The sequence below is a fragment of the Strix aluco genome, chromosome 3, assembly GCF_031877795.1.
Source record: "Strix aluco isolate bStrAlu1 chromosome 3, bStrAlu1.hap1, whole genome shotgun sequence".
NCBI lineage: Eukaryota > Metazoa > Chordata > Aves > Strigiformes > Strigidae > Strix > Strix aluco.
Window position 1 is genome coordinate 131,650,659 of NC_133933.1, and position 68,332 is coordinate 131,718,990.

Here is a 68,332-nt window from a genome sequence, read left to right on the forward strand (position 1 = left end):
CATCCAGCATCAACCCCCCCACCCTGCAGACCCTGTTCCCCTCCTGCCTCAGGTGTTCCCGTCCTCCCAGATGGGGACAGGGATGGGGACAGGGACCCCCCTGCTTCCTGCCCTCCCAGTCCCCTCCCCAGACCAGCCTCTCTCCTTCCTTCCTGTTAGGAAATTTACTGCACAACCTTCCTGCAAATGAAGCCCAGGACCGCAATTTCCAGCCCTGGGGGACCTGCCCAATGATTTGCTTCCTTTCCCTTGGGATATAAAAATGAAGAAGCAGACCTGGGCATGGAGGGCACCTGAATTTGCTGCTGCCCCCCCCCCCCCCCCCCCCAAAATCTGCTGCAGGACCCCCATCCCACCTGCATCCATGTGGCTTTCCCCACCACCCCTGGGATGTGGAATACCAGAAATATGTGGAATACCAGAAATCCATGGGGAAGAGGGCCACGGTACCCCGCTATCCCCCCACACCAGCAGCAGCCAGTGCCAAATTTAGGTGGATATTGGGTTGTCCCCTCTCCAGATCCGTGGCCACGAACATCCTACCGATGCAAACATCACGCCACGGTGATCCAGACATCTCACCGATGTCACGATTGCATCTGACCACCCTGGCAAAGCACAGGAACACACCGCTGCAAAGCCCCGTCCCTGGTGTCACCGAGCAGAGCCCTCAGCCCCTGGCCACGTCCCGAGGCTGAGGGAGGGTGTTTGGTGCCACATGGACCCCTGAAACAGGGGAGATGGGGAGGGGGGAAGATGGAGCGATGGATGCCAGAGGGATGGGGAGCAGCTGGGAGGTGCAGGGGCTGCTCCAGGAGATCGATCCGGGCCCACCAAAGGAAGGGAATTAGGGAGAAGGATGAGTCGGGTAAGACCGTAGTGAATTAATCAGGGAAAAAAAGACAACCAACATTGATTTTCTGGGGGGGGGAGGGGGGGGAATTACGGAGCTGACTGCTGGGCTGCTGGATTGAAGGCTGAGGGGGTGGTGGGAAGCATCGTGGGTGCTGGCGGGTCCATCCCCTTCACTGGGCTCCCAGTTGGGCTATTTTGGAGGTGGAGGGGCAGTTGATGCTGCAGCCAACCTCCTCCGTCCTCCTTTTCCCTTAGACAGCAGAGGATGGAGAGAAAACAGACGCGGCGATAACGCTGACGCCTGGCAGAGCGCAATGCATCTTTATTTGGCTGCCTGCAGCTCCCGCAGAAGTGCCACTGCCCAAGGGGTTTTCCTGCCTTTTGCCCATCCTTGGGGTGCACCATGGGGGTTGTGGGGTGCCCCGAGCCCTCCAGCCTCCCCGGAGAACCCTCGGGTTTACAAACACGGTGGGATTTTCTGCCTCCAGCTGCCCAAACCTCAGTGGGTTGGGAGTGCTCGAGTTGCCAGCTTGGATTTCTTGCCAGGTGGTTCATCTCCGGGCCCCATTCCCTGCGCCCTGCCTGCAGCTCCCACCCCAGCGACAAAAAAGGCTCTTCCCAACCTAGACAAGGTGCTCCCAAGGATGGAGGATTAACCGGGGCCGGCAGTGGCTCTGTGGTGATGCTGCCAGACCCCTGGTGAGGTGCAGCCAAGCCCCAAAAATCCTGGGCGTTCATTTTGAAGACCCTCCAGGGAGCCCCAGGAGCCTGGTTCAGGCAAGGCTTGGCGTGTGATGGCTGGGCTGTTGGCACGCAGGGCTGGATAGCTGGGAAAAAACGGAGCTCATGTGGCTAAAGCTCTGCCTGGGAGGACCAAAGCAGGGCCCAGGTCTGGGGGGGACAGGAAGGAGCCCCCCACAGAGGGGTCCTCACCGGGGCATGGGGCTGGGCACACGCGGTGGCACCAGGCTTTGCTGTGGGATGGCAGAGCTCGTGCGGGGTTAAAAGCACCTGGGACCGGGGTTACGGGCATCGTGTGTGCGATGGCATCGTGTGTGTGATGGCATCACGTGTGTGATGGAATCGTGTGTGTGCAATGACATCATGTGTGTGATGGCATCATGTGTGTGATGGAATCATGTGTGTGATGGAATTGTGTGTGTGATGCAATCGTGTGTGCGATGGCATCGTGTGTGTGATGGAATCATGTGTGCGATGGCATCGTGTGTGTGATGGCATCACATGTATGATGGCATCATGTGTGTGAGATGACATTGCATGGGCGACGGCATCATGTGTGATGGCATCGTGTGTGTGATGAAATCATGTGTGTGATGGCATCGTGTGTGTGATGGCATCACATGTGTGATAGCATAACATGTGTGATGGCATCGCATCAATGATGGCATCATGTGTGCAGTGGCAGCACGTGTGTGATGGCCTCATGTGTGTCAGATGACATCACATGGGTGATGGCATCATGTGTGATGGCATCGTGTTTGTGATGGCATCATGTGTGTGATGGCATCCCATGTCATCCTATGTGAGATGGCATCATGTGTGCAATGGCATCACACGTATGATGGCATCCCATGTGTGGTGACATCATGCGTGCAGTGACATCATGTGTGTGATGGCATCACGTGCAATGGCATCCCATGCGTGATGACATCCTGTGTGTGATGGGATCACGTGTGCAATGGCATCCCATGTGCGATGACTTCCTATGAGCGATGGCATCGTGTGTGTGATGGCATCGTGCGGGTGCGATGACATCCCATGTCATCCCGTGTGAGATGACATCCCATGTGCAATGGCATTGCATGCGTGATGGAATCATGTGTGTAATGGCATCCCATGTGCGATGACATCCCGTGTGCGATGACATCCGTGTGATGACATCCCATGTGCAATGGCAGCACATGTGCGATGGCATTGTTTGTGCGATGACATCCCACGTGCGATGACATCCCGTGTGTGATGGCCTCACGTGTGCGATGGCATCCCGTGTCATCCCACGTGCGATGGCAATGTGTGTGCGATGACATCCCACGTGTGATGACATCCCGTGTGCGATAGCCTCATGTGTGCGATGGCCTCAAGCGTGCAGTGGCGTCCCGTGTCATCCCACGTGCGATGGTGTCCTGTCTATGATGTCCCCACGTGTGCAGTGACACCTGGTAGCGCGCATACCCCCCCATCCCCTCCCGGTGCCTCCGGCTCCAGCGCCCAGACCACTCTGCAAACACCCCGGGCGACGTCTCGGCTCCCAAGACCGGGGTGGGGGCAGAAGGAGCCAGGACACCCAAAAGCCGGGTGGGGGGGTCCTACCCGCAAGCGAGGCCACAGGTGGGGTGACAGCAGTGCCCGTCCCCGCTGTCCTAGGGCTCGGCGGTGGCAGCGGCGTGGGCGGCCGAGCTCTGCAGGCGCCGGCTCAGCTCAGCGTGGAGGCGGTGGGAGGTGGCGTCGAGGGTCTGGGCCAGGCGGCTAGTGAGCCGTAGCATGTGGGCTACCACACGGACACCCTTCCGTAGCCTGTTGGGGGGGGGGGGGGGGCGGAGGGGAAAGCTCAGTGTCCCCACCAGCCTCCCCGCAGCGGGATGTGGAAGGTGATGCAGCAGCACTGGGGATGCCGGTGGGGGTCCCCAACTCCTCCATCTCCACGTACCACCCAAGAGCCACCATGAATGCTGGGGGACCCTTGGGGACACCCAAACACCCCCCCACCCCGGGTGTCTGCAGCAGGGGGGCTGTCTCCCACCCATGGATTTTGGCTCCACAGAGCCTCTTCTCCCCGTGGCACTTACTTCTCCTTCTTCTCAGCCATCTGGGGGTGATCGGCCTCGGCCACGTGAGCCTCCAGCTCCCTGCGGACGTTATCCAGGCTCTCCCGAAATTCCAGGTTGGCCTCATGGATGGCGGGAAGGGCCTCGGCGATGACGTCCTGGTACCGCGTCCGGTTGTCCTCCAGCATGGCCGCCGTCTCCACGGCCTTCAGGCTGGCCTTGGTGTCCTGCAAGAGGTTCTGGAGATGATCCAGGTCGTGGCGGGAGGCGGAGGCGGGGGGCGGCTCGGGGGGGCTGCAAGGTTTGGGGGTGTGGAAGGTGATGCCGCAGTGTTGCGGGTCCTGGAGGAGGGGGTCCCCATCCTGGGTGAGGTGGTACCCCAACTCTTCCGTCCCTACGCTGGGTGTCACGTCTTCTTCTGGTCCCTCCTGGGTGGTGGCGGGGGGGACGAGGGCGCAGACCCCCACCAGCAGGCACCAACCGGGGCCCCCCGGGATCATGGTGCCCTGCGGGAGCAAAGAGAAACGGGGAGGGGGGGGTCAAGGCTGCGGCTGAGACACCCCCTGAGGCACTTTTGGGCCCCGCCCCCAGGACTCCCTGAGTTTGCACCAGCAAAATCCCCCTTATTTTTCCCTGCTTATGCAGCGCTGGGATTTGGGGGTGTCGTACCCCACCCCCCACATGGAGAACCCCACCCTGGGGGGGGGGACGACACCCTTTCAGCACCCCCCCCCGGCGCAGCACATGAAACACGGTGATGGGGAAACCGAGGCACGGAGGGGTTAAGATGAGGGCTGGAAGGGCTGGGGTGAGGCTGATCCTACTGGGGGGCAGCTTGTCCCCCCCCAAACCCCCCTCTGGAGCCATGGAAAAGCAGGAGGCCGCGGTGGCCGGGGGGGGGCCGGGTGGTGTGCAGACAATACGGCTCTTTCAAAACCACCGCCGGAAAGCCTCGGCGCCGGGACTGGGGGAGCGGGTGCCAGATGCTGCTGGCGCGGCAGGCGCGGGGGTTTGGGGGTTCGGAGGGGGGGGTCCCCACCAGCACCCCGCACCCTCCCAGCCAGTCCCGAGCCCCTGGGCGGAGGGAAGGGGGCTCCCATCGGCATCGCAGCTCCCTGGGGTGCAATGAGCATCTCGGGTCTCAGGCCAGCACCTGGTTCTTGAGTCGGAGAGAAGGGTCCCAAAAGGGTGGGGCGGGGGGGGGGGGGGGGCAGAACGTGGCAACTGGGGGACCCCCCCCCCCCCCCGACGGAGACCACAGCGGCACCGTGGCCCAGCCCTGCCACGAATTGGCCGGGTCTCAGAGGCGTCGCCGTGCTGGCATGTCGCTGGCACCAGGGCTGGGTTGTTCCTCCCGGCTCTTCCCACCGGAATAGCAACAGACCAGCAAAATTCTTCCTTTTTCCCCCCCAAAAAAATACTCCCAACTTTTTGCGCTGGGACTTGGGGCGGGTGGGGGGAGGCACAGACCTGCTGCCGGCCCTGATTTTGGGGTGAGCGGAGGGGCTGTGTCCATCTGTCCCCGCCGTGTGATGGGGGGGGGGTGGGGGGTGGGGGGTGGGAAGCTGAGCCACGGCAGAAATTAGGGCAGGGGGGGTCCAGCTCCCCCTACACCCCCAGGAGAGTGTTGGGGGTCCTGGGGACAGCGGGAGGTTGGGGACAGGGGACACTGAGCCCCATCCATCCCAGTAAGGAACAGTCTCCCCAGCTCCGCTGTGCTGGGGTGCAGTGACCCCCCCCAGCGCCCCCCCCCCCACCCCAGGTGGGGAAACTGAGGCAGGAGGTTGGGGTTTGCCGTGTGAAACCGCTGCTGAGCCCCCCCCGCCCCGGTCCCCCCCACCCCGTCCCGCTCACCGCTCGGCGACGCGGCCGTCCCGCCACGGCACTGCCGGCGGCTCCCCGAGGCGGGGCTGTGGCCCACACGCCTGCACACGCCTGCACACGCGTGGCTGGTGCTGAGCGTGCCAGGGGTGGTTCAGGCTACATGGGGGGGGGGGGTCGGGGGAGCCCCCCTCGGGGTGGTTGGGGGGGGGAGGGCAGTTCAGGATGGCTGAAGCAGCCAGGAGGTGTGCACGTGTGTGCACACATGTGCTTGGCATGTAGACACATGCAGAGCGTGCACATACATGCTTGGAGCCCACACGTGCTTGGTGGTGCACAGCCACGCTCAGCAGGGAACACACATGCTGAGCATGCACACACATGTGCTGAGCGTGCACATACATGTGCTGAGTGTGCCCACACATGCTGAGTGTGCACATACATGCACTCAGCAGGGCACACATGTGCTGAGCACACACAACATGTGCTGAGTGTGCACATACGTGTGCTCAGCAGGACTCACACATGCTGAGCGTGCACATACATGTGTTGAGTGTGCACACGCATGTGCTCAACAGGGCACACATGCTGAGTGTGCACACACATGTGCTGACTGTGCACATAGATGTGCTGAGCGTGTACGTACATGTGCTGAGTGTGCCCATACATGTGCTGAGTGTGCACATACAACATGCTGAGTGTGCACATGCATGTGTTCAGCAGAGCTCACACATGCTGAGTGTGCACATGCGTGTGCTCAACAGGGCACACATGTGCTGAGTGTGCACACACATGTGCTGACTGTGCACATAGATGTGCTGAGCGTGTACGTACATGTGCTGAGTGTGCCCATACATGTGCTGAGTGTGCACATACAACATGCTGAGTGTGCACATACGTGTGCTCAGCAGGGCTCACACATGCTGAGCATGCACATACATGTGTTGAGTGTGCACGCACGTGTTGAGCATGCACATACATGTGCTGAGCAGGGAACACACATGCTGAGCGTGCACATACATGTGCTGAGCATGCACATACATGTGCTGACTGTGCACATACATGTGCTGAGTGTGTACATACGCCCTCAGCAGAGCACACACGTGCTGAGTGTGTATATACGTGTGCTCAGCAGGGCACACACGTGCTTAGCGTGCAGCGCTCACGCAGCCTCACCATGCACACGCGTGCTCGGAGACGCTCACACATGCTTAAGGGTGCACACGCAACCTCAGCAACATGCCTGGCCGTGTGCGTACATGCTCATGCACAGACATGTTTTGCACGTGTGCGTGCGTGTGTGCACGTGCATGTGTGCATACATACCCGCATGCTCGTGCATTTTTGTGTGTGCAGGTGTACATACGGCTGCGCGTGTGTGTAGCTGCGCGCATATGCACGTGTGCACACATGTGCACGTCTGCGTGCGCGTGCTCCCGTCTGTGTGCGGGCGTGTGAACACGCATGCACGTGAACACGCGTGCAGGCAGGTGCGTGCACACGCGTGTGCACGCCTGCAGCACGTGGCCCGTCCGGCCTGTGCGCCCCTTCCCGCTTCCAGCCCCGTGAGGCCGCTCGGAGTTGGGTGCAGGAGGGCCCAGTGGGTGCTGCTGCACCCTGGGGTGCTGCGGGGGGGGGTCCTGGGCTCCACCTGAATGGGGAAAAAAAAGGCGATTTGGGGGAAAAAAAAATCCGGCAAAACCCAAAAAATCAGCGGCAGGGAGTGCGTGGAGAGGCGGGCACCCACGGCAGCAGGGGCCCGGGGGTCCCACAGCCCCACGGGGCCGGGAGGGTGCTGGTGGGACGGAGGGGGGGGTCCCCCCCGTGCAGGGTAGGGGGGCCCCCCCCAGGAGCCCGGGAGGGCGCCAGACGGCGGCGCTAGGACCCAGCGCGGTGCCCAGGCGGGGAGGGGCGGGGCCTGCGGGGCGGTGTGGGGGCCGCGGGTTCGATTCCGGGTGCGGGCGGCGGGGAGGCGGCCATGGCGCGGCGGGCCGTGGTGTTCGACCTTGGCGGTGTGCTCTTCGGGCCCGGCCTGCAGCACGGCCTGGGCTCCTGCGAGCGGGACTACGCTCTGCCCAGGTACGGCCTAGCCCGGCACGGCCCGGCACGGCCCGGCCTGGCCTGGCCCGGCGGCACACGCCCGCCCGCGCCTCGGCCTGTCGCTGCTCGGCCGGAGACCCGTAGAGACGAGGCGACAATACTGTGTGTGCGGCCGCCGCCCGCGCGGGGTCTGCGCGACTGGGGCTCCCATAGCAGGAGGACAGGGCTGGAGGGGGGGGGTACAGGCTGGGGACCCCCTGTCCTGGGGGTGGGGTGCAAGTTGGGGTCCCTGTGTGTACATGGGGGGCAGGCTGGGGACCTCCTGCCTTGATGTGGGGTGCAGGCGCGGGGAGGGGTCCTGTGCTGGGTGTGGGGTGCAGGCTGGAGGTGGGGGGGGTCCTGTCCTGGATGTGGGGTGCAGGTCAGCAGTTAAAACTAACCCCCAAAGAGATGGGATCAGCACAGGGGATGTTGGCCAAAGCCGTAAGAAGAGCAACTATTGATTAATTAAGCAGGATAATTAATTAAGCCCATCCTTGCGCCAGTGCTGAGACCTGGAACAACTCAGTCCGTGAGCTGGAGCTGACAAAACCCAAAGCATTGGACCCCGGAGCGCGTCCGAAACAGCCTCTCGAGTCCTGGCGAACCCTTTGCCCCATTTAATTCAGGATATTTGGGAATTACTAATCCCAAAAGCTCCCAAACAGGAGCTGATCAGGTTCTGTCTGTTTGCATCACCCAACACGTCGGGATTGCCCAGCAGCGCGTGGGTGTTAAAAAAAATAAAAAGCAGGGAGTTAAAAAAAAAAAAAAAGCTAAATGCTGGAGGACACGGAGCAGATGGAGCAATAAATTCCCAGATTATCAGGCCATCAAACATATTTTTGCTTCGCTTTATAGTAAAAAAAAAAGTGACAGCAATCTTGCTGGAACACGTAAAGCCGCTTTATTTTTAACCGAGCTGCATTTTTATCGACTCGGAGGAGAGGTTTGTCCTAATGCCAGTCGCTGTAATCTTGTTTTATTGCCACCCAAGAAGGCCTTTTGTGGTCTTGTGATAGGGGCAAATTATTTTCCCTGAGCTACAGCTTACAAAATACCTCGCTTTTTGCATTATTTTTTTATTCCTGGCCAAACTCCCTGCTCGTCTATCTGCAGGGCGAAGTAATTGAGCTGCCAGCGGAAATAAATGGGCAGCGATCTCCCCGGTCCTGTAATGAAGCGATGCTCAACCCTGGGTGATGATGGAGGATGGAGCTCTGCATCCCCAGCACGGAGCATCCCCCTCCCTGTAGAGCACCCCAACACCCCCCCGGTATTAGGGTCCCCCCCCGGCTGACTTCTCCTCCTTTGCCTGGCAGGAATTTCTTGCAAAAGGTCATGTTTGCCGGCGGCTCCGACAGTCCTTATGCCAAAGCGATGAAGGGAAAGATCACCCTGTCCCAGGTGAGCCCTCGGGTACCAGCCGTAGAGCGTCACCGGCGGCTCGGATGGGGCTTGGGAAGGAGCTGAGGGGAGCAGAGTCCAGGCAGGACCCTGCTTTATTTTTTGGGGGGTCAATTGAGTGACTGCCAGGGTGTTTTCCAGCTCTTTTCAGAGATGGAAGAGGGCTGCAGGCAGCACGCCTCCGCCTCGGGCATCGCCCTGCCGCCTGCTTTCTCCGTCGCTCGAGCCTTCGGGGAGGTGGCGGCCAAGGGGACGGTCAATGCCCCCCTTCTGCGGGCAGCGAGGATGCTGCGGAGGAATGGTGGGTGCTGGGGGGGGGCTTTTGGGCAAGAGGGGCTGGAGTCAGGGTGCTGCTTTCCTCCCAAGGAGGCACCACGGGGGTCGCTGCTTGGTCTCACTATGGTGTCCCTGCTCAGTCCCACCACAGAGTCCCTGCTCAGTCCCATGATGGAGTCTTTACTCAGTCCCTCCTCCTCATCAAAACGCTCTCTCGGCATCTCTAATTAGATATTTCAAGCCTAAATCCATCAGACATGGTGTCACCCAGCCACGGCTGGTCCATCGGCTCAGTCCTCAGCGTCTTGGTGTGCCTGAGCTCCAGCTCACACCCCTCTTGCCTTGGGAGGGTTGAGCTTTGCTTTTCTGGAGGTACAAATTGGGCCTAAGCTTCTGCTGAGAATCCTTTTATCTCCTGCCGGGATGTCCTGGCCTGGACAGAGCCTCATAAATTGGAGATTTTAGGATGAAAAGTCTGAGAAACATGGCTGGGGAGGAGAACTGAAATCAAGCGCTCTCCGGAGAGCCGGAGTGGGAAAACCAGCGCTCCCCACTCTGCCCTTCTTTAGGATTTAAGACCTGCGTCCTCACCAACAACTGGGTGGATGACAGCGCTGGACGGCTCTTCACGGCCACGCTGATGAACCTGCTGCGCCGCCACTTCGACCTGGTGATCGAATCCTGCCGGCTCGGAGCGCAGAAGCCAGATCCCGAGATCTACACCTACGCCCTGGATGCGCTGCAGGCGAAGCCGCAGGAGGTACGACCATCACCCCAAAAACAGGGCATGGCGGGGTCCCTCCGAGCACCCAAACTCCTTGGCCAAACCCAATGGCCACCCTTCCCCGGGGTGCTGAGCCCAGCTCTCGCTGCTGTATCTCCAGGTCATCATCCTGGACAACATCGGGGAGAATTTGAAGCCAGCCCGGGAAATGGGCATGGCCACTGTCCTCGTCAGGGACACCGAGACCGTCCTGAAGGAGCTGGAGGAGCTCTCGGGCATCCAGGCACGTCGTGGTGGTCTGGGTCCTCTCCATCCCCTGCTGTCCTGGAGTTCTGCAGAGCCAGGAGGGTGGGCTCAGGCTTATGGGTCTTGCCATGATGCGGTGCTGGTGCAAGACTGACGAGCGGCTTTGGAAACGAACGGGATGGGGTCTGTGATGTGCAATCCCTGCCCATCCCCCCATAACCTCATCCCCTGGACCTGCTGAGCCCACCACTCCTCTGCTACCACTGGGATCCATCCTGCTCCTCCCGCCCCGGGGGGCTCCTTCTCCCCCTCCTCAGGACAACCTGAAGGATTTTGGGGAAGATAAATGGCTTTGTGTGTTGTTTGGGCCCGTAGCTGGGATGCAGAAGGTGCAGAGCGGTCCAGGAGCTGCCACAGGGGTGGCCAGGGATGGTGGGATGGAGCTTCTGGAGCACAGGTCTTATGAGGAGTGGCTGAGGAAACTGGGGGGGTTTAGTCTGGAGAATAGGAGGCTGAGGGGAGACCTCATGGCCCTCTGCAACTCCCTGAAAGGAGGGTGCAGAGAGGGGGGATGAGCCTCTTGAACCAAGGAACAAGCACCAGACCAAGAGGGAATGGCCTCAAGCTGCGCCAGGGCAGGGTCAGACTGGCTCTTAGGAAGGATTTCTTTGCAGAAGGGGTTGTTGGGCGTTGGAATGGGCTGCCCAGGGCAGGGGGGGAGTCCCCATCCCTGGAGGGGTTGAAGAGTCGGGTTGACCCAGCGCTGAGGGATCTGGTGGAGTTGGGAACGGTCAGGGTGAGGTTCATGGTTGGACTGGAGGAGCTTCAAGGGCTTTCCCAACCGAGGTGATTCTGTGAAATTGTCCCACCAGCAGCAGGGTGGTGGGGACGTCCCATGGTGGGGACATCCCATGGTGGGGATGTCCCATGGAGCTCCAGGCTTGCTCCGAAGCTCACCCTGTGCTCCTCACCCCGCAGCTTCTCACCCCAGAAGAGCTGCTGCCGACTGCATGTGATCCATCTGATGTCACCCACGGATATGTGCCCATCCGGGTAGGCTGGAGGGGACTCCCTTGGTGACGAGGTGGCCCCGGGCTTGTCAGGGCTGGATGCTGAGCTGCCCCATCATTTGGGTCTTCTCCATCCACCCCAGGGGCTCAAACAGGCCAATGTGGCTCCGGGGTGCTGGGCTGGAGGGGGTGGTGGGCTCCCATGCTGGGTGGAGGGTTGGGGGGAGGGGGGGGAAACCATGTCACCCGCAGCTCACAAGGCCTCTCTGTCCCTTCCAGCCCGGCGTCCAGCTGCACTTTGTGGAAATGGGGGATGGCCCCGTCGTCTGCCTCTGCCACGGCTTCCCCGAGTCCTGGCTCTCCTGGCGCTACCAGGTGATGGAGGAGATGGGGAGGAGGGTGGACCATGGGGGCTGGTGGAGGGGTGTGCATGGCCACCACTCCTGGGTCCCAGGGCTGTCCAATCCCTCCGTGAGCCTGGAGTGACGTAGGGAGTGTTCCCCACCCTCCCCAGCCTGTCTCTGCCCTGCTGGGGACCTCTCTGGGCACCCTGGGGTGGGCAGATGCAGGATGGGTGCTGGTGTCGGGGGACAGGGAGGGTCCGGGGTTCTCAGCATCCTTTGGAGGCTGCTGCTTTCCCTCCTAGATCCCAGCTTTGGCTGATGCCGGCTTCAGGGTGATCGCTCTGGAGATGAAGGGCTACGGGGAGTCCACGGCCCCGCTGGGTGAGCTGGGTTTACTGGGGGGACGGGGGCGTGAGGGGCTGGAGCTGCTAACCCCAAGGCCGAAACCCAGGAGGAGATGGGTGGAGGAGTCTTCTCCAGGGGGTGGCGGTGGGGGGGTGGAAGCTGTCCCGCTCCTCCTGCACCCCCGGCAGCTCAGGTGGACGCGAAATGACACCAAGTTAAGCGGGAGTGTCGATCTGCAGGAGGATAGGGAGGCTGTACAGAGAGACTTGGATAGGTTGGATCAGTGGCCAACGTTAATGGGATGGGCTTCAACAAGCCCAAGTGCCAGGTCCTGCACTTGGGCCACAACAACCCCCTGCATGGCTACAGGCTTGGGGAGGGGTGGCTGGAGCTGTCTGGAAGAGAAGGATCTGGGGGTTCTCATTGACAAGCAGCTGAACAGGAGCCAGCAGTGTGCCCAGGGGGCCAAGAAAGCCAACGGCATCCTGGCTTGTGTTAGAAATAGTGTGACCAGCAGAAGCAGGGAGGTGATAGTCCCCCTGTGCTCTGCACTGGTGAGGCCACACCTGGAGTGTTGTGTCCAGTTTTGGGCACCTCAATCCGAGAGAGATCTCGAGGGGCTGGAGCGAGTGCAGAGGAGGGCAACGAAGCTGGGGAAGGGCCTGGAGAATAAATCCTGTGAGGAGCGATGGAAGGAGCTGGGACTGTTCAGTGTGAGGAGGAGAAGGCTGAGGGGAGACCTCATCACTCTCTACAGCTCCCTGAAAGGACATTGTAGAGAGGTTGGTGCTGGTCTCTTCTCCCAGGGAATTAGTGACGGAACAAGAGGGAACGGCTTTAAACTGCAACAGGGGAGGTTCAGACTGGACATGAGGAGAAAATGTTTCCCAGCAAGAGTGGTCAGAGAGTGGAATAGGCTGCCCAGGGAGGGGGTGGAGTCCCCATCCCTGGGTGTGTTTAAGGGCCGTTTGGATGAGCTGTTGGGGGATGTGGTGTAGGGGAGAACTTTGTAGAGTCGGGCTGAGGGTTGGACTCGATGATCCCAAGGGGCTTTTCCAACCTGAATGATTCTGGGATTCTGTGAAATACATCCTCAGAAACGTCTGGATGTTGAAATGATGGCTATTCTGTCTTTTGTGCAGATGTAAAAGAATATTCCCAGGAGCAGATATGCAAGGTGAAGAGCTGCAGGGTGTGGTGGAGTGGAGGGTGGGGGGGGGTGGGCTGGTGGGGCACGGTCCCGGGCAGGATCTGACCCCTCCTCTCCTCCCTTCCCCAGGACCTGGTGGTTTTCCTGGACAAACTGGTGAGGAGCCCCCCACGATGGGTCCCTTCTTCTTGGCACATTTGGGCGTGTGTGTCCCCCCTGCCTGCCCTTTGCCTCTTCCTCCCCATGTAGGGAAAGCTGAGCTCCCCGGTGACTTTGTCCCATGCTGGGACATCTGAGGTGACTCTGGTCCAAAACCCTTGGGGTTACACCAGGCCCTGTCTTTGTGTACCCCGTGGATGGGATTTTAGGGATGGGGGTGTTCACTCTGATCCCTACTGATGGCTGACTGAATGCAGACTTTGCCAGTGGGGAGAACCCATGCTTGGGAGGGTCTCCAGCTCTGTGTCACCTTCTCCCGGACCTTGTGTCCTTGCTGTCACCTTGTGTCTGGTGTCATCTCAGCAACTGGGTTTGGGAACTCCGGGCTTAATTCCCATCCCAGCGAGGGGATGGGGTTGATTTCTGCACCTTTTAAAAGGAGATGAAGTGGCACGGGAAGAAGTCACAGCCCACAGATACCAACATCTCCAGGGCTTTTTCCTTGTGAAATGGCTTCCGAGGGAACGAGTCCTTCGAAAAGCGCAGTGTTAAAAAAAAAACCCCAAACTCGACAAAGAAGGGGGAAAAAAAAAAAGCCCTTGAGGTTTTGCAAGGGCTCCTTGTGCGAGGAGCAGTTTTGTGCCAGTGTCAGAGCTGGGATGGGTTTTTGGGAGGGGTCCAAGGCTGCGCGGGGGCTGCGGCTCCGGTTTGGTGCTGAGCAGGCGAGGATAAATCACAGTGATTTTTTTTTGCTGGGTATTGTCTTCATGCTGGATTAAAAATGATAAGAAAAATAGAAAGATGCCCGTTGATGAGGTCCTGGCATCCCGTACGGGTGGGACTTTGGTTTTCCTCGCTCCTCCACTACCATCGGGATCCATCCTGCTCCTCGCCCCCTGGGGGGCTCCTTCTCCCCCCCCCCAGGACAAACCTCAGGGATTTTGGGGAAGATAAATGACTTCGTGTGTTGTTTAAGCCCGTAGCTGGGATGCAGAAGGTGCAGAGCGCTCCAGGAGCCGCCACGGGGGTGGCCGGGGATGGTGGGATGAAACCCATCAGCACCAGGGGGGGGACCTGCTCAACCCCACATCGGAGGGGGGAGATGCTGGGACCCCCCCCAACCCCTCTGCCCCGCCTCGGGGGGGGTCTCAGACGCTGGGTTTCCCGCTGCTGGATGGCAGCGAGACATGCAGCCGGCCCCGAGCTGTGTCTGCCAGGAGGGAATTTTAATTATGCTTCTAAATATCAGCTAATTCTGAACCAGCTGCTGCGTTGTCAAGAGAGCGGGTTTTAATTGGATTTATTTGTAGGTGCCCAGAGGGGTCAGGAAAATGGAATGAAAATGGAATGGAAAGGAGGGGGGGGACAGTGAGCTTGGCGTGCCCAGCTCCGGGCAGGATCTGGCCAGCCCTGGGGGATGCTGCGAGCTCCTTCCCAGAGGGGCTGGAGATTTATTCGGCTGCGCCGATGCTGAGATGTTCCCCGTGTTGTCACCTCGTGTGATGGCAACGGCAGGACCGGAATGGATGATCCCAGGGGATGAGCAGCCTCGAGATGTGTTTTCGGTGGATCATATCAAACCCTTTTCCTCTGGAGGGCCCAGGTAGTTGAAATGTTTAATTAAATCAGAGCAAATTGCTCCAGGGGGTCAGGTGAGGCTTGTTCCTTGGGGAAACAAAAAAAAAACCAACCCACAACAGGAAGGGAAAATAAAAAATATTGCTGTTTTCTGAGCTCGTTGCTGCTTGGGAGGAAAGCAAATCACCTCTCGGGCCCCCTCCCTGCAGGGCATCCCACAGACCGTGCTGGTCGGCCACGACTGGGGCGGTGCTGTGGTGTGGAACATGGCTCTCTTCTACCCCGAGAGGGTGAGGTGGGTCCTTGGAGAGGGGTCCAGGGGGGCTGGGGCACCCCAGATCCTGTCCTGTCCCTACAGCAAAGCCCCAGCTCACACAGGGTACCCCAAAACCGGGTCTGATGCTGACTCTGCCCCCCGCCATGATGTCGCAGGGCCGTGGCCTCGCTAAACACCCCGTACCGACCCGCCGACCCCGCTGTGGACATTGTGGAGAAGATGAAAACCTATCCCAACTTTGATTACCAGTTCTACTTCCAGGAGCCGGTGAGTCCGGGATAACAATTTTTATCCTCCACCCCTTTTTGGGGGTTTAAACCCCCCGTGAGTATGGGCATGTGCCCACATTGGGGTCCCCAACTCATGGCCTGCCCCATAGCCGGGGTGTCACACCGTGGGGCTCTCAGCCGATGGGTTGTGGTTCCCCTGCCAGACCTTATTCCTGTGCTGAACTCTGCAAAAAACCATCCCCAGCCTCCACCCAAGCCCTGAGGGGTGGCAGGATTTGGCCCTGGGACAGGGGGTTGGGTCCCTGGGGAGGGTTGGTGTCACCCACGGTGCTTCCTCCCACTCACCCTGTGCAGGGTGTCGCAGAAGCGGAGCTCGAGAAGGACATCGGCCGGACCCTGAAGGTTCTGATCCGCTCCACGCGCCAGGAGGTAGGGATGGGGCTGAGGGTTTCCCAGCCTTGTGTCCTCTCCAAACCCTGCCAGCCTTGTTGGGGCTCTGCCTATGGCACCCTCTTCCCTTCCACCTCGCCTGTGCCAGGAGCCAGAAGCTTTAGGGATGGCTTTGCAGTGGCCCACAGTGACCCTCAGGCACGCTCCACCCCATGTCTGCCACCCTTTTGCTACTTAGCCATGGTGAAGTCTGCAGTGTCAGCCATCAGTAGGGACCAGAGTGAACGCATCCTTGTAAGCAGTAGTGCAGGGCCTGCACCATTTTAGGACTCAAAGCTGACCCCGAGTAGGGATTGAGAAGACCTCTAGAAAGCTGTGCTGCCACACGGGGGGACAGCCCAGTCCAGGAAACAGCAGATTTGTGGGGTGACTGTCCCCTGCTTCCCGCCTGCGACTTCCTCAGTCCCTGCGAATGTTCAGATCTTGCTTCAGGGTGAAACCTTTGTGGTTTAAAATAACAACGCCCTGGGAGCATGCGGGGGGGGGGCTGTGCCTCGCCAGCGGCATCCCTCTGCCCACACCATCTGTTCCTGCATCCCTTGGGGTGCAGCGATGCTCGACGCTGGCTCCCGGCAAGGAGGGCCACGAAGCCCCAAACCTGGGAGCCCCCCCGCCCCGGGATGTGTTTCCCCCCTCCTCTTGGGTGCGGTGTCGGTCCCTGCCTGCCCTCCGTCCCCTCTCTCTTGCAGGACCGCCTGCCCTTCGCCCTCAACTTCCACAAGGTCCAGGAGCGAGGTGAGGGGAAGGAAAGGGGAGACTGGGGTGGGGGGGATGCAGGGGGTGGGGGGGATGCTGCGGGTGGGCAGTGCTGTACCTCTTTTTGCAGGGGGGCTGCTGGTGGGCTTCCCAGAAAACCCCCCCGCCAGCCTGATCCTGCACGGCCCCGAGCTGCAATACTACATCCAGCGCTTCCAGAAATCTGGCTTCAGGTAAGGGCGGGAGCCTGAGGGGCTGGTGGCGTGTCCCCCCCACAAAAAGGGGGACCCCCAAACCCCCCTCGGCCTTGTTTTATAACCCCGAGAAGGCACAAGGCTGCTGGGGGCGGGGAGGCTGCTTTCCCCTTGCAGGCTCTTCCTGTGCTGTGGGCAGCGGGATGGTCCCTGCGGGGATGGCCGGAGCTGAGTCCCAGTATCTTCCACCCCGTTCCCCCTCTCTCCCAGTGGCCCCCTGAACTGGTACCGCAACATGCGACCCAACTGGCGCTGGGCGCTCACTGCCAAGGACAGGAAGGTGGGGGACTGATCCTGCCCCGTGGGGAGCATTCGCAGCCCCGGCACCTTCCCCACCTTGTCACCTCTGTTTCCTATAGATCATGATGCCAGCGCTGATGGTCACGGCCGGGAAGGACGTGGTGCTGCATCCCAGTATGAGCAGGGGCATGGAGGAGTGGGTAAGCCAACGTGGTCCCATCCCACCCTACCCCTGGGCACCAAAACCATCCCAATTCCACAAGATCCCACCGTGGGAGAGCCCCAGGGCAGGTCTGTGATGCCAAGATGGGCTGGATTTGGCCCAAATACAGGGACACCACTTGATAAGGGGGGACAGGCTGATACGGGGAGCGGAGAGGGGGGTGTTTGGCTTCTCTCCTCGCAGCAGGATAAAATAAAGAGCTGGGGATGCCAGGGGCAGCCTGGGGGTGGGTTCCTGGTGCTCAGCGTGCTGGATCCTGGCACAAACCGACCCTTTTCCATCCTGGTGCATCCCTGGGAAGATCCCGCAGCTGCGCCGGGAGCACCTTGAGGAGTGCGGGCACTGGACACAGATGGAGAGGTACCGCTTGCTCCGTGGGAGCTGGGATCCCCCTTTTTCAGGGTCAGGGGGAAGCCAGATCCCACCCCAGCTTTGTGTCATCCCCTCAGGCCGGCGGCGCTGAACAGGATCCTGGTGGAGTGGCTGGAGGGGCTCCCCCCTGCCACCCCTCTGCCCAAGATCTCCAGGCTGTGAGCGGGCTCCTTCCCTCCTCCCCAGGCTGATTTTTGCCTTTAGGGTTGGATTTTTTACCTTTAGGATGTGATTTTTGCCTTTAGGGTTGGATTTTTTACCTTTAGGGTGTGATTTTTGCCTTTACAGCTTGATCTGTATGTTTGGGGGGGTTGATGGGGGGGAAGTGAGGGGTGAGCCAGGGCTGGGAGGAGGGTGGCACAAAGCATCGCCCCTGCCTTTTGCAGCTAAAAGGGTCCCAGTGAGCTTTCGTGGAGGTCCTGGGAGATGGTTTGGGGCTGGACCCATCCTTATGCCATGGCCGGGGCTGCATTGGGACTGGCACATCACCCCAACCCCATCCCGGGGGCTTCCCTTGCTCAGGGGTTTGGCCAGAGGGTCCTGGATCAGTTGGTTGTCATGTGGAGCCTTTAATGCACTAATAATAATTAATGCTGCTTGAAAAATCACCTCTGCCTTGTAACATTGAGAAATAAAGCACAAAATGACCCGAGCACCTCAGCTTTCCCCATGGTTCTTGGGGTGCAGGTTCCTGCAGCATCTCGCTGCCTCTTCCCCTCCTCCCTGTGGCCCATCCCCGTGGTGCCAGGGCTCAGCCCCTGGCTCCAGCCCCCTTCCCCGGAGCTCCCAGCCCTTCTCCCGGCCCCAACAGACGTTATAAACCACCATCCAGGACGCCGGAAGGATTTGGGCAAACACGATTGGTATTTCCCCCACCAAATTCTCCCCAGCCCTCAGCTATTTTCAGCTGGGGCTTTGCGGTTTGTCTGTCTGCATCCCTCCTCCCAGTCCTTCCCCGTTCTGCCAGCAAGCCCACGGAAATGTTTTGCCTCTGGATTTATCCCTTAAAAAGGAGCTGCGTGGATTTGGAATGGGGGGAGAGAAAAAAAACCAGCCCCTGGATGGGCAGTGAGAGGTTTAAACCTTCTCCCTCCAGCCTGGAGTTATCCATAAGCCTGGCTGATGTCCACTCCAGCTTTTGGGAGCTGGTTTTGGAGCTGCTTTGGACTCTCCTCCGGCTTTCGTGAGCAGGTTTTGGAGCTGTTTTGGGCTCCGCCGATGAAATGTAAAATCCAAGAGCATCATCCCCAGGCAGCTGGGAGCTGCGGCCAAGCACCCGCCCCAGAGCCCTGCCCGGAAAGGCAGGCGGGCGCTGCCAAAACAGCCTCTCCCATGGCACTGGCATCTGGGTTTGGGGTTTTTATAGGTGTTTGCAGCCTCCTGCCAGCCCTCCCTGCACCCCAGCCCTGGGCAGGGGCCTGAGCGGGGTGTTTCCACCCAGCTCTTGGGGGGCTGCAAGGCTGCGGCAGTGCCCAGCAGTGCACCGGCCCTCCCGCAGATGCTGGGAACACTTTTGGGAGGGAGGAGGACCTGCAGAGAGCTCCCAAGCCCCCTTCCCTCCTCCCACACCAGATAATCCCCCCACACCCCCACCCCCCCACTGCCACAGCAGGGCATTGATCTGGCAGCCCCCTTCCCACAGATTCCTACCCCATGCCAGCTCCATGCCCCATGTCCTGCAGCCCACGGCAGCTTCTCCAGCTCCCACCCCCACCCTGACTCTACAGGTCTTCGGTCCCATGGGTGCACATGTCTTTGGTGTGTAGGCATCCCCAGTCCCCTGGGGTGCATGTGTCCCTGGTCCCCTAGGTGCATTTATCCTCCATCCCTGAGATGCACTTGTCCTCAGTCCCCTGGGTACACATGTCTCTGCTCCCCTGGGTGCATTTATCCCTAGGCCCTGGGGTGCATGTGTCCCTGGTCCCCTGGGTGCAGGCATCCCTGATCTCCAGGGTGCATATGTCCTCGGTCCCCTGAGTGCATTTATCCTCCATCCCCGGGGTGCACGTGTCCTTGGTGCCCTGGGTGCCTTCATCCTCTGTCCCTGAGGTACATGTGTCCTTGGTTCCCAGGGTGCAGGCATCCCTGGTCTCCAGGGTGCACATGTCCTCGGTCCCCCGGGTGCATTTATCCCCTATCCCTGAGATGCACTTGTCCTTGATCCCCTGGGTGCACATGTCCTCCATCTCCGGTGTGCGCATGTCCTTGGTCCCCCAAGTGTATGCATCTCCAGGCCCTGGGGTGCACATGTCCTCGGTCCCCTGGGTGCAGGCAGCCTCCTCTCCCCAGGCTGTCCTTGGCCACACTCAGCCAGCTCTGGTGCCCACACAGACCAGTGGGATGGTGTTAGCCTGGGGCAACTGGTCAGGATGGTGCCACCCCATCGCCCGCAAAGTGGAGACCTGGGAAAACAGCTGAGCCAATGCAGAATCACAGAATCACAGAATCATTCAGGTTGGAAAAGCCCCTCGGGATCATCGAGTCCAACCCTCAGCCCGACTCTACAAAGTTCTCCCCTACCCCACATCCCCCAACAGCTCATCCAAACGGCCCTTAAACACACCCAGGGATGGGGACTCCACCCCCTCCCTGGGCAGCCTATTCCACTCTCTGACCACTCTTGCTGGGAGACATTTTCTCCTCATGTCCAGTCTGAACCTCCCCTGTTGCAGTTTAAAGCCGTTCCCTCTTGTTCTGTCACTAATTCCCTGGGAGAAGAGACCAGCACCAACCTCTCTACAATGTCCTTTCAGGGAGCTGTAGAGAGTGATGAGGTCTCCCCTCAGCCTTCTCCTCCTCACACTGAACAGTCCCAGCTCCTTCAATCCCTCCTCATAGGATTTGTTCTCCAGATTTGGGTTTCGATGCTGGCAGGTCCGGGGGGGCAAACACCATCAGGAGAGGTGCAAAGTCCCACCCTAGTTTCCCCTGGGGCCTCATGTCATGTCCTGCTCAGATGAGGGAGACAAGTGACTTAGAGTTGTAAATCCCCAGCGGAGTGGACAACGGTGAGACAAGTCTCAAAGTCCAGACATTTATTAACTTCCCACAATGTACTAATTGGATACACGATAATTGGCTGAGTATATAACGAGTCATGGCAAGCGATACAGTCGGCCTTGCGTTAATTAATGGTAATAAGGGAAAAAAGAAATGAAGAGAGATAGAGGTAGAAATAGAGATCACTGGTCCGGGTTCCTGCGTCGGTCCCGCCAATGAGGGTTCAAGGATGCATCTGTTCACTTCACTTCACTTCACTTCACTTCACTTCACTTCTTCCCTTTCACTCCTTGCCCCCCCTCCATTTATACACACTTTCCTTGGGTCCCTCCCCTCGGTTGACCTACATATCGATGTGTCATACGTGTGGGGAGGAGTAAGGCACTTCATGGGATGATGTCATTAGTATGAGCTTGTTAATCTTCATTAGCATATGCAGGGTGTCAACTTTAGTATGTATTTCATGGATAATGAAGCAAAGGTCGTTCACAGGACAGATGCCCCTTGAAACTTTACACGATGCTCTAGAGCAGAACTGTCCCCCCTCCAGCCCATCCCATGCCATCCCGGCAACGTTATCAGCTCCAAACTCCACATTATCCACCCTGGGACTATAATTTTGTTACTTGCGAGTGTTTCAGACATTCCTTGGCTCGTTGGGCCTCTGCTCCCCCCATCCTTTATCTCTCTCAGGCTGTTTTTTCTCCAGGCCTGTCTCTCTCAGGCCCTGTTTCGAGGAGTTCCTCACACCTCGCTCCATCTCTCCGGGGGGTTTATTCCCAGGATAAACATAAACATGAGCGATGGCAGGGCCCCCCGGCCGCGATGGGTGGCGTCTAGAATGAAGAAATCAATCTGGCTGCAGTCTGAGCTCCTCTGGGCCATTTCTTCATGCAGCTTGAAGCTTCTCGCGGTGGTCTCGGGTGCGGCGGAGGGAGAGGGACCACATCCCTTGGGATGCTGCAGAGCTGGGGAGCTCGTACCAACAGACACCCCCCCAGGGTGGACATAGTCTCCATCTGCACGACGCCCAGCGGCCCAGCCCTGCTTCTCTCTCGGCTTTCTGATGTCAAAAGAAAGAAGAAAATGTCTGGAAAACCTCAGGGTGGGTTTCAAACCCCTGATCCCAGCAGCAGAAACTCGGAAGAAATGATCCCCCTCAGCTCCGGCGTTAGGGGCGGCTCGCAAAAGGCTGGGTTTATTTTTAAAGAGCTGCTTGCAATTCCTGCTCGACAAAACCTTCGAGAATGACAAAAAAAAATGGGGATTGAGTAGAAGAATCACGGTGTGTCCTCAGGGGAGTGGAGACTCGACAGCTCCGGGCGGGTGGGTGACAGCGGCAGCACCCGCCGTGGCCAGAACGCGGCCGTGGGGGACAGGGATGGGTTTGCAGGGTGATGCGCAGCTAAAACGGGGGTGGAACCCCCAAATCTCCAGTTCTGGCATTGCTGGTGCGATGGGCACCCCCCTTCCTGCGCTCGCCCGCGCCTGGCTCCGCATGCTGTGATACAGGGGACACGCGGATTTGGGGGGACAGTCACCCCCAGGGCTTCTCCTGTCCCTCCAACGCTACCAGGGGCTCTGCAACGGCTGCGATGAGCCCCCCGATGGGAAACAGCTGCTGGATGGTGTGTGCGGGGTGCAGGGTGGGCACAGGGGGTGCAGGGTGCAGGCACAGGGTGCAGGGTGGGCATAGGGGGTGCAGGGTGTGCACAGGGGCTGCAGGGTGCACATGCAGGATGCTGGGTGCACACACGGGGTGCACGATGTGGGTACTGGGGTGCAGGGTGCACATATGGGGTGCACACAGGGGGTGCGAGGTGCCGGCAGAGCCTGGCAGGGTCACACCGGGGGACTGTGGAGGGTGCTGAGCCCCAGAATCGGGGTTGTTGGGGTAACTCTGCTGGAAAACCCACAGCTGCCATAGCTTCTCCTTAGAAACCCACCTGAAATGGGAAAAAAAAATTAAACTATGTAAGTAGAGCCAGCAAAAGCACAGCTGCTTTGGGGTACGGGCTCAGGGCTGCTGTCGGGAGGAGCTGGGCCTAATCCTGCACCTCCAGGCCCTTACCCAAGTCTCCAGCTCTGGCCCCCGGGGGTTGGGGTGCAGGAGGGCAGGATTGCACCCAGCCGTGGTTGCCTGCACCCACCAAGCTTTGATGGCACCCAGTTAAATTTCAACCCAGCCCGTCCCCTGGCCTCTGGCACAGCTCCAGCTTTGCGCTGGGGGGTGCTGGGTTCATATTTCAGCCTTGCTGGGCCTGCAAACGCTGCGTTTGCTGGGTGCCAAGGGCGAAGGTCCCTCTGGGGCCAACACGTCTCAAACCACAGCCTCAGGGGACCCAAACCCACGAGGGTGGTGGCACAATGTGACCAGCTCCTCTTGTACCCCCAGACCACAAAAAAGCACCCTGGAAATGTGCTGTTTTTCTCTGCTTTTAATCAGCTTCTCTCTCCAAGGCCATGAGGCACACATGGGTGCTGACAGCAGGGGTGCTGAGCCGCAGGGAGGGCACGGGGGGACTCTGGCTGAGGATTAAGGGACAATATTTCCCCGCTCCCATACAGGGTCCAGCTCTGGTCCTGTCCTCCCTTCCTCCAGACCTTGTTGGCTGTTCCTGTTTCAGAAAGGAAGCAATTAACTTGGAAAAAAGAGGAAAAAAAAGCCCTTGGAGATTGAGAAGTAAAGAATAAAAGCTGTCCATAATTAAATTTCAATCGTTTTATTTTTAAACAGAGAAGAAAGAAGACCGGAAAATAAAAGCCCACCTGATTTCTGCCTGGCCTGAGACACTGCTCTCATGGCTCTGGAGACTCAGACACTCCAAGAGTGTCTCTTTGAATCTCTCCTGCCTCAGTTTCCCCACTGCTGTAGGGGAGGTACCGGCTCTGGGAGCCCCCCAAGTGCGTCAGCTCTGGGGAGGAGCGCAAGGGGGCATAGGATGGGGTGGGGGAAGGCTCCAGCCACAAGCCAAATTTTTTGGGGCAAATCCCATCTCTGGGCTCCTGCAGGGGCTGGGGCAGAGCGTCAGGTGTCCACCCCTGGGAGGGCACTGCAACTGGGAATGGACTGGGACTGGGAATGGTCTGGGACTGGGAATGGACTGGGACTGGTCTGGAACTGGGAAACGCTGCAGCTGGGAATGGACTGGGACTGGGAATGGTCTGGGACTGGGAAACACTGCAGCTGGGAATGGACTGGGAATGGACTGGGACTGGGAATGGGCTGGGACTGGGAATGGTCTGCAGTTTGGGAACATATTGTAATTTGGGAGTGCATTGCAATTTCAGAATGCACTGCAATTTTGGAACTCATTGAAATTTGGGAACGCTGAAATTTGGGACCACACTGCAATTTGGGCACACGTTGCAATTTGAGAATGCGCTGCAGTTTGGGTACATATTGCAATTTGGGAGTGCGCTGCAATCTGGCCTTACACTGCAATCTTGGAATTCGTTGCAGTTTGGGAACTCTGCAATTTTGGAACTCCTCGCAATTTGGGAATGCACTGGCCATTTGTGCAGATGTGGCAGGGAATTGCAGCAGGACCCCACAGTTTCAGAGCCACCAGTGAGAGTACCAAGAGGGGCCTGTCCCAGCCCCCATCCCCATTTTGGCTGCTCCGGAGCCCCCCAGACAGGCCACAGCAGCCGAGAAGCACCTGCCGGCATCACTCTCCCAAGATTTACACCAGTTGAGGGCTGGTTTCCCGATGCCCAGGGTGCAGTGGGGGGATTGAATCCTTCCCTGGGCTGGAGCAGAGCCCCAGCCACGCTCTGCTGCCTGGATCCTTCCAGGAGAGACACGTTGGCACGTCGGGGCATTTTCCATCCCACCAAAAATTTCATTGATTCATAAATAAATTCACAAATAGCTTCAACACTTGGCAAAACACCACTGTTTCTTTTTTTTTTTTTTTTAAATATCCTTTAATTGAATTAATCCCTGCTGTTCAGCTGTAATTAGCCGAGCTGTGACATCCCTCCTGGATGCAGGAGACCAAGGTGGTGAGGGAGAGCTGTGACCCTCCCCACACTCATCCCCTTCACCCTGCACTGTTAATGATTAATCTCTTGAGAAGTTTTTTTTGGAGGTTTTGACGACCTTTGCACTGCACTTGGACCCAGAGCTGTTAGCTGGGCAGCTGGGGAGGTGTTGGACCCAATTGCTTGGCCCCTTCGGATCTATCTGGGCTCGAAGGTGTGTTGCAGGATTATTCATTAATTTGTTGTAATCTGCTGCATTGCAGCCAGGAAAACAGCAGCAGAGTTTCAGGATGGTCAGGAGGTCAAGAAGCTTTGAAGGTAGATGTGAAGACCCATGGGAAAAGCTGCTGGAGGTGCTGTGGGGTCCTTCGCAGGCTGAACAGCTCCTGCTCTTCAATTAAGAAGTAATTTCCCCCCCTCCAGTTCGTGATTGTGCTGCAAAGGTTGGGTCTCTGAGAGCATCCCAAAGGTTGGGTCTCCAAGACCATCCTAAAAGTTGAGTCTCCAAGAGCATCCCGTGGCATGTGAAGGCAGCTGCCCACAGTGGTGGTTCCCTGCCTGCTCCGGGCTTGGAGCAGTGCTCCTGGAGGTCACCTTGCCTGAGTTAGCTGCCTCAGAAAAATCATTATCATCCCCTCCTTAATGAGGGACCAGGGAGGTTTTGCTTATCATCAAAGCGCAGCCACGGAGCGCCGCAGTGATCCTGCAAATCGCCGCTCCTCATCCGTCCTTCAGCTGAGACCCATCACCCAGCTGGATCCTGTCCCCCCCCCATCTGCTCCCTGTGGGACAGCGGAGCGAGTTTTGGGTGCAAGGCAAGCGTGCAAGGCCTGGAGCATCCTCCTCCTTGCAAGGTGGGGAGCAAAGACCCCCAGCACCCGTTTTGCACGTGGCCATGCAATGCGAAGCCGTCGCATCACCCACTGCTTGAATCCCCAACATGCACCCGCCGTCGGGTCCCCCAAAACCTGGCAGGGCCTTTTCCCTCATTCTCCCCTTTGCCCAGTTTACCCAGTGCAAAGGCTGCAAGTTCAGGGGACCCACTCCAGGGTGAGGACCCCCAAAAATGAAGCAGTTTCTCCCCAAAACTCTCAGAGTTCACAGCATCCCTGTAGGATGTGGGTTCAAATCCTTGTTCAGATCCTGCTCTGCCAGTCAGGAGCAAAGGGCTCAGCCCCTCTCCTCCCCCAGGGAATCAGGCAAATCCCAAGGGAAGGGCTGTTATTCATTATCCTCCCAGCCTGGAGAGAAGCTCCTTGTTGAGCCACAGGACAGGGACAAGCTCTGTCAGCCTTGAACTGGCCAGGATCACCCCTCGTCCCCGGTGCCAGAGCAGCCAGAGTCCTGCTCGCTCCCCAGCATCTCACCGAGCGGCCGAGGCGATGGTAAGAAAAAACCAGTGCAGCCAAGAGGGGAATTTCTCACTTTTTTCGAGGGTGGGAAGGGTGGTCCAGGTAGCGCGGAGCTACACGCCATGGTCAGGGCTGTTGGGACGACGCAGTTTTATTACCAACTTTAATATAAATTTAATAACCAACATCGCCATGATGAGAAATAGGAAAGGTCTTGGAAAAGAGAGAAGGAAGAAAAGCCAGCAGATTCCCTGGATAAATCAGGTCAGGTTTTCTAACCCATGGGTTTTCAGTTTCCTCCATTTTGTCCTTTTCGGGTTTTTTTAAATTTTTTTTTCTCTCTCTCCCTCTCTACCCTGGCTCACAGGCCAACTCCTGGTTTTAACATGCATGGGGGATTCTGTAGGGCAGCCCCAACCCCACCTCCCCCTCGCCCCGAGGGCTCCCTGCTGCTATCTGGGCTATCTGCAAGAGCTTCTTAATGGCCCTGGCTCCAGGCAATGTCACCTCCCTGGGCAGGGTGATGGGCCATCCGCAGTCCCTGCCCTGCCCAGCCCCTAAAAACAGCCTGGGGGGGCGGGGGCGGTGGGGAAAGGGGGTGGCAGGGGGTGGGGGATGCTGCAGACACCCCTGGGAGAACCCCTTCTGCACCCCTGGAGAAGTTTGGCCTGTTTGGGGGTCTGCTCTTTGAATGGGAGCTGAACCCATCCTAGAGATGGAGAGAAGGAAAATGAGCTGAGGGCAGAGGGGGGAGGTGGAAGGCGGAGGGTTTGCTGAGGGAGAGGAGGCTGGAGAGAGCCGGAGGAAGGAGAACACAGGATGTCGCAAGGGAATAAATCATGTCCTGCAGCCAAGGTGGGACACTGTTGTGTTGGTGGGGCACGTTGGACCCAGTCCTGGCTAGGGCAGGGGGACTCACCATCTTCTCTGGGCCTTGGTGCCCAACCCCAGGCCAGGTCCTTCCTTGCCCAAACCGCAGCTGGGCTGGCCACGGGCAGTGAGAAACTGTCCCTCCGCAGCCAGGACCCATCCAAACCACCCTGGGAATGCCCTGCCTTGGGTTCAGCCCTGGAGATGGGATAGGCTTGGGGCTTTTGGCTCACCCTGTCATGCCAGGCCTGGGGACAGTGTTTCAGGATGGGTGGCTGATGTTGGAGGGAGGTCCCAGCCTGGGCCCAGTTAGCCCCTCATGATGAGGCCATCTGGGGATACTGGGCCATGCCAATGGGCCACAAGGTAGGTATGGGTGGTGAGACCAGGTCTGGGAGGAGACCAGAGCAGAAGAGGCCACACAAACCAAGAGGACCCCAGCACACCTCGTGCTGTAGGAGGAAGAGATGCGCTGCATGCAAGGGAGATGTCTCAGCCAGCCCAGGGGCCCTCCCACTTCTCCCCACTGACTGCCAAGGGAGCCCAGGCTGACTTGCTCCCATGGAGACATCTCTGCTCTACAGACACAAGGGGTTGAGATGAACCTCTGTGTCCATAAATAATTAATCCTTTTGGAAAGTTGGCTCTGGCACAGTGGTCTTGGCGGACAAAGGATGAGCTGTGTGGAAAAGAAGAGGAGGTGCTTGCTTTCTTCTGCTTTAGCTCTTGCTTTTGGTCCAGGTTCACGGCCAAGGAGGAGTCAAGTTCCAGAACTGGGCCAAGACCTATGGCTCCTCTCCGGAGCTGTACTTCCAGCCCACCTCAGTGGAGGAGATCCGGGAGGTAAGGAGGGTACTTCTAGGAGACAACCCGTTAGAAATGATGAGGAGGAAAGGCCAGGAAGGGCTGTGATGCTCCATCACGTTCAGTCAGAGAAGTCACAGATGGTGACAGGGAGTCCTTCCCTTAGCCTTAGAGATGGCCCATCCTACTGAACTGCAGATGTTCTCCAGCAGATGTGTCAAACACCTAAAAGATGCAGAAAACTCACACCTGGCTCCAGTTGGACTCTGTTCCTTGGGCACCAGCATCCGGCATCCTTCTGGGGTCCCCTGCCTGCCCCAGGTGCCATGCTGAGGGGTGGGAGTCCTGGGTCACTTTTGTCACCCCAGTGATGCCTCTGTCACCCTAGGGTGTCTGAGGTGGGCATCGCCTCTTTTGGGATCACAGAATCATAGAATGGTTTGGGTTGGAAGGAACCTTTAAAGGTCATCTAGTCCAACCCCAGGGATGATCCTAAGGGCTGTCTTAGGAGGTGTCTGGGCTCCAGGGATGGTGTTAACCCCAGATGATGAGTTATCCAAGTAAATGGATGTAACCATGGGTGAGATTTCAGCTTGGGATGTCTCAGTGCCTCTGGCACCGCCCTTAGCACACAGCTTTGAGGGAGATGTTGGGTGCTCAGGGCTGCCTGTTGTCTCTGCAGATCCTGGATATGGCCAGGAAGCAGGACAAGAGGGTGAAGGTGGTGGGGGGCGGTCACTCCCCTTCGGACATCGCCTGCACCGATGACTTCATGATCCAGATGGGGAAGATGAACAGGGTCCTCAAGGTGAGATCAGCTTCTGGAAGGTGACGTGGGTGGCCCTAAAACACAGTGGCACCCCTATTCATGTGCCACCGAGGGCTGGGAGGCATTGCACCCACACTGCCATAGCCAGGGTGGGAGGTGAAGGGGTGGAGAGGTTTTCCTCTCCTCACAGACAGGAATTTTCCTAAACCAGACCCCTAAATACTGGTGCAAAGCTGCGGGATGCACATTTTTTCCCGGTGTAAAAGCATCCCTTGTGCCTTGGAAGCATATGGAGCAGCTGTAAAAATGCAAAGAAGCGACGTTTTCCTGGCGTGCGTGCAGCAAGGGCTTAACCTTGGCACGTTGTCCTCATCACAGCACAGTCTGCTGGGTGGGCAGCAGGTACCTGGCAGGATCACCTTTCGTGGCGAGCTTGAGGCGAGCTTGCAAAGGTGCCTTAGGCACAGCAGCCTTGGCAAAGACCCGACTGGATGTTGGTGCTCTGTGGTTTGTGTCAAGTGGGAAATGTCCCCGTGGGGGTTTGATCCATCTGATGACACTGGGGAGGAAACAGCTCTTCCAGGTTGCCCGTAGATCAGATCCTGAACAACCCTGGGGAAACAAGAGCTGCTGGGAGGGGGTTTTCCTGCCCTCTGCTTTGCATCCAGACCTCCGGTGTGTAGGGACATACTGGGCTCTTACTGGGGTTGCACGGCCTGCTGGGTATAAACAGCGAGAGGACCGTCTCCACACATGTGTGCGTGCCTGCGTGTTGTGTGTGCATGCACACATGCGTGTGTGCATGCCTGTCATGTGTGTGCGTGCATCTGTGCATACATACACGTGTGTTTCTGTACGTGTGTGTGTGTGTGTGTGTGCAGCTGAAGGTGAAAACATCCTGACTCTAGCAGCATATTTTGAGAGCTGGATCGTTAGTGGTAATTGACAGAGATAAGTAATTAAGGAATGGCTCCCTCCTGACAGCTCTGTCTGTCAGAAGTGGGGTGAATAAGCTCTCCTTCCACCGGGAGCTGGCTGAGCCAGGCAGGAGGGCAGAGGGAAGAGCTTTGCTGGGGCGTTATCTTCTCCCTTGTGTTGACCAACACCTGGGAGAAGTTATGGGAGAGGTGACACACCCCTGAGACCGGGGACAGCAGAGGGGAGCGGGGTCTGGACCAAGGGCATGAACCAGTGGCACCATTCGGCTGGGTGAAGGTCTGAGAGAGGTGGGAGCTCAGGATGGAGCAAGGCCCTCATGGTACGGGGCTCTGCTGTAGCCATCAATGCACTGGGCAGAACAGAGGTGTTTTCCACGGGGTGTTTCTCCTCTGAGCTGTGTGACCTTCCCCTCTCCCCTCCCATCCTTTGCAGGTGGACAAGGAGAAGCAGCAAGTGACTGTGGAAGGTGGGATTTTCCTCTCGGATCTGAACGTCGAGCTGAGCAAGCACGGGCTGGCCCTGGCCAAGTGAGTTGGATACGTGTGTGGGGCCGTGCCTGGGCATCCTCCCAGGCAAACCAGGGATATTTGAAGAGCTTTTACTTCAGGATCTGGTCTTCCACCAGAGTCCTGCAGACCACAGGTCAACCCCCTCCATGGTGGAGGATCCTGCCTTAGAGCAAGGGGAGTCTTTATCCCCACACCAACCCTGTTTTTCTCACTGCACCCACGAGGCTGGTCCTTCCCATGCCACAAACAAAAACTTTTCACTTCCTGGCCCTAAAAAGATGAGAACATCCCTCCTAGGGATGCCTTGCATGGGGCAGAGGCTGACAGCAGGCAGCTCTGGACAAAGGAGGCCAATGGTAGACAAAATTAGGCTAGAAATGGGTTTTTAATGGCAAACAGCAATTAGCTATTGGAATAGTTTAGAAGGCTTGGGAGAGTCTTTGTTCTGCATTGCTTTGGGATGTCTGCTGTCCCCAGAAGAGAAAGTGGAAGTGGTGGTCTGAGGGTCCAGGGCAATCTGGGGCAGAGGGTGGGATGCTTCAAGCTGATCCCAACTGATCCCTCTGCCTCCAACACACGTGGTTCTCCCTAGCAGTGGGTATCTTGGAGGACTTGGAGAGCACCACATTCAGACAGGGATTTGGAAAGCAAATAGCCACGGAGAGCATTTCTCACACTCCATCTTCTTCATTTGCTGACCTCGGGGAAGAAATTGCTCTTTAATTAGGGTCTAGCTCAATATCTGCATTCCTCTGTTGATAAGAGCGATGGGTTTGTCAGACCCATGGCCAGGGCCAGGGTGAGGGTTCAGAGAAATAAGCCCCACTGAGCAGATGGCCAACAGTGCGGGTCAGGTGAGCAGGACTCCTTCATGGAGGAGAGTCCACCGAGGCTTGCAAACGTCCTAGAAACCATGTCTGGTTCAGGAGGTCCCTGCTCCCCAGCTGTTGGGAGCTGGAGGAATATTTGGGGGAAATGGCAGGAACAGCACACTCTTTGCTTTAACCTTCTACCATCCCCATGTGCCCGCCTTGGCCATGGTTGGAGGGATGGACCTTTGTCTGCAGCCCTTATGCTTGTGGATGGTGCTTCCAGCCCTGCTCCACAGAGCTGTTTCTGGGGTAAACTCAAGTTCCTCACCCCTTGCTCTGAATTCATATGGGAGGGATGTCTCCACCCCAGTGCACCACTCCAGGCTGGTGGGGAGAGGTGGGGACTTGAGAGATGGTACACAGCTGAGTTGACCGCGGTGACCTGCGCTCACCAGCTGCCTCTTCCCATTGACTATAGCAGCATCCTGATAGAAATGTCCCATGGAGATGTGCACATGTGGCCAACAAACCCACCCCTTGCTGCAGGGTACCCTGAGGTGTGGAAAACCCTGCTCATTGGGGCAGGGGGGCACGTACTGGGGGTCTCTGTGCAGGGTCTGCACGTGGTGTAATGCCTGGCACGGTGGGCTGTGCCTCCCTCCATCTCCCACAGACTGAGGTCCTCACTCAATCCCTTCATCTGCCCCCAGTTTAGGAGCTGTTTCTGAGGTGGCAGCAGCTGGTATGATCGGGACAGGGACACACAACACTGGGATCAAGCACGGGATCCTCCCCACCCAGGTGAGACAGGAGTCGGGAGCGTGTCGATGCACGGAAATCAACATCTCGAGGGCTTCAGGAGAGACGTCCCATCCCCCAGTCTGGGTCTGCTGTGCCCAGCCCTGGAGTAAGGAAGGAGCACACTGCAAGCAGGAGGGGTCCTATCCCACCGGAATGGCCCCCAAGGCCCCCACGCAGAGTGGGAACTCCTCATCTGCCAGCCAAAACATGATCCAGCTCAAAACTCCTCTGTCCCTGTGCTTTATGGTCTTATAATGCAATGAGCAGCTCTGGAGGAAGGGGAAAGCAGTTCTTCTTGTATTGGAGCCTCCCTCTGCGGGGCCCAGGGCTATTTTTAACTAGACACTTAGGAAAATCCTCAACTCCTAACTCAAATCCTGTATGGTGATTCCACCGATGGCTATGGAGAAGTGAAGTAATTTGGGGCAGTTTTACTTCTTTGATGGCTTTTCCTAGCATCCTGCAGAGAGAGAAGGACCCTTTTGCGTGACTACATCAAAGGTGGCAGGAGAGGGGCTGGCAGAGCCAAGCTCAGCAGAAAACACCCTGGTAGTGGGGGTCTCCCTTCTTAGCCCCTAACCCTAAGTTTTGGGGTGAATGCAAGGTCTTGGCATGGAGATGGGACACACTGAATGCTCACGGAAGCTTTGTTCCCTTCTTGACAGGTCATAGCACTCACACTGCTGACAGCCTCAGGGGAGATCCTGGAGTGCTCCGAGTCCATCAATGCAGACATCTTCCAGGCTGCCCGCCTGCACCTCGGCTGCCTGGGCATCGTGCTCACCGTCACCTTCCAGTGCGTGCCCCAGTTCCACCTGCACGAGGTGGCCTTCCCCTCCACCCTCACCGAGGTATGATGTGGGCAATGCTTTCAAAGCCTCCTTGGGGATAAGCAAAATTCTCAGTGAGGTGACATGGTCGGAGGGAGACTGGGAAGTGGTTAAGCTTCAGTAGAAACATCCCACGGGTGTGTGTAGGTTGCATTCCTTGTGCATCTTCATGACGTGCTTCACAGTGTCCTTTAAGCTGGACACATGCAGCATCCCTGGAAGGGTTCAAGGCCAGGTTGGACGGGGCTTTGAGCAACCTGGGCTAGTGGAAGGTGTCCCTGCCCGGGGCAGGGGGTTGGAACTCGATGATATTTGATGTCCTTTCCTACCCAAACCATTCTATGATTCAATGAAACATCTCCAGAGTGACAAAGGAGAGGAAGAAAAAACCATGTTTCATCATAAAATGCCACTTTAACTTCCCATGGGTGGGAGCAGCATCTTCTTGGACCGGAGAGGTGCAGGTAGTGGATTGGGGAGGAGAGGTACTCATGAGTGCCACCTCTGCACCACGTAGGGCAGGTGGGTGGTCAGGACCTGCAGCAAGACATTGCATCATGCAGCTGATGTTCAGGAGCAAAACAGGGCTTGGGGTGCAGCCCCTGGTGTAGCTGCAAGCTGAGCCAGGGGGGTGGTGGGAAATGGGGGTGCTGGGTCCCTTTGTGCAGTGGGAAGACATTTGCTTCGTTCCCAGGAGTGCTGCATGGAGCAGAGGCGAGGGCTGAGTGTGCTCTGGCAGCTTTGCTGGCCACAGAATCTGGGAGGAGGCTGGGTGGGGAAGCCCAAGCTGCTGTGAGTCTACACTGAGGAGTTCTTCACTCCTCACCAAAAAAACAGGTGGGACCTCTGCACCTCGCACTGGGACCCTCTGCTGCCACGCCTCTGCATCAGGCCTGGGGGAGCTGGGCAGGGAGGGAGAGCTGTGGGGAAAGACACGGAGATGAAAGTTGTTTCCTTTATTTATTATTCCTGGTGGTTTTGGAGAAGCGCAAGGCACCATCTCTGGGAGAAGTTGAGTCCATTCCCAGCTTCACATCTGGCCTAGGACAGCTCAGGCATGTGAAGGTGACGTGAAACCTCACCTGTTTCATCATTGCCATGCTCACCCCTGAGCTGTTCCCAAACTCCTCTTTTAAAACTAGTCCAGATTGATGCAGATTTTTTGCATTTATCCAGCCTGAGATTCAAATAGCTCATTTTACTGCCCCGGACCAACCTCTGTGCAGCCCCCGAGTGGCTCAGGGCTGCAGGAGAAGGCTGGTGGCTTCTAGTGTCCTCAGAAACCTGCCAAAGACTTTCTGTGCTCACCTTGGGCTGCGGAGAGTCACCCTGAGCTGGGACATGGCTGTGTCCTTCAGAGACATCTTCTGGGTCCTGGCAGGGGAGATGGGACCACGGTGCTGTGGGAGGGCTGGCCTGCTGCCTGCTCCTGAGCACGATCCCCAGCTCGGAGACGCTGCGTTGGCATGGGGTACGTTGCAAACCTGAGATCCCAAGGAGCAAAGGGCTCCTGCTCAGGAGAGACCTCCTGGCTGGGTTCAAGGTGGCTGGCGGGAACCGCGTGCCGCCAGTGGGACTAAGGACCAAGTGAGAAGAGGGTGAAAAAGCTTCTCCTGTTTTTCTTAGTTTCACCTTCGATTCAGATTTGGGGCTGGCAAGGTCTTTGCTCGCTGGAAGGACAGCCAGTGCCTTCTTTAGGCAAAAAGCTGGACAACGAGACCCCTGTCAATGTCCTCACATCTTCGCCTCTCTGCAGCATCATCCTCACATCTCAGCATCAATTGTCCCCCACCCGGAGGTGACAGAAATCAGACCCCCTCCTCCAGCTGTGGTCTATCCCTCGCATACAACCCTGTGGGTTTTAAACTCTTCCCCCATCTGGTGAGTGATGCCTGAGCCTCGCTGCAGGCAGGGATAAGCCAGGGGAAGAGCTGCTTCGGGCTGTGCGGTGCCAGCAGTCCCCCAGGAGCAGGGATGGAGGTTTGCCTGTAGCCATCAGCTTCATCTTCCCTGGGCCGAGGATGGAGGCTCCAGCTCAATCAAGTTAGAAGGAGCCTGTGGGCGTCAGCGCTGCCGCCCTCGGCACTTGCTTCTGTCCACGGGAAACGTCACCGCGAGACGGATCAGCCAACGCCTCTGCTCTGTTTAACCCGGTGTTCACAGGCACCAGCAGGTCAGTGGAGATCTGGTAACTCCAGGCACGCATGACTAAGCCTAATGCAGATTTAATGTTCCAGCTGGAGAAAATTGCCCTTGCTGGAAATTGTGGGCTGGTCTGATGAGCTGCCTGGACTAAGCAAGAGCAGGGAGAAGACTGTGCCTGTGTTGAGCCAGCATCCCTGGAGGCAGGCAGGGCCTAGCTGGGTCCCGGAGAAGTGGAGCAGCATCCCAGAGGACATGGCTGCTCCCACAAGCCCTGTGCTCTCCAAGGAAGTGCCATCTCCCAGCTCGTTGTCTCCTGCTGCTCAGCTAACGAGAGCCTTGTTTTTCCCAGCAACAGATGGGCCCCTTAAAATAGTCCATGAGCATCTTGTGATCTTGATAATAACTTGGTCCTTTCGTGTGTGTGAGTCCTCGGTATTTTTAGGGATGGGGTTCTCCATCTCCCAATGTGAAGTTGGGTTTGATTCTTTTTTTGAGCTGAACTTGGGGCAAACCGTGCTGGGGATGAGAAGTGCGATGGGTGACACGTTTCAAGGGCCAGACTGAACAAATCCCGTATCAAGATCCAACCCCAGAGTTGCATTTGGGGTGTGTGATGGAAAATGCCCTTTAAACTACTTGTTGTGTTGCTACTGGACTTTGTCTCTGTCTTACCAAAGGTCCAAACTACCCAGGCTAAGGTGTATGGTGCTAGTAACTGGCCCATCTGGGCATCCCCAAGGAAGGTGACTTTCTGAGGAGTGTTTCTGACCTGCTCTCTCAAAGATCAGGATCTTGCATGGCTCTGAATGTTTCACATGCTGACTGCTTCTCCTCAAGTTCTGCTGTCCCACCATCCCCCCTCTCCTTGTCCCCTCTTCATGGCCATGTCCCTCCTGAAGACAGCATCTTGCATGTAGCCTATGAATGGGCACTTAGCTGACCATGGAGAGCAGGAGAAGCTTAGGTCCTTGTTCAGGATGCGGCTGAGGCACTGGGGACAGTGTCCTGGCATGCTGGTACAGGATGCCCAGTGCTGGATAGTGGTTTCCTCCAGCTGAGCTTTCCATCCCGGGCAGGAACCAGGCTGAGACAGGCTGATTTCCCTCAAAAGAGGCATGAAATGCTCTTTTTGGGGGCAGGGCATCTCCTGGGCTTTACGAGGTCTCCACGTGGCTCTGTGGCCAATGGTGGGTGTGATCTGGTTCCCTCAGAAAGCCTTTTGAAGGCCCAGTGGGCATTTCTACAGAGCAGTTTGAAGGAATTCTTTCTCCTGGGAACACATCAAAACCCACTTTCCGTGTCTCTGCCATTATATAAACTCCTTTTAACCACTGGATGCATTTCCTTGGAGCCCTCCCACCCTCACAGTGCTGGGAAGTTGGATGGAGCGAGCTGTTCCAGCTGATGCTCAGCCGCTCCATGACTAGGACAGCCTGGCACAACTGCTGTGTCAGGATGTGACCTTGAGCTGAGCAATCATTCAGCTCATCCCAGGTCTCTGGCACCGGTTCATTGCTGGGGGCTGCAGCACTGCACAGGCTAAAGCCTACAGAGAAGGGGCCACCTGCAAGTTGAAAGACCTGGTGGCCTTCAAAATGCTGGGTGGACTCACTGCATTCACTGGAAGGAGTTTGATTTCTGGATGGGGAAACTGAGGCATGAAGTCCACCAGGAGGAAGAAACCAGTGGTGGTGGAAAGGAACCTCTCCAGGAGCTTGGATCTGCTTCAACCACTGATCATCCTTGTCCTCCTGCGAGGTCGGTTGTCCCTGCTGGGCCAGTCTTGGCAGCATCCTCTTCCATTGCCTCATTCAAGTCTCACAAGTCCAGTTCCAGCCCTGGCTAACGACAGCACAAGCATTCATTAAGTTGGGCTCATGAAAAATAAATAGTCCTTGGACAAAAGCAGCAAAATTTGTTGCAGGATTGATCAGAGCCACAGCACCAGTAAAGCTCCGAGAAGCGCTGTCCTTAATTTTTTAAGGACTGAATTATTCAGTGCCCCGTCGGGGTGGCTTGAACACCACCAGGAATGTAAATTTAACGTGCTGTTGCAGTATCTTCTTCGTGAGCCCCGATCCAAAGCGACCCAGGGGTGCTTGTGCTGTGCCACGGAGAGCTGGGCTGGCCGGGGGGGGGGACAGAGAGCTACGTGTGTGTTACCTGAGTCCATCAGCGTCTCTCCCTGCCTGCTGCCACCCGCCCCGAGAGCAGCCGCACCACAGCTGGAACACTGCAGGGTCTTATTTTTCCTGGGAGGTGGGGAGGGAAGACAGACGAATAAGGGAAACCTGCCAAGATATTTGTCCAGGGTGCCCTCGCAGCCTCCTGTGCGTTCATTACTGGTGTTTCCAGTTGCAGAGGTGATGAGTTCGTGTTTCATGGCTCAGGAGTATATTTTTGCCTGTGAATTGCCTGTTTGCTCCCTGAGCTGCGACTTCCCTGGTGTCCTGCAGCAAGGAGTTCCCCTCTTTAAATGCATTTAACTATGTTTAAATGTGGTGGGAATCTGGCAGCTCCTTACAGCTTGGTCCTCACCCACCCTGCCAGACTGCTTGGACCTTCACTGCCTCCTCTAGCACCTTCTTGCCAGGTTGAGGGTTGTTTTACACCTCCTAATCTGCCTTTTAGCTAGGAAACTTAAGCTCATGTGCAGGATAACCCTGCTATCCTGAGCAGGGCAGGTAACCCAGGCCCAGCTTTACCCTGCTCAGCATCATCTGCCCGGGCTATGCCCCCTGCACAGCTCAGCCAATTTTCCCTGTCCCTCAGGGCTGTTAGGAGGATGAAATGAGAATGCACTGGGTAAATATTAATGCCTTTATCAATTCTCGGTCATTGCTGCTCCTCGCCTGCTTCCAGATCTCTGGCTTTCATGTCAAGTGGCCCATTGAAGCGGAAGAGAATAATGGCAAGGGAGCAGGTTGCTTGAAATATTTAAGCCTGAGTTATCTAAGACATTGCAAATAATATATGTGTCAGAGGAGTCAGGCTTGAATTTGTGGTTATATAAGATCTGCATGCTTTCTTTTCTGGCCTCGTGATTATCTTTATCACTGGGATAAACTCAGCTGCTGACAATGACCAGGAAAAAGACATGAGACTGAGAGGGTTCATTGCACCGCTGAGGTCACCAGAGAGACCTGCAGAGCATCCCTGGAGGGTGGCAGGGATGGAGTCAGCCTCCCCTTGCCCCAAACCTGCTGGGAGGTTGATGAGGATGGGTCAGACTCAGAGATTATACTTTTTCCCCTGATCTTTGCAGCGTTGGGGCTCCCTGAGCTGGAGGTAGTTTGTATATATGAAATAATGCAATGAGTTTCTCTTCCAAGAAGGTCTCTGATCGGCTTCTGAACCCATGTAAACTTTTAACCACCTGCAAACTTGCAAGCTCAGCGACCTGGTGGGTGAAGAAGGGCTTCTTTTGGTCTGAGCCTACCACTTCCTAACCCTAACCCAAATCCTAACCCTTTGGGGGATGTCTCAGGCACTGGGATGGACCCCTCAAACCCAGCTCCTCCAAGACCACCCAGTGCCTAAATCCTTTCACCACTGCTGGGCCTGACCTTGGCCGCCCTAGCCAGAAATGTTGGGTTTTGCCTCAGTGCATGGAAGTGGCTCTTCCAGCTGGTGCTCAGACATGGTCCCCTGATGCGGTGGGATCCTGGCGGGCACAGGCAGCACGCAGGCAAAAGGGGGGGCTAAGCATCCATCTCCTCTCCCAAAATTCAGGCTCTCCATGCTCCCTGGCTCCCCTTCACTGCTTTGATGGACCTATGGGATGTGTGCCAGTGACTTCTTGTGCTTCATCCTCTACAACACCTTGGCCACATCTGCCGCTTGTCCCATCCTTGTCCTTTCCCTGAAGACCATCTGGAGCACCCAAACCTGCACTGCAGCAGGTGGGGTGCCTGACCCTCAGCTCAGTGAGCTCTCAAGGGTGTTGGCAAGCAAGAAAGCAAGTGGCTGCTTTTGTCCCGGCCTTTATGAAGCGAAGGGATTTGTTCTGGGCTCCTGTGAGGGAAACAAAGATGAGAAAAATCCCCTGGGTCTCTGCGTGCCCCAGGGTCATCTCTGTTGCGTGCGTTGGCCACGTTACAGCGACAAGATTTTCACCACCCGACCTCTGCCTCCAACTCAGGCACTCAGCCAGCAGACAACGTCCCCAAGGACTGCCGAAGCCAGCTCGCTCGCTGCCTTCAGCTCTCGCCCGCTGCGCTGCAATTATCCTACAAAGTCGTGGGCTTATTTTCTTCAGACCGATATCGCAAGAATCAAAAGCGCACATTGAAAAGGTCACCCCGCTAGCAATTTGCTTCTGCGCTCAAACGCCGTGGCTGGAAGACAAACAGACGTTGGCAGGATCACCTTGGGAAAGCTGCATCCTTCTTTTCCCTGCTTGTCTTAGCTACTTGTGCATTTATTCCTAAACTAAACCAGGGAAAATGTGGGGTTGTGGCTTTTGTCCTGCTTCTACTTGCACAATCGTTAACTGTTTCCAACATAAGAACTTCTCTGGCCAGAAAATAGGCTGTTTTGGGAACATCTTAAATTTTGTGGCTTTTTGGGAGCTGCAGATGTGAAGATGAAGACAACGGCATCAGCACTAATTCTCACCGACTACAGGAATGCACTATTTGTCTTCCCATCCTCCCTGCTTTAACAGGATCACGGCATTACGGCAGTGCAACCCCACAAAGACCCTCCCCTCGTGGCAGGGTCACAGAAAAATGCTCGGTGCTAAAGCAGCCCAGCCTGGTGATTAATTGCTCATTAAGGCAAATAACTCAAATGACCCAGCCAGAAAGGAGCAGCTTCAGAGCTGATGTTGCCGCGACATTCCTGGGGTTATATCCATGGGTCATTGCACCTTCTCCTGGGTCAAGCAAACTCCTTAAAGCAAAGCTGCTGGGCTTTTAATCTTTCTGCAAAGCTGTGGGATATCTCTGTAGGAAGAGCGGGGGGGTGGTTGGAGAGGCTCTTTGCAGGAGGGAGAGGTGCTGGCCCAGCCAAAACGGGGTGAGCACAGGGTCCTTCTACCCTTGCACAGACAGGGAGAAGGGACGAGGTCTGAAGGGTCTTCTTATTTCTGTGGGTGCTGCTGTGTCAGGCAGTGGTGTGTCCTCCAAGTAGCCCTGGGACAAGCCCCCGGTGGCTTCGGGAACAGGCTGAGTATGGCCTGGGGCTGCAGTCCTCCCCCTCGAGCCACATCATCTGCATGGTCCTGCCTGTCCCCTGCCCTCTCTGACTCCCTGTGCCTTGCTGTCCTCGGCTGCTGGCAGGCAGCTCATCCGCAGAGGGAGCTGCCTTTCTTCAAGCTCTTTTTTGTGTCTTCATGAATAATTTGGCAATTCAGCATTTGAGGATGTCTCTGGGACAGGGCTGCGTAGCATCCTGGCTCCATCCCCTGTTGTATCCTGGCTCCATCCCTCGTTGCCCCAGGACTCCAGAGCAGCAAAGGGATGTGCTGCCAAGGTGTGAAAGCTGGGAAGGGCATCCCTGACCCTGGACCAGGAGGTGGATTTTGGAAACCCTCCGCCATGTCCCACTGTATGGCTGATGGCTGGAGGGGGCCCCTCCAGCCCTGCCTGCGCTGCCTCATGTCTGGGAACACAGATGGAGCAGTTGGGGGGCTGCAGAGGTGTGATTGCAGGAGAATGTGGGGTCCAAGCTCGGGTGTGTGCCAGATACAGACCCAGCAGTATCTGATGGATGGGGGGCTCTGCCATGGCCAAGGCAGAGGAGATGATGCTCATGCTCTGTTCCCTTCCCCAGATATTAGATCTATCATCTCTATTAACCCCCTTGGTGCTTGGCTGGGCTGTATTGACACCCCCTCCAACCCAAGACTTGCCAAGACTCTGCAGGCAGACTCTTTGGACCTTCCCCAGCCTTCCTAGGAGTCCTCCGAGGTGCCTTTAAGCCCTATTCCCAGTATCCCTGCTCCACGGTGGTGGACAGTCACTGACCAGTCCCCATTTCTCTCATTGTTGCAGGTCCTTGATCACCTCGAGGATCATTTGAAGAGATCCCAGTACTTCCGATTCCTGTGGTTCCCTCACAGTGAGAATGTCAGTGTCATCTACCAGGATCCCACCAACAAGGTAGGTCCCACTGGGCTCCATGCGGGAAGGGAGAAGGGCCTGTGCGCAAAACTGGGTGCCCTCCCAGAGCCAGCGTTTTAGGATGGGCTTGCAATGGGGGGGCTGACCAGGGAAACGGCATTTTGGGGCTGGGCTGGACTCTACCCATGCAGGTCTGGGAGTCCTGGGACATGGATGCAGCTGGGGATGTCCAAGCTGCCAGCATCCTTATGATAAAGCCTGGTCTCTTCCTGGGACTGGATTTGGCCCTGTTTCATCATGGGAGAGAGATCTGGGGAGTCCTGGGGTGCCCTTCTCCAAAACTCCCAGCTTGGTCCTGGTCCAGGCATGTGCTCCCACCTTTGTGCCTGCTGGCAAGGAAGATGCAAACCCTGCTAGTCCCTGATGAGCATCATCTTCCTCTGCTTGGCTTTGCAGCCCCCCTCTTCCTCCTCCAGCTGGTTGTGGGATTATGCTGTTGGCTACTATTTGCTGGAGTTTCTGCTCTGGATCAGGTAGGACCATGCTCTGGGTGGTGGCAGGGGACAAGTGGGGTTGGGTGGCCTCATCCAGATCTGTTCTCTGCACCTCTACATTGAAACCTGTGCTGGTTTGCTGGGAGTCCCAGGGAAGACGGCAAGGGAGAACTGTCACCCAGAGCACCTGCGTCCCTGGGGAAGAAGGAGGTGCTTGTTCTCCTCCAGGCAAGCTCCTGTGCATGGGTTAGGACTGGGATTGATGTCTGGGGCTCTAGTGCCCTCTCGTGTGCACAGAGATGGAGCAGTGTGTCGAAGCAGTGCGGGTTTGCAGCAGCAAAGGAGCTTTTTGGAGGACAATGTTTGGCTGTGAGCATGTCCTGAGCGCTGGTGTGGAGAGAGAAGATCCAGGCGGGTTGCAGAGGCTAGGCTGGGGAGCAGGACCCTGGTGGCACAGGGGACCCAGGCTGGGTACCATGACGAGGAAGAAGAGGGACTGTGGCCACTTAGGACTCTGCCAAGGGGTCCACCCAGCCGCTCCACCCTGTCCTGAGTAGTTCTTGGTCCTGGGAAGCACTGAGGTCTCAAGGGGGAGGGAAGGTGATGACCAAGCACCCCTTTTCTAGCCTGCAGCAAGAGGAGGAAGAAGGAGCTTAGGGTAAGTGTGCAAGGTCCAAGATCAGGTGGGGTGAGCATAGGCGATCTGGGAGGACTGCAGGACCCTATGGGCTCCAGCACCCTTGGAGGATTGCAGCTTTGCTTCCAGCCCTTGAGAGGACATTCCCTTGCCCAGCATCCCTGGGCTGTGGCTTGTGGCATCACAGTTCACAGCCTGCCCTTGGCAAATCCTTGGGCAGCAGCTCCGGGGTCAGATCTCACCTCCTGCTCTTTTCCCTGCAGCACCTTTGTGCCCAGCTTGGTGTGTTGGATCAACCGCTTCTTCTTCTGGCTCCTCTTCAGCTCCCGGGTGGAGAACATTGCCATCAGCTACAAGATCTTCAACTACGAGTGTCGCTTCAAGCAGCACGTTCAAGACTGGGCCATTCCCATGTAAATGGCTCTGCAGACCCTCCCTGTCTATCCCCATCTGGGCTCAGCACCCAAAAAAAGTGCCTAGGCTGCCTGGAGCAGGAGCAAAGCCATGGAGAAAGGGACCTGGCTAGGAGGAACCATTCCTACCTGCAAGCTTAGCAAGGGCACCCTTCTGCATCCCTGCCCTGGGGTACCAAATCCATGTCACACCATGTCTTGGGGCCAGGGCTGGAGCTGTGGGGATGGGGGTTCAAACCTGATGAGACCTGGCTGTTAACTGGGGCTGGGGGGTTCTCCTGGGCAGTGAGAAGACAAAGGAAGCTCTGCTGGAGCTGAAGGCCGCCTTGGAGAACAACCCCAAGATGGTGGCTCACTACCCCGTGGAGGTGCGCTTCGCTCGGGGGGATGAGATCTGGCTGAGTCCCTGCTTCCAGCGAGACAGCTGCTACGTGAACATCATCATGTACAGGTGAGCCGTGGCCCCATTCCACCCCCCTCTCCTCCTCCTCTTCCTCCCTGGGTCAGTGTGTTAGTGCCCAGACACTGGCAACAGCAAACCCACAGCTCAAACACACCGACACCAGCTCTCAGCTGGCACTGGAGAGCTGGATTGAATGAGCTCATGAACCTTCACCCACTTACCTCTTGTGACCCGTACTGGGAGCCTGGGGAATCGTGAAGGTTTTGTGATCCGCTTGGGTTAAATTAAGGTGAAATGACACCAAACGACCAGTTAAAATGTTTTACTTGCAGTAGAAACAACTTAAACTTGGAAAAGGACAGTAAGTGATGTGGTTTCTTATTGATAAATCTGTAAGAAAGAAAAGAAAGGAAAGGAAAGAAAAGGAAGGGGGGAAGGAGTCAAAGAATCGGGATCCCCACCCCAGGTTCCAGCGTTCTCTCAGGTCCCGTAATCTTGCGGGGGGGGGGGGTGCACACCCAGCAACGTTTTCTGTTGCCTTTTCAAGTTCATCTTACTGGCTGATTTGCATACTAGATGAGGAGAAGCAGGTATTCCATGAACTCATTTGCATGAGAGATGAGGAAAAGGTGGAGCGTGGGTTCTGTGTGTGTTTGGGGGGAAGGGGGTGCGTTAACCCTTTTGTCGGTTGAGTTGGTGGGCACGATCTCCCCCCCACCTTTCCCCTTTCCTCCGTTTTTGTTTCTTGGGCAATTATCCAGCCATTAGCTCCATCTGGTGCTGGGTGATTTTCTCTCTCATCCATCTTTTAGCTCTTCTCCAAGGCTATAGTCGTAAATTAAAGTGTAGGCCTTAACCTGAACAAATGGTTTTACTCAGCCTACGTCTCCCCCACTTTGAGGCTTATCTAGGGAATTTGGCAAAAGGGAGCGGAGCCGTGCACCCTTTGATACACTCTGTGCTTCCCTGGGCAGATAATTCATTCCTTAGACCAACCACAAAGGCCACAATTTGTCCTTGAGGCTTTCCGTGTCGATGAAAGTTTGAGGTATTAATTCCCCCAGGTCCTTTCATCACCCCACTCAGACATTTGCAGGCACCAAGCCAGAAGGAATGGGGTGACCTTGGAGCACCCAAGAGCCACCCACCCCTATTTCCTGAGGATGTTGTCCTATGTGAGGGTCCAAGTGCCCAAGTGCTGGTGCCATGCTGGTTCCCAGAGGGTTTCCATCACCTGGTGCTGGTCGAAGAACCTGTGATGGGTTTCTGGGGTTGTTCTTCTCCCCAGGTGGGGGTTTCTGAGGAGGTTTCCTGGGTGTGCAAATCCCCCCACAACCTCTGCTAATGCCCTCCTTGCCTGACCCCCCTGCAGGCCCTATGGGAAGAATGTCCCCCACCTCAACTACTGGCTGACCTACGAGGGCATCATGAAGAAACATGGTGGGAGACCACACTGGGCAAAGGTACTGACAGCCCCACCCTGGGAGAAGATGCTTTGCAGAAGGGGGTCCCTTCCTCTTCTCCATCATGGCTCCTCACGGTGGTGGGGGGGGGGTGTTGCAGTTGAGTGGGGGTCAGAGAAGGGCCCCCACATCAAGCTGGTCCCAGAGGGTGTTGGGTGCTTCAAGGAGATATTGTTCCCCTGTTTGCTACCCACCCTGCGCATGTAGGTAAGGGGATGGAGGTCCCACCATTTCTGCAGGGGGTTCCCACAGCGTGTGGTGGTGGGGGCCCAGGGCCAGAGGCACATGCCCCAGTGATGGGCAGCCACCCCAGACACTCTCTTTTGCAGGCCCACAGCTGCACCCGGAAGGACTTTGAGAAGATGTACCCAGCCTTCCCCAAATTCTGCTCTGTCCGGGAGAAACTGGACCCCACGGGGATCTTCCTAAACACCTACCTGGAAAAGGTGTTTTACTAATGGGGGAAATGCAGGGGATGGAGGAAAAATCAGCCATCACCTCCAGATCTTGGGACACACCAAAGCTCATGGTCCTCTGTGGTCCCAAGGTGCTGCACCCCCCAGCTCTGCCCTCATCAGCAAGGGCTGGCCCCATGGGCAGGGGCGTGCTCTGATCTTAACGAGGCTCTGTGGTCATTGGAAATCTCTCCTGGAAGCCAGCAGTTTGTGAGGGGACAATATCTCTGTCCCCCGAGACCCGTACAGCCCCAAATGCCTCCTGTCCAAGCCAGCATCTTATTAAAGTCCTTTCTCTGAGCAGGCCTTATCTGAGTCTGTGCTTTCAGCCTGGGCGTGTGTCCGATGGAGGTGGCCAGCCCTGGGGACCAGGGAAGGGGCTTTGGTGTCCCTGTAGAGCCCTACGGCGGGTTCAGGGTTGGGCATGGAGACCAGAACTTGGCACAGCCTGGGACTGATCCTCGCTTAGGCCATCTCCCCTTGCAGGCATATTTTGGGAGGAAGAGGCAGCCTGCCAGGTCCACCCCAACCTGGCTCCTGTTGGAAGCCACACATGGGCAGATGGGTTGTGTCTTCTCCCAGGCAGGACCACAGCTGCCCCACACTGCCCAAAGCTGCGGCAGATGCTCCTCAGGATCCAGCAGGATGATGTCCATAGTCCTGTCCCTCCTGTCCTAAAAACCATCCCTGCTAGACCGAGCTGAACAACGCCGGTCCAAGCCCCGCTTGCGTCACTAAGAGATGGGGAAGGGGACATGGGTTTCTTGAGAGGAGTGGCAGGATTCCTCAGAATGGCCAGGACAGATGGACAGCAAGTCAATAATGCTTTTAGAGAGACAACTGCCCCAGTGCCATGCAGCCTCCCTGCCCTGTGGGATCATGTAGCAAGCGAGTGCAAGATTTAATGGGAGAGGAGAGTAACACTTACCCCAAAATTTGTGACACTGGTTGGTTTGACCCTCTCCAACTCATTCCTGCCATGTTTTGCCCGTGCATCCTCTCCCCACAGCTTCACAAGCACCATGGCCTGGGTGTCTGGTGGCACGGCCAGGATTGCTGGTGTGCAAGACAGAGGATGAGGGACACCAGCAATGATGTCTCTGCGGTTGCTCTCGATGGGCGATGACAACCCATCCATGGGCTGATGTGTTTTGACTTCTAGAGCCATCAGCTGGCACTGGGGTGGTCATGCCACAGCTCATCCATCTCACTGAGCTCAGGTCACTCAAGGCAAGATGCTGGAGTCATGTCCAAGGTCAGCTAACAGACCTGGTGTTCTGGCCTTGTCCAAGCAAACAGGTCGAGGAATGTGGGAGGAAGGTTTCAGTGAACTCCCGAGTGTCACTGCTGGTCCCCAGGAGCATCAGGGATGAGACAATGGAAATGCTGGAAAAAATGCATTATCTTGGGGAAAAAAATTAGGCATGGTGGCTCTTCCATGTGACAGGTCTGGTGGTTTCTCCTAGAGGCTGCCTGTTTGCTGAGGTTTTACCTGGTCTTCAGCCCTTGGAGCCAGGTGGGGCATAAGCACTGAAATTTTTGTTTCTAGCTCTCAACTTTATGCAAGATTTTGAAAACTCAACCTGAAGGTAACCTACAGAGGAAGTTGTTTTTTGAAAAGGTAGTTAAAAAGTGTGACGACAAAGCAAGTGAAGATTCAGATGAGTGAGCTGGCCACCTTCCCAGGAGGGGGGTTTTAGACGGCCTCAGATTTTTGCTGCAGTTTCATTTCTGCTGTGCAAGAGGAGTTTCCAACAGCTGTACAAATCTGAAGCTAAGAGGTTGTACAAACCTGCATAAACTTCAATTTGTTTTATAATGGACTTCTTTTGTGGTAATGATGCTTCTTCCTACGTAGTTGATATTTGAATGACTAGTTTGTCTAAATAACATGCTCTCTGATTTTAGGCTAATTAATTAATTAACACTACATGTATTGACAGTAACAGAAAAAGAAGAATTTTTTCCAAGGAAAAGGTGTAAGTCAGCACCTCTTGCAAATTGGTCTGATTGAATCCAAGAAACTGTGAACTCTTGGAAAATCAAACTGACATTGTTGTCTCAAAACTCATGCTTTCAGCCAAGGGTGTGCTGCATCGAGTGTCTAGTTTGGTGGTGTAAAATGTCGACTCTTTTTTATACTTTGTCCTCAAATTCTTTCACAATTTTCTCTGCATAATCATTTCACTGGAGTATCCACAGGTTCTACAGGAAACATTTTAGGTGAAAAAATGTCAATCAAAATCACCAAAAAAATAAGATGCATGGTGTAAAAGAGCAAATATAATCTTAATCCTAATTATATTTGTCCTTTTATACTTTTTGTAATAGTCCAGGTTCAAAGTGATAGCTAGCTGTTATCTCTAGGACTACTGTGATCAGCAGCACACATAAGCGTAGCAGTGTATCCAGGATGTGACAGTTATAGAATCATAGAATCACAGAATCTTTTAGGTTGGAAAAGACCTTTAAGATCATGGAGTCCAACCATTAACCTCACACTGCCAAGTCCACCACTAAACCCTGTCCCTAAGTGTCACATCTACACATCTGTTAAACACCTCCAGGGATGGTGACTCCACCACTGCCCTGGGCAGCCTGTTCCAACATTCGACAACCCTTTCGGGGAAGAAATTTTTCCTAATATCCAATCTAAACCTCCCCTGGTGCAACTTGAGGCCATTCCCTCTTCTCCTTGTTACTTGGGAGAAGAGACCAACTCCCGCCACCATCTTGCCTTACCTAGTTGCCAGGAATTATCTGTTTAACAGTAAATTTTACATCTGCTCTTGAGTCTGTCTTGTCAGTCTCCATGTCTTTAGTAAGTCTCTGTCTTGTCCCACTCTCATGCATTAAATCATGCACCCACCAGGGGATCTGACCTTATTCCTCAGGACAATTCAAGGTTCAGCCATGATGTCCTGCGAATAAGCCTGAAACATAAAACTTCATCACCCTCTACAACTCCCTGACAGGAGGGTGCAGAGAGGGGGGATGAGTCTCTTGAGCCAAGGACCCAGCGGCAGGCCAAGAGGGAATGGCCTCAAGCTGCGCCAGGGCAGGGTCAGACTGGCTCTTAGGAAGTATTTCTTTGCAGAAGGGGTTGTTGGGCGTTGGAATGGGCTGCCCAGGGCAGGGGGGGAGTCCCCATCCCTGGAGGGGTTGAAGAGTCGGGTTGACCCAGCGCTGAGGGATCTGGTGGAGTTGGGAACGGTCAGTGTGAGGTTCATGGTTGGACTGGAGGAGCTTCAAGGGCTTTTCCAACCGAGATGATTCTGTGATTCTTTTGATTTTTACAGAATAACCCCAATACAGACTCAGAAGAAGAGTCCAATTCACAATCTGCTTGTTGAAAGGCTGGGAAGAAATCCACAGGGCAAAAAGATTACTTGGTCACCAACCCAGAGAGATTTCTGAAGTTCAAAGTAGATCATGCTCACATACAGAAACCTAGCTGCCTGGTTTACTGTAATTTGTTAATTCTTGTAAACAATGGATTTTTTTCTAGAATTAATTAATTGTTATTTGTCTATCTTTGAGGGACATCCTTCATGTCTCCTTTAGCATCCTAAAATAATAAGCTGATTAATTCATTACTGCCTTCCTTTCCCATCAGTAGGTGGCATACTCAGAAAATGAAAAAGTTAAAAACCCAGAATCCAGAAGTCACTCATGTTTGCTTCAGCAAGACACCTTAATTATTCAATTAATTAATTCTGAAAGTGGACAGCTGCACCAGTTAGCAGAGCCTAAGCAGGAAAGTGTCCCGGCGATGGGTCACCTCCAATACAGCAGTGCAAAGCACTGCATTTTCCTTTCCCAAACCACACCACTGGCCCTCCTCCCCCTGGGCATCTCGGGTCTGGATCTCAGTGGGACAGTCACCACTTTACCAACACATGCTGCCAGGAAAAGTGGAGTTACAATCCTACAAGAGGATGCAAACCATCCTTAGCAAGGGGATAAAGAAAGAGTTGGAAAGAGGAATGTTTGAAAAAGCATGGGCGAGCATGAGAAGGCAGTGCCAGGACCTGAAGGTAAGTTGTGCACCTTCTTGTTCCTTGGGGACCTCTCCACAGCCATGGTCAGTGTTTGGGGGCAGAGGACAACATCCCAAAAAAATCACAGAATCATCAAGGTTGGAAAAGACCTTGAAGATCATCTAGTCCAATCAAAAGATCTGGTGAACAAGCGTGTGGTAACGTGAAGGGATTTCCTTGCGAGATGTTGGCATCAGGAGGCTCTCACGTACACTGGGAGGCCATCACTGGCATTGCTTTTGCGGCAGGAGTCACCTCCAGAGGTGCCCAGAAGCATTATTGATGTCACTAATGCATTACGGCTGCTCATTAGTGTTGACCCAACTTAGCTCAAGGCACTGATGTGGGTCTGAGCCCAGTACTTGGGGGTCTGCCCACAAACGTCTAACTTGACTACCAGTTCTCATCCATAATTGGCAACCACATCACTCCTATCCTCAAATTAATAATGATTTGGGTTTTAGAGTAGCTCAAAGCTGCTGCCTCTGCATCTGAGAGCTCCTCAGCCCCAGCAGGCACTAGCAGGGGGGCCTGGGGGGTCCGGCAGGGTGAGGGGCTCCAAGCCCAGTGCCCTGCTCACATGCTTGGCCATGTGATGTCTGCAGATAGAGATCATCAAGAAGATGGAGAAGGACTTCTCCAACATGCTCAACCTCACCTTTTGCCCATGGGACCAACTCAACAGCAAGCTGCTAGGTACAGTCCCGGTGCACCAGCCTGGGGGGGATGTTTTGTGCAGTGCATGCAGCCCCAGGTCCTGCACCCCCATTTTGGAGGTATGGCAGGGAAGGGCAGCAGGACAAGAAAACTTCCCAGCTGTGGCATTCATTGCCCAAAAGCTGCCCACTCTCATGCAGGTTGCCTTTCTCTTGCAGTGCTCCAATTCCTAAACCTTGAACACTAAATAACCAAACCCCCCAGGAGAATGAACTCAGGGAGTATGGTGGATCCTTTCAGGATCAAGGAAAGGTGACAGATGTACCAGGAACCAGCTGTCTTTAATGGACTCCTCTTTTTTTTTTTTTTTCCCAGACTTGCAGAATGAGTTCTTCTTCATCCACACCATTCATGAGAACCTACATCCAGCCAGAGATGCTTAGAGTGCTGCAGGGATCATCTCAGATGATTTGGGTTTATTTTCCACGTTGGTGTCTTGCTCTTTTTCCTCTGCGGGTTCATAAGCAATCACCTCAGGTGAATTTTCCCCCCTTTAAAAGCATTTCCAAGGTATTTGGTATGCATTTTACGAGTAAAAGTCCTGTGCAATCCCCAAACACCTTTTCTCTGCATGCCATGATGAGTCCCACACCCTTCAGCAGTGACCCTTCATCCCAAGGCTGCTCTGACCTTGACTCCTCGTGATGGGTATCACCCTGGACCATGGGGTTGATGCTCCCCCAGGAGTGGAATTGGGGTGTCTGTGCTTCTGACCAGGTTATTGGGGTGCCCCCAGGTCTCAAGCTGCGCCAGGGCAGGGTCAGACTGGCTCTTAGGAAGGATTTATTTCCAGAAGGGATTTTTGGATGTTAGAATGGGCTGCCCAGGGCAGGGGGGGAGTCCCCATCCCTGGAGGGGTTGAAGAGTCGGGCTGACCCAGCGCTGAGGGATCTGGTGGAGTTGGGAACGGTCAGTGTGAGGTTCATGGTTGGACTCAAGGAACTTCAAGGGCTTTTCCAACCCAGATGATTCTGGGATTCTGTGATCACACCTCTGTGCTCCTTCATGCTGTGGAGATGCACCTTTCACCTATAACCCACCATGCTTACATGCCAGATGTATCTTGATTTTACCTGCCATACTGAGATCTATTTTGATACTTTGGATTTTGCTAATAAAATAAAGAAGTTCAGAACAAACTTGCTTATACTTAGTGTGCTCCCGTGAAAGACATGCTTGAATAAAACCAGCCCCAGAGTGCAGCTTGGGTAGATTTGGATTAGATGTAAGAAAGAAATTCTTCCCTGTGAGGGGGGTGAGGCCCTGGCACAGGTTGCCCAGAGAAGCTGTGGCTGCCCCCTCCCTGGAAGGGTTCAAGGCCAGGTTGGACGGGGCTTTGGGCAACCTGGGCTAGTGGAAGGTGTCCCTGTCCGTGGCAGGGGGGTGGGACTGGATGGTCTTTACGGTCCCTTCCAGCCCAAACCAGACTGTGATTGGATGATTCTATGATGATTCCCTCTGTAAAATGACCTGATGAAATGGGTTTAAGGTTTCCAGAAGAAAGCAAAGCAGAACTTCTGGGGTGTTCAAAGGAGAAATGACACCAGCAGACAACCAGCCTCACAGCAGGGATTTAACAATGAGGACAACACATTTATGGTGAAGCAAAAGCTCATGAAAGATGGAGAAATATCTGGAGGGAGCACTGAGAAAAAGCTAAGTGGGAAGGACAGGAGTGCAAAAGCAAACATGGGAAAGAACTGTGCAATACCCTTGTGGGAAGCCCCTCACTCTGTTGTGGGAAGTGTGGACCCATTGCTAATTAACCTGCTGTAGTGTCATAAACAAACATCTGTGACGAGTTTCTTGTTTGAAATCCAGGGCGACTTCTGTACAAGCAAATTAATTAGTGCTAAGGCTGGTTATGAGCCTTTAGTCATGGCGGGATGCTGTGCCCAGGTATGACGTGGGGGTCCTAACCAGTGCCTCTGGCCCAGGGTTGCTTTGGAGAGGAGAGAGTTTAGCAGATCAGCTGTGGCTGGTTGGGTGGGCTCTGGCCGAAGACCAGCCCTGGGCAGGTTTAATTTATCCTTAGAGCCATTTCTACAGTGCAATGAGAAAGAAGGAGCTCATTAATGTCTTTTTTGGGGCATGGTTCTTGTGTAGGGTGGGAACAAGTGATGGCTGAGCTCCCAGGAGCTCTTTTTGCTCCCCTGCGTGTTTCCCAGGTGGGGAACCAGCCTGTCCCAGTGTCTAAACCATCACACCCAGCTCTCTGAAAGCAGCTCCCAGGGCTGCCCTTGCCTTTGGACCTCAATCAAAAGCAAAGCACCCAAATTTCTGGGCGGTCCAAGCTTCAGGCATCTCAGGGGTGGGTTTGGAGGCAGTGGAGATGCTTGGCCGTCGGTCTTCTAGACCCCAGCCGAGTGCATTCATCCCTGGGTGGTCCACATCAAGGAGCAAGCCTTCTCCTGGCTTTTCATCCCCAAACTTTGCATATGTTTATGCACATACTGAGCATGACGTTATATGATACGGAATATTCCACTGGACAATCTGGGTCTGTTGTTTTGGCTGTGTTCCCTCCCTGCTTCTTGTGCACCTGCACACGGGCAGGACATGGGAAGTTGAAAAGCCCTTGATTTCTTAGCAACAGCTAAAAACATCAGTGCATTGTCAACATTCTTCTCATGCCAAATCCCATACTGAATCCAAAACACAGCACTCTTCTAGCTTCTAAGGAGGAAAATTAGCTCTATCCCAGCTGAAACCAGGACAGAAGGCAACCTGTGCCATCATCTGCTCTGCTTCTGCAAGCATGGGAGGGGACCTTCCACAGGCTTTTGCTGCCCTCCACCCTCTCCACCACACCAGCTCATGCCAAATCACTCTCCTTTCACTCACTTGCAGATTTCTGGAGGATTAAGCTTTCCAATTTTAGCTAGATGCCAGGATCTGTGAAGTGACAGCATCTTTTAAACTGCATTTCCTAACAGAGGAATTGGCTTTTTAGAGCTTCTCCACTTTGCTTGGGAACAAAGCATGCGCTCTCCGCAGGGGGAGTGGGGATGGAATGCCTGCACGAAGGTTTCTTCACCCGAATATACTGTTCATTTTAGGGAGCTACCCTTGTGGTAGCGTGTCCAACATGCCGATCCTGCTCTGCTCTTTCCTTAAATGTCCAACAAAAACCACAGTCAGGAGCAATTTGCCTGGCTAAGGGGACCCCAGGGCTGATCCAAGGTTTGCTGTGGTCTCCCGCCTTGGGCAAAGGCTGTCCTCAGGGATTTTGGAGACCTGAATTCAGGTCTGTGTCAAGGCTGATTAGAGAAAGCCAGCTAGAAAAAGACTTTTGAAGTGGAGGGATTTTGACACACATATATTTTGGGTGTGAAGAGCTGTTCTGGCCAGCCCTGGCTCCTGGGATGGCCCTTGCAACTCCGGTGAGAATGGGCAGCAGAGTTCAGACAGCTGCCTGCCCTGGAGTAAACATCTCCCCCAGGTCAGGTGAGCCACCACCTAGACCTTACCTCCAGGGACTGTGAGAGTAACGAGCTAAAATGTCCAAACCTGGGTGATTTGACTCTCATCCCTATACACCTTTAATTCAGGCTTTGGAGACTGATTTCTCCCAACAGCAGTGATAAGAGAGCTTAGATTATTTACTATGAAGCTTTGAAACTCTATTCACACCTAGTGAGGCTGTAATAATCAGGACGTCCTTTCAATGTGAAATGGTGCAGAAGGTAAAAATGCAGCTGAAATACCCCAAAAGCAACAGAGAATGCTGCAGGAGGAACAAGAGACTCTTAAAAACTGTGGGTGTGAGAAGCCATGAGTGTGTGCCAGCACCAGGGCAGGCCAGGGACTTGCCTAAAACGTGGCAAGTTTTGGAGAGGGATCATAGCCCTGCCTGTAGCAGAGAGGGGAGAGGCAAGAGGCTGCAGCAGTGCACAGCCGTGGCCATTTCTATGGAGAATCTGGTCCCCAGATCCTGATGGAGAGATGTCAGTGCTGTCCGGGGAGCCAGAGCATCCCACACTGGTCCCCCATGTCTGCAGCAACTCATTCTGATTGCTCCCTGAGAAAAGAGCCGCTTAGCCTTGGTAGAAATAATGGGACCTTTGCAAATAAAATAAACCTAGCTCCAAAGTTCAGCCCTGCTCAGAGGGTCTGGCGGAGGCTTGTTTCTAGAGAGCAAAATAAAACTGGGAATTGCCTACTTGGATCACTCCGGAGGGGTGCATAAAAGCAGATTTGGCTCTCTGACAGCTTCCTGCCGTCAGGAAAATTAGCTGTCCTTCTTGGCATCCCATGGAAGTATCAGAGGAGGGATTATAGCTTGCAGCAAAGTAGAGGGAAGTCCAACAGGGTCTACTGGGACAGAGGCCAGGAGCGAGCGGGGAGCTGTGTGCTGTCTCCTGCAGAGCTCCCTGGGAGCTTCTCCCACTTTGGAATGGGCTGCCCAGGGTTTGGAGCAGGGAAACAAGGGAAGGGAAGGCTGTTAGAGAGCAGAGGCCATGCTGCAGAAATAGCTCCTTTGGGAGCTGTTGGTGATGGAATTACTACATCTAGCAAGGAGGAAACTCCCCCAGTATTTGCATCTGGAGCAGAAAGGAGAAAGCGATCTCTTTCCTTGGTCTTCCCTTGGCTTGACCCAGACAGCCCAAGGTTCAGCATTGCCCACCAGAGCTCAGCGGGGCTCAGTGCATGAAGGTGCTGAAGAGCCCGTTGGGGATGGAGTCGGAGGCAGACTTGGAGGAGGGGTGCAAGGAGAATTCATAGAATTATTGAATCACAGACTGGTTTGGGTGGGAAGGGACCTTAAAGATCATCTAGTCCACCCCCCTGCCCCAGGCAGGGCCACCTTCCACTAGCCCAGGTTGCCCAAAGCCCTGTCCAACCTGGCCTTGAACCCTTCCAGGGAGGGGGCAGCCACAGCTTCTCTGGGCAACCTGTGCCAGTGTCTCACCACCCTCAGTGTAAAATATTTCTTCCTTAGATCTAGTCTGAATCTTCCCTCTTTTAGCTTAAAACCATCACCCCTTGTCCTATCGCTACAGGCCCTACTAAAACGTCTGTCTCCAAGAGCAGGCTGGAGAGGGGATGCTCTTTATCCATGGCAGGAGCAGGTGTCATTTGTAGCCTCTCTTACCCACCCTGTGTATGGAGAATGGCATCCCATGTAACGACTAATTCCCAGGGACATTTTATTATTTTTCTAAGCTCATTATGCATTTAAGAGCATTGGCACCCAGACCCACCTCGGGGGTTTACAGCATGATGCCATTGCTATGCCAGCAAAATCTGTTTAATTGCCTTTCCCCAGAGTGATTTTAACCTGCTCTACCCCTTCTCTCATCCCTCTTGGTTTCATCACTCTCTCTCTGACCTGCACAAACCATCCACCTCCCTTTGCCATTCATGTTATAAAACATCCCTCTGCCCAGACAGCTTGGCGGAATTGCCCTTTTCTTCTGCCTGTGATGGGCTGTCAGGGATCCCACCACAGAAACCATCCTTAATTCAGAGGAGTTTGAAAGGACTATCTTCTTCTGTAACAGCCAAAATTAAAGGATTTAAACACCTGGGGCTGATGTGAGCCAATAAAGCCATGATGTTGTTCGGGGTTGAACCAGCCACGCAGTGATTTTTCTGCAAACATTCTGCTCTTGCTAAAGGGCACAATAAAAGTTTCAGTTTTGCCATATTTGCTAAAAAAGTGGGGTTTTTTCTTTTTTTTTTTTTTTTTTTTCACTCCCCCAGGAACACTGGAAGCATAGAGGTGAGTATTTGCTGCCTTCTTTATGTGGTCAAAATCCTTATTCCTTTTCTACCAGAGTATTTCCAAAGAGCAGAAATGAGAAGAGCCCCATTTCTCTTTTGAGGATGACCGATGTCTCCCACAGCTTATAAAAAGCAGTAGCCAAGGGCTCTTGTTGGTCATGGGCAGAGATGCAGGGGATGCTTTGTCATTACCACGTGCATATCTTCTGGACCAGCAGACCCCAACCCCTGCCTCTGTCCTGCCTGGAGCTGGTCTGGCAGTGCTGGGGTAGCTGGTGTGGGGGTTCTGCCGGCCTCTGACAGACCTTGGGTCAGGGGAGGTTTGGTAGCATTGGGAATTTCCTCCTCCTAACATTCACTACCTTTTGTAATCTAGAAGGCTCTGAGCATGTATAATGCCATTTGGGAGAGGAACCAAGTCTTGAAAACTAAAACCAGCAGAGCGATAATGGAGAAGTTGCAGGTAGAGTCATTTATAAAGAGTTTTCTGTCTGGGAAGGGTTTTTATTTCAGTAACAAGTGCATCAGTTATGGTGCTAATGTTTACAAACATCTTTTCCTATTAAATATGATAGACTTCTTTTTCTTTCTATTTGCCATGAAAACATAAATAGTAACATCTGAACTTTCAACTGAGTTAATAATTTGTAGCTAGTTCTACCAAACTTCCCCGAAAGGGTTGTCAAGCGTTGGAACAGGCTGCCCAGGGCAGTGGTGGAGTCACCATCCCTGGAGGTGTTTAACAGATGTGTAGATGTGGTGCTTAGGGACAGGGTTTAGTGGTGGCCTTGGCAGCGTGAGGTTAATGGTTGGACTCGATGATCTTAAAGGTCTTTTCCAACCTAAATTGTTCTGTGATTCTATGATTTGAGGTACCTGGAAGTGTAGCTCTGCCCTGTGGGCCTTGCATGGGTAGTCACAGACTGTTATCCTCTTCTGTGCTGTTGTAAACCCCTTCAGCCACTGCTTTGTGCCTGAATACCTTTAATTAAACACAGAGGCCATCTGCTCTCTCTTCCTCCTTTTCTGCATGATCTGCAGGACCACCCAGCATCACCCACATCTTCATTGTACCGCTATAAATACACACAGGTCTGAGGCAAACAAATGAGGACCTACAAGTTTCTCGTGCCTGAGAAAGCTGGACAGTGACAGCACAAACAGCCTTTGAAGCGTTACATACCCTGATAGAAAAGGGCTGTTAGACCGTGCCCCACTTACAGGCTGGAAGATGTTCGCTTGGGATTTAAGTGCTTCTCAAGCTGCTTTACCTTGAGTGTCACAAAGAGTTTTCATTATAAAAGCACAATGACCTCACGCCAAGCTAAACAACGTTGCTCTAAATGTATATAGCTCCACATACATACAGTGTAGGTAGATACTAAGGATGAAGCTCTGGGGTTATAGAGGTCAGATAATAAGTAGGGAATGGGAAAAAAAACATGTGGAGATACTTTTGTAAGATCTTGGTATGTCTGTGTGTGTGTGAGCTGTTTAGTTTATGCATTTCTCTGTCATTCTGGTTTGTTTTCCATAAACTTGCATCGCTGCTTTGCATTGCTCTGAGGGGCTCCCACAGCAGCAGCTCCTGGTAGCTGTTTCCTGGCAGATTCTGCCTTTAAAATGGCATTTTTCACCTCCAGCTGCCTGCTGGTGATCTCCTGTTGTCCCCAAATACTTGCTGTGCTCTGGTCCATGCCCCGGCTTGGTGGTGGAGCTCACAGACTCGTGCAGCTGGGCCACGCACTGAGCAGAAGCTGGAGCAGATCTTGCTGTGACCTGGTTGTCTCAGTGTTTGCCGACACTGTAAATATTCACACAACCTTCCCATCGCCAAACAAACAAAAAGGCAAATAAGTCCCCAGAGCAAAGGTGATGACAGAGGGCACAGAGGATGAGAACTGGGAACGTGAGGGAGGTTTGAAGCAGAACAGGTCCATGGTGAAGCCCAACAAGGACCAGAGCTGCGACGTGCCGTGGCACGAGCATCCTTGCACTGTTTTAGAGACCGCTCTGTAATTATTCCACGCTCGTGTGTTTTAGAAGAGACTGCCCAGCAACTCGGAGCTGCTGCAGAAGTCAGACCTGGGTTTCACCACCCACTGATGGCCCAAGAGTACCAGGACTTGGCGGTCCTCAGGAAAAAGGAGACAGATACCGCAGTGGCTGTGCACCCCCAACAGCTCAGCTTCCCTGCCGCCGGTGCTTGCAGTGCCCTGTCTACTGTGGGCTTGTCTTTGCTTTCCATTAGCGGCTGAAAAATAATAAAAGTGCAGGAATTTGTTCCAAATCGGTGTGCTGTTATGAGGATGACTTGCCTGCCTACCAGAAGGGTATTTATTCTTATTACTCAGATCCCTGTTAGCTCAGGAGGCGTTAGCTGCATTCGGGGCTCTGGTGCGGTGCACGAGCTTCACCCCCGTAGGGCTCAGAGTTTCTTAAACCCCTCCAAATCATGACCCCCATGCCATTCATCTGTTCCTGTTCCCTGTCTTCTTCTCACCTACTTGCATGCAACCACCTGCCCCTTGCAGCCTGAAGGCAGATGGGTGGTGGGACATGCTGGGACCCCCCCATTTCCTACCAGTGACCCTCAGTTGTCCCCCTGGAGGTGTCTGAGCTCTTTGCTCCTTGCTCAAGAGGTGTTGATCTCCCCGAGATGTCCAGCCGAGATGCTGCAGTTCTCCCTAACCCTTTGAACCACCGTCCCTCCAACAAATGGATTTCCCACCAGCGACACAATAAATGTTTTATCATCTCATGAACGTGTCTCCTGACTCTCCCTCAAATTAACAAAAGAGTCACTAATTGTGTGTATGACTGTGAGAGATGATGACCTGGTTTATTGCCCTTTCTCAGCCAGCCAGGAGTTACTCCAGGTTGCTTTTCCAGCGTTGCTTTTCTCCATTTCTGTTCATTTTGGGTGTGTGCAGGTCTGGGAGGGTTGTCCATGGCCTCATGCATCCCCCTGCCCGAAGGCAGGACCAGCTCTGGTCCCCAAGAATCCTCTTCCCAAAAGCTTGTGACAGGGATGACTCAGCCTCTCCGTCTCCCATAGCCTGGTTGCTCTTTAGCTATGATTTTTAGGGGTGCAGCCTCTTTTTTCCTAAAGACATCTGGGATTTGATATGGACAAAAAATCTGTAAGCTTTGGATCACAAATAGGACCAACATCCTCTCCTGTGCTCACCTACAAGGATGGAAAATCTTCCTCCCCAGTATTTGAAATGTCACCTTTTTATTCTGTTTTATTTTTTATTTTATGATCTTGTTTATTTTATTTTATTTTATTTTATTTTATTTTATTTTATTTTATTTTATTTTATTTTATTTTATTTTATTTTATTTTATTTTATTTTATTTTATTTTATTTTATTTTATTTTATTTTATTTTATTTTATTTTATTTTATTTTATTTTATTTTATTTTATTCTCCAGGCTGAGACATCATCTCAGGGAGCTCTGCCTGAACACAAAGAGAAACCTGATACAAGATTATATGGAGGAAATTCTTGTTGTTTCCTCCTTGGTGGATTTTTACAGCTGCATCCAGTGCGACATGGTATGGGGGGCTGTAGACTCCAGAGGAGCAGTAAGGTGCTCGTCCCGGCTATTGCCTCTGCACGCTGCTGCCCTCTCAACCCTTCTCTGATCACAGAGCTAGGTAGCCAACACCCTCATCCTTCTCGGGAAACAAATGTCAAGCCATTCCCTGCACACTGGCTTGAGCTAAATAGGGATTTATTGCATGGATAGGGATAATTCTATTGCTTTCCCCTCCACAGTCCTGGTTTAACTTTGAGCTCCCCAGGAGTTTCCAGGGAGAAAAATGCCAGAGCTGGCAGCTGTGACAAGGGTTGTGTCGTCCTGTTCTTGCAGGATCAGCCCCTCCAGCAGGACGGGCTGGATGAGTACGTGAAAATCAAGGTCCAGGAGTTGGCGAAGTCAGGTCTTTGCCCAGATAGAAGCCCCTGTCTCTAAGGGGGTGATGTCTGCAAGAGGTTCAGCCAAGAGAAGCCTGGACAATATCTTCCTGGTGCTTTCTCTGAGGCTGCGTAAGCTGATTTCATCTTCTGTCCTGCAATTGCCTTCACCATCAGTTCAGTTTCTATCACTCATTGACACCACTGACAAATTTTTTGAGGTCTATGAGGAAGAGATGGTATATTCTTACCACCTATTCAGCGTTACGTTAGTTGAGCAGTGCGATTTTGATGTCCTATAAAGCCCAGGGATGCTGAAGAGCTGCCATGCCCAAAGCAGGTGGTCAGAGACCTGCCCAGGTTGCTCCACAGTTACATGCCGGCAGGATTAACCAGGTCTTGGGAAGGCTTTAGGTAGTCCTGTGAGGAGCAGGGAGTTGGACTCCATGATCCTTATGGGTCCCTTCCAACTTGAAATATTCTAACTGGGATGGTGGTGAATAAGATCATGCAACAGGCCAGAGCTTGATGTCCTCCCACCCAGCAGCAAGTTCTTCCAGGACTCATTCTCCAGTAAGGCTTCTGGAAAAAGGGCAAGAGTATTGCGCTCCCAGGACGAGGTCGGAGAGGGCATCTCTCAGCCATATGTTCTTCTTCAAGGGGGTGGTGCTCAGCTGGGGACAAGTACAAAAATGAAGAGAACCCTGCCATTTCCCTCTGCGAGCTCTGCTGAGCCTGGACTTTGTCAGGGTGGATGCTTGGCTTGTGCAAGGCACTGGCTGGGGGTGTGGGGCAAGGCGAGGGAGATCCATCATCTGAAGTCAGCTAGTGGTTTGGGTTTCTCCTATAGTCAGTGAAGGGAGAGGCTCTACAGGAGGTAGTTTTAGCCCTACTGGTTTTAGCACACGATGCATTATCCTGCAAAATCTTTATTTTGTGCACAAGTAGGCTGCTAATGGCTGAGGGAGGCTGGGGGGAGGATGAAGCAGGGGCAGAGGGTTTCTAGCTGTCCTTTCCATATGTTGAGACAAGCAGGAATGACCTGGGAAGCCAGGCACAAAAAGATCATCATGAGATGGTTTTGTTTTGTTTTGTTTTTCTGGGCAGTTACGTAAAAATTGCCACCAGGAATTTTGAATTTTTTTTCAGCCTTTGCTCATTTTTTAATAGAAACAAAGCAACAAATGAGCTATTTCTCTTGCTAAAGCCAAATAAACACAAAGAAGAAAAATCTCATAAGCCATGCTTTTGGCTTGGCAGGACAAGATGACCCAACTCTCATCCTTGATAAAACAACTCTAAAGAACTTCTTGCATTCCAGTACATCTTGTCTTCATTCCCTCAGTGATACTCACGTCTGGTGAAATGTTTACTGTCATCCAACCTTGCCTGGTCTCTCCTCAAATACCCCAGTGAAACTAATCTTGGAAACTCAACTGCAGGCAACCTGCTCTGAGAAGCACTTGGGTCTTTCTCTCTTCCTCTCCAAGAAATTGAAGACATCATGACTTTGTCCAGACACCGAGCAAACTAAAAATATCTCACCATTATTCATTTACTTAGGCAAAGCTTCTAACTGACTTGTGTGTCTCAGCGTCTCGCTCATCTCTCCCCCAATTGCTTCTAATCTTTCCCCAGCCAACAGCCCCCAGCCTTGCTTTACCTGGAAAACCAGGACCGATGTGTATAGAAATCACAGTGGCGTTTGCAACTCCATCCTTCTCTGCTCTGTGTTTTACACGGGTTCAGATGGAATAAGAAAGAAAATTACTATTTTCCTATCTCCTGTTCCCCAAAGAAAAGAAGAAAGTTAATTCATCTTGTGTCTTCTGATAAAAGAAAATTGTCTTGATTGGCAGAGAATAAACCAGCAATGATCAAATCCTCAGCCTGGGCTGGCGTGGGGATAGGATCGACCTAGAGGCAACGTCAGAAGCACCTCCCATCTGCTCCCCTACCCTTGCTGTCCCCTCAGTCCTCCTGTGTCTGGGAAAGCAGTGACCCCAGGAGAGATAGCGAGTAGGGGGAAGCCCATCACCTATCTAACAGTCATTGAGGAGGGACCTCTAATAACCAGTAGTTGTTACTCAGCATTAGGTGCAGCAAAACTGTGTTTAACGCTGAGCCACAGTCTGCTCCTGCTTCTTCCTCGGGGCAGCACTAGATGGTTTGCGAGATGCTCTGCTAGAAAGTAACAGCAACTAAATGGAACCACAGATGATGGGTTTGGTCCCACCACAAGGAGCTCCTGGCAGCGTGGATGGGCATGCCCAGCCCGGGTTACAAACTCAGTCTTAAAGGTTTGTGTGATACATGCCCTGAAGGCCATGCTGTTAAAACACCCGTCAAGTCAGCTTGAAGATGGGTTTGTTGGTATTGTGGGCACTTGGAACTGAAAAAATCACACACGTGCACAGGAATTTCTGCCCGCTGGCCGTGGGGACACCACCAGTGTGCCTCGCCATGGTGGGGAGGTGCCTCGTCCCATGCGGTGGGTTACGAGGGGGGTGAATTTTTTGAATTCCTGGTGGAAGAGCTGGTCTCTGTGGTCTCTTCTCCGCAGAGCAGCAGGGTGTGTTGAGTCACCACAATGACTCAGAGGAACAATTGTGCTGGTGACTTTATTAACTGACCACTTGAATGAATGAATGGAGACAATTTGGCAACAATCAACTGATAACAGTCCAGGAAGGAATAAAGGCACTTTGGCAATGAGACTGTTTTCTTAATAATTTGTCGATGATCAACCCATCGCAATTCAATTCATACAAAGCTTATACACATGAATATGTGTTAGAAAGAGAGAGAGCAAAAAGAGGAAAGAGAAAAGAGAGGAGGAGAGGATAGGAAAAGAGGAATCACCACCCTTGGATCCCCCGCTGTCACAGAGTAGCCAGGTGGGGCTGTAGGTGGTGGGTCAACAAAGACATGGGGTGTTGCCTTTATATTTCTTACGCCTGCGCAATAGGTTGTTCCAGAAGGTTCTCATTTTCTCTGGCTTGGACCTGTGCAGTGAGGCAAGTTCTGTCTCTGGGCAACAACAGGAGCGAGGGGGAGAGAAACACCCCATCGCCCCATCGCCGCAGAGCTCGGTCTGCTTCCCCCCCACAGGGCATCCCACTCGAGTTGTCTGAGACATCTTCTTTACGAACAGTTTCTTGTTTATGAACAGTTTGTGACGGGAGGGAGCATCCTGAATCCCTGCTGGCCAGAGACCACTGCTCTAGTGAATGTCTTTAGCAGTGCAGATGCTGCCCAATATCCCTCAAATTTACCTTCTCAATTCTGCGTAACCACCTGGTGTGCTCCGCCTGCTCCTGGGCTTGGGTTTGTTCGGATTCTGGTGGCAAACGGCTTTGGAGTGATGCTGGTAAACACTTGACTTCAATTCCTGCAGACAAACATCATCATGAAAGCCCTTGAAAGAGAAATTCTTTTGAAAAAGAAGAGTATCCCTTGTGTTATCCACCCAAAGCACCTTATCTCTGTGTTACAAAGGTAGAACTGGTTCTTCATCTAATTCTGCGTCTGCTACTGTGAGTTCACTGTCTGGCCCTGGGACATGTCTTCCCAGCTCTTGCATGGAGCATAGGTGCAGAAACCTTTAGTTTCTCTGGGTGAAGGAGGATTTGTAAATTTGTGCCTTTCCACCCAAAGTGGGTCACTGTCTTATTTCCAGAGAAAATGTTTGAGTTCCAAACCCTACTGCATAAATCCCTTATTTGTTGACACTGTTGTCCCATCCCTTGACCAACAAACCACATAAACCCATATGCTTCGCTTGTGGGTCAACTGGAGGCTCTTCATCCCCGGAATGGAAAGAGCACCATGTGGGGTTGGGGAGCAGAGACCTTGTCAAAGGCTACTGGGGAAAGCTGGAGGGGAACTGGAAGGAGGTAATTTGAAGGTTTTGCTGTGGAATAAAGGAATTTTTTTTAGGTTGGCAGAAATAGGTTGGGAAGAGGGGGATTTGGAGGTGGAAATCTTCCACTGGCTAGTTTCTGGACGGCATGGCTTTAGCATCAACAATGGTACATTGATGTTTCCCATCATTGCAAGATGGGCTGCTCAGATGAACAGGAAGGAGACATGCAAGCAGATAAAACCCGTCTGGAACATGACTTTGAGGTGGAGGAACAGAGGGAGATGTTTGAAAAAACAAAGGAGAAGATGAAGAGCCAGTTCCAGGATCTGATGGTGAGTGATGCTTCAAAACCTGCTGTTGTCAAGCCAGAAAGTGTGACAGATAAATTAATGGCTGGACTGGTGGCCACTGCAGAGTGCTCTTAATTCTTGGTGAAATTTTATGCACCATGTGGGACGTAGCTACTAAGGTGACAGAGCGATTGTGAGAGATGTAGGTTGTTCTGCAGTGTTATAAATGTGACAGTCTTTGGAAATTTTAATGAGAAGATGAGCTCTTGATCAGCTTCAGCTGATTTTTGTGTGGATTCAATTCCCTGGTTTTCCCCAAAACCAGCTTTGCCATCTTCTTACTTAGCAAGCAAAATTACAGTTTTCTAGGTAGCGATTTTCTAGCTTGGTCCCTCCCTTTCCTGATTTCTGACCTCATATGAGCTCTTCAACCTCATCTCTGGCCATTCAGACCATTCAGAGGGTGGTGAGGCCCTGGCACAGGTTGCCCAGAGAAGCTGTGGCTGCCCCCTCCCTGGAAGGGTTCAAGGCCAGGTTGGACGGGGCTTTGGGCAACCTGGGCTAGTGGAAGGTGTCCCTGACCAGGGCAGGAGGGTGGAACTAGATGATCTTTAAGGTCCCTTCCCACCCAAACTAGTCTGTGATTCGATGATTCTTGTGGGCTGAAACTTGATGGATTCAGGCTGTGACATGCCAAGACTCATCACAATTATTTGAGTGAAGTTCCTTTATGCTAGCCAAAGGTCTGGCCTGACGGCTTGACCAGAGACGATGGACACCTAGGTGGGATGTAGACTTGCCTGATAAACTCCTCATCCACTTTGGGTACAGAAGATCAGTTCTGATGATTCCCCAGAAGGATTTTTGGGTATGCCCAGGCCAAGGCTGCCATCACTAGCATCACAACCTTGGCAGTCGCAGCAGATAACAATGAAAACTGGAAGTTCCTGGAGCTTAATGGCTCTGTCATCTGACGACTGCCACTGCCACCCTCTGCAATAGCAGGATCATATCACCAAGGTGCTGGAGAAGGACTTTTCCAACATGCTCAGCCTCACCTTTCATCTGTGGGACCAACTGGTTGGGGTGCTGCTGGGAATTGCCCAACTTCTCCTCTCTGGGATGAATGTGGTGGGTGGGAAAGAGCTTGGGGACAGACTTGGGGGGCTGCGTGTCTTTTCCCACCATATATTCCGAAATAAAGGCCTGGGGTCGATGACTGCTGAGCATACTTGCATGTTCCCATTCACTTCTACTGAATACGTTATTGTTTTCTTCCCCTTCTACAAAAAAAAAGAGGCCAACAGCTAAATCTGTTTCATTTTGCTCTTCTCCTTGCAGCTTTCCAGAAGGAATGCCAAGAAATCCAGGCTTCACCAAAATCCCTGTGACAGCTGGACTGACCAAAAAGACCTGCAAGAAGAGTCTTTCTTTGCTTTTTTTTTCATCAGAATTTATATTCTCTTTTGGTTTTACCCTTAATTGCTTTTAACCGATCAGTTCATTGCTTTTGTGTGTTGACCGTCGTGTGAGCAGGAATTTTAGAGACGTTATGAGTTAGATTTAGTACTTAAACACAGGCTTGTAAGGACCCAGGGCGGTGTGGAACTCTCGTAGGTCCCATGTCACATCTGCCAGCCCCTTGTGAAGGGGCTTTTCCCCGTGCTGGCCTTGTTTGGGGAGCACTGGAGGGGCCTCAGCTGCCTTGTTGAACAACTTTTAGGAAATAGGATGATAGACGAGGCGTATGACTTTAATTGCATTTATACTAAGAGTTAGTCGTAGCTTGTGCAGAGTTTTTATACTCTTTTTATAAAGGTAAATCCCTTTTTCCCTCACGCTTTTCAGTTTTCCAGTAGAAGCCAGCAGAGCGAGACTCACCTACTCCTGAATCAAACCCAGGACCGTCCAAAATTACTGCGTGGCGTATAAACAGAGAAGGCTGTAAAGATACAAAAGTGCAACTCTGCTAGAAATTACCTGAAATCTGATAAAATATTAACCTTTTTGGATTACACAACTAGTAATTTTTGTTTGTTCTTAATGCAAAAGAAGTAACCGGCCTGCTTGGTCGGGTGTTTTGTATTAAGATAAAACCTTGGGAATACTCTACAATAATTGCCTTTATTTGCTGCAGCTTCGGTTTCACTGGGGCAACGTTTGCAGATGTTTGGCCAGGTCTGAACAGAGCAGCTTTGATGATGCTTTTGGCCTTGCTTGGAGGAAAGGCAGCTTGGCGGTCAGAGCCCACGCTGTTCAGATCTGGAGTCTGTTGTCTTTCCTTGTCCTGGACTTTTGGGGTGTCCTTGGTCGGTGTCCCAAGGAGAAGCCTTGGCCGGGGAGGGGGTGGGAGGCACCTGCCATGGACTTAACATTGCACGGTGGTGGGAGAAGACCTCAACTGTGTGGTCGCCCCCCTGGAGATCTTCCCTCCTGATGGAAGAGGTGATGTGTGTCCTTGGGGTGGCACCGCGGCTGGAGATGCCCCTGGGTGAGGAGCGCTTGCCCTTCTCCCCCTCCAGGTCTCACCAGCATTTTTCCAGGTCTGGGTCTTGGTCCCAGTTTGCTTATGGCTTCCAAAAATACGATGGCACGGCCTGTCTGATGGCACCCGGGGGACATCCCCCCTTTGCTTTGCTCCAGGCCCGGGGTAGGGACACGGGGTCCTGGGGACGGGGCTCTGAGCCCGAGTGGCCCGGCTTAGCTGCAAGCTACAGCGGGGACCCGGCAGCACCCCCCAGGCCACGAGGGACCCGCAGCAGCACCTTAGAGCTTCCTCCCCACCCTCCCCCTCCCAGAGGGCACCCACATTTGGGTGCACACCTTGCACGGCCCCCGGCCAGGCCGAGAGCCGCCGTGGTTTGGGGTCAGCTCTGCAGATTCCCCTCTGGCTCTCCGTGCCTCAGTTTCCCCGTGGGCACAGCGGGGAGCAAGAGCCTCTCCCACTCTCGGGCCGGGGGGGGTCCTGCCCACCGTGGGCTGAGCTGGCCGGGAATTGGGCAGCGAAGGGAGAGCGAAAAGCGTGGAGACCCACAGGAGCTGGGACACGGACCCACCTCCTGCCCCGGGGGTCGGACTTCCAGGGGAAAAGTGCTCCCCCCCAACCCGAGAGCACCCGGGGGGATGCTGCTGCCTCAACCCCCCTCAAGGAATGCCCCTGCCCTGGCCCCCCCAGCCCTGTTCCCGCCCGGGGGATGTTCCTGCCCCGGTTCCCCCCTCGGGGGATGCTCCTGCCCCGACCCCCCTGCCCCGACAGCCCCGCCGGGGGATGCTCCTGCCCCGATCCCCACCCCCCCCGGTGGATGCTCCCCCCCTCCGCCCCCCCAGCCCGGTTCCCCGCGGCCGTAGCGGCCCGATGCCGGCGAATGGGCGGCCGCGGAGGGTGGGGTGTGGGGGGGTGCGTATGTGGGGGGGCGTGGGGACCCCGCCCCCCCTCCCGTTCCCCGCCTACAAAACCCTCCCGGCCGAGCCCTCCTCGCTCACAGCTCCCCGGCCCTGCAGCCGCCCCGCCGGGTCTGCGCATCACCCACCCACGGGGACACCCCCCCCACCCCCCCCACCCATGGGAGGCTGGCGTGGAGCAGCCGCCCCTCCGCGCCCGTGGGGAGCTGGCGGTGAGGTCGGGGGCTCCCCTTGCTCTCCTCGCCCCCCTGTCCCGGCCACCATGGCGCAGCCCGGGGATTGAGCGAGAAAGCGGAGGAAGGAGCCACGGGAAACTCGTTCCCGCGTGGGTCCCCCCAGCAGGTGAGTGGCGTCGAGAAAGGGGACACGCAGCTGCGGGATGGGGGGTGAGGATGGACACCCCCCCTCACCACCACCCACTGCCCCGCGTGGAGGGGCCGGTATCACCCCCTGCGTGGGAGCTGCCACCCCCCTGCCCTGTGGGATGTAGGGGGGGGAGCGAGGTCTGACTCCACGGTGCTGTGAGACACCCCCCCCCCCACCGTGGGTTACACGGGTGATGTGTCCCCCCAAAGGGAGTGGGACTAGTAGCTGGGGATGGGCCCTGTCCAGCCGGCTCCCAGTGGGACTGGTTTTAACTGGGGGAGGTGGTGGTAGGAGCTGGGGGTCCCCACGGAGCACAGCACCCATGTGCTGACAGCGAGGGGTGCAGGTGATGAGTTTGGGAGTGCTCAGCAGGTCCCACTTAGTGGGTGATTTTAATTCCTTCCGTGCCAGAGCCGGGCTGGGGGCTGATTCCCGCCTCCCCCCCCCCCCTCCTCAGCTGGGTCTTATGATGAAACCTCGGTGGCAGTGGAAGCATAACCCCCCCCAGGGCTAACGGTAGTCACTGTGGGCACAGACCTGTCCCTGGGACTAGCTCAACTCAAGCCCCACAATCAGAGGGGCTGTGACAGCAGGATCAGGCCCGTGGGGAGAGCGGACCTGTCCCACGGGCAGGGTGCTGGGGTATCTAGAGGTGGTGTGGGTGCAGGGGTACCCCAAACCTTGGGGGTGAAAGAGGTCCTGGAAGCTTGTGTGTCGTCCCCCCCCCCCTGCCCCATCTCCCCAGGGACATCCACGGTGGCCACTAAAGCTGGACATTGGCATGTGGCTGAGCACGGGTGGGTGGTAGGAGCCCAGTGAGTTGATGTGAGCGTTTCGCTGGGCTGCAGGGATGTGGTGGTGGGCCTGTGGTCCTGCCCAGCTTGCTCACTGGCTGCTTCTCCCTGCCTTTGGGGCAATTCCCAGCCTAACCTGGGCCATGGGCACATCAAAAAACCGCCCGGTGCGATGTGGTGGGCAGCTCCGCCAAGCGACAGTGAAGGGATCCCCTGGCAGCAGGTCCTTGTCCCCAGCACCAGCCCGGCCCACGGTGCTGGAGCCACGCAGGGTAGAGGATTAGCCAGGATCGGGCCCCTCAGGGTACCCCACAGCCACTGAGCGCCGTCTCACGTGCCCATTGTGCTCTGCCAGCAGCAGGAGGATGGAGAACAAAGCCATGTACCTTCACACCTTTAACGAGAGGGAGAATGGCTCCGTCTTCGAGGAGCCCTTCGAGGGAAGGAACCTCTCCAAACTGAACCTCTGCGAGGACGGTGAGTACGGGCTCCACGTGCGGCTTTGAACCCGGTGGCGGAAACCCGGAGGGTTCTCGGGGTGGCAGAGGTGGGGGGGACACACACAGGGATGTGGGAGCTTGGATTGCTTCAGCTCCAGCTGCGGGTCCCAGAGCTGAGGAGCAGTCCCTGGCCCGGGAAGCGGGGGGTGCCCAGGGTGAGGGTGCTGTGGTGGAAGAAGCGCCGTGATGAACGTGTCCCACACGGAGCAGGAAACTTTTCTCCCGCTGGAATGGTCTCAGTGGGAGAAACGCTCAGGGAATCCCCCTGCAAGGAGGTTTCTGTGCATCCCCTGTGCCCCCCCAATTTCTGGTCTGACGGGGTGACCAAGCCAGGGCATCGTGGGCCTCTCAGGGTGTCCAAGATCTCATTCATTTCTGCCTCGGACCAAGGTTGTGCTCCAAGGAAAGTCACTTTCCTTGCTAAAGGTTGATTTTTGG

At 54.7% G+C, this 68,332-nt stretch overlaps 4 protein-coding genes across 7 annotated transcripts in view; 3 read left to right on the forward strand and 1 right to left on the reverse strand.

Annotated features, from left to right (window-relative positions):
- Window positions 1–3,093: 3,093 nt before the first annotated feature.
- Window positions 3,094–6,155, reverse strand: LOC141921644 (uncharacterized). The gene is made up of 5 exons (XM_074820567.1): window positions 5,986–6,155; window positions 5,768–5,888; window positions 5,496–5,621; window positions 3,663–4,147; window positions 3,094–3,390 (listed from the first exon to the last, which is right to left on the reverse strand). Exons 1-5 carry the CDS (start codon window positions 6,153–6,155, stop codon window positions 3,237–3,239), a joined length of 1,056 nt encoding a protein of 351 aa, XP_074676668.1. The 3' UTR covers window positions 3,094–3,236.
- A 1,253-nt stretch (window positions 6,156–7,408) lies between these two features.
- EPHX2 (epoxide hydrolase 2) lies at window positions 7,409–18,177 on the forward strand. Of its 2 annotated transcripts, XM_074820364.1 has the most exons (19): window positions 7,409–7,541; window positions 8,864–8,948; window positions 9,090–9,249; window positions 9,794–9,984; window positions 10,109–10,231; window positions 11,173–11,247; window positions 11,484–11,579; window positions 11,851–11,929; window positions 13,036–13,070; window positions 13,173–13,199; window positions 14,990–15,075; window positions 15,213–15,324; window positions 15,642–15,716; window positions 16,427–16,472; window positions 16,564–16,666; window positions 16,898–16,967; window positions 17,047–17,127; window positions 17,452–17,510; window positions 17,600–18,177. In XM_074820364.1, the coding sequence occupies exons 1-19, from the start codon at window positions 7,441–7,443 to the stop codon at window positions 17,682–17,684; spliced, it is 1,689 nt and encodes a 562-aa protein (XP_074676465.1). In that variant the 5' UTR covers window positions 7,409–7,440; the 3' UTR covers window positions 17,685–18,177. The 2 variants fall into 2 exon arrangements, 1 of the variants encoding a protein (XP_074676465.1); XR_012622711.1 differs by lacking the exons at window positions 16,898–16,967; window positions 17,600–18,177 and having other exon boundaries at window positions 17,452–17,503.
- A 7,596-nt stretch (window positions 18,178–25,773) lies between these two features.
- Window positions 25,774–44,570, forward strand: LOC141921932 (L-gulonolactone oxidase-like). Its single transcript, XM_074820871.1, has 12 exons — window positions 25,774–25,894; window positions 27,473–27,574; window positions 28,218–28,343; window positions 29,676–29,770; window positions 31,275–31,365; window positions 32,031–32,216; window positions 40,337–40,444; window positions 40,862–40,938; window positions 41,800–41,949; window positions 42,236–42,400; window positions 43,725–43,815; window positions 44,145–44,570. Exons 1-12 carry the CDS (start codon window positions 25,892–25,894, stop codon window positions 44,271–44,273), a joined length of 1,323 nt encoding a protein of 440 aa, XP_074676972.1. The 5' UTR covers window positions 25,774–25,891; the 3' UTR covers window positions 44,274–44,570.
- A 21,742-nt stretch (window positions 44,571–66,312) lies between these two features.
- Window positions 66,313–68,332, forward strand: part of SCARA5 (scavenger receptor class A member 5) — a 39,207-nt gene continuing 37,187 nt past the window's right edge. For 2 of the 3 annotated variants that reach the window (XM_074820365.1, XM_074820367.1), the window contains exons 1-2: window positions 66,313–66,576; window positions 67,753–67,871. In XM_074820365.1, coding sequence (XP_074676466.1) covers window positions 67,760–67,871 — 112 coding nt within the window. In that variant the 5' untranslated portion in view covers window positions 66,313–66,576; window positions 67,753–67,759. Of the gene's footprint in view, window positions 66,577–67,749; window positions 67,872–68,332 lie in introns of all 3 variants that reach the window. The other variant, XM_074820366.1, reaches the window with a different exon arrangement.

Bases quoted from the DNA above. Each gene is read 5' to 3' on its own strand.
- LOC141921644 (XM_074820567.1), bottom strand. From the start codon at position 6,155: ATGTTGTATGTGCACACTCAGCACATGTATGGGCACACTCAGCACATG. The intron at 5,622-5,767 runs GTATGTGCACGC...CCCCCCATGTAG, and splicing joins CACGTGTGGGCTCCAAGCAT to CCTGAACCACCCCTGGCACG. The intron at 3,391-3,662 runs GTAAGTGCCACG...CCCCCCCAACAG, and splicing joins ATGGCTGAGAAGAAGGAGAA to GCTACGGAAGGGTGTCCGTG.
- EPHX2 (XM_074820364.1), top strand. From the start codon at position 7,441: ATGGCGCGGCGGGCCGTGGTGTTCGACCTTGGCGGTGTGCTCTTCGGG. The intron at 8,949-9,089 runs GTGAGCCCTCGG...GGTGTTTTCCAG, and splicing joins GAAAGATCACCCTGTCCCAG to CTCTTTTCAGAGATGGAAGA. The intron at 15,076-15,212 runs GTGGGTCCTTGG...ATGATGTCGCAG, and splicing joins TTCTACCCCGAGAGGGTGAG to GGCCGTGGCCTCGCTAAACA.
- LOC141921932 (XM_074820871.1), top strand. The intron at 27,575-28,217 runs GTAAGGAGGGTA...TTGTCTCTGCAG, and splicing joins CAGTGGAGGAGATCCGGGAG to ATCCTGGATATGGCCAGGAA. The intron at 40,445-40,861 runs GTAGGTCCCACT...TTGGCTTTGCAG, and splicing joins ACCAGGATCCCACCAACAAG to CCCCCCTCTTCCTCCTCCAG.